We start from the raw sequence: 72,089 nt of genomic DNA on the forward strand, positions 1-72,089 counted from the left end.
AGAAGCGGGTTGAAGTGTTAGAACTCGGCTTCCTAGAACCTTCCTGAAAGTAGTGGCAAGGAGAAGCTGGAAATAAAACACAAGACACATACTCCCCCCATTTCAGGAAGAAAAGCAGTGTAACAAAGACACGCTAAGCAGAGCCTGAACACGGGCCAGCTGATGAAGCATCTCTAAGAGCACACAGAGTCTTTAGGCTTCCAGGTGGTGGACTCCAAAGACACTGATGAGAACTCTTTCATAAGTCTGCTGGGGGCAGTTTTTCAGTGGGAAGACAGGTAGGAATGAGGGGAAGGTGTCCAGTGGGGTGTGTTGGGCAGAGTCCTCCAATGCCGCAGTGGGAAGGGACAGTGGCCATCATTGTGGCCTGGCTGGACTCATAAGAGAAACCATTAAACATTAGACAAAGCCCATGGTCCCCAGACCCAGGGGCAAGAAAGAGAGGGAAATCAGGAGGAAAAAGAGAGGTGGAAAACATTTGTATTTGTGGAAAGGGAAGGGGTCCTCAATGACACCCGATTCTCCAAGATGAAGAGCTAGGACACATTTCCTCCTACATGTGGTAAGTGCAGTGCCCAGAGCAGGTGTGATGGAAGACTGGATTCACCTGGGCTCACGTCACAGGCTGCAGACTCCATCCAGGGCTGGCTGCATGCCCCCCATGCTCAGAAGGGCCCCGTATTATTCTAATGCTCCATGGGGTCACAATTTGAAATTATTAATTTTATCTCTGCATGTGTGCTTTGTGAGTGAAGTCTGGTGGGACAATGAAGCATGTATATGAATGGAGAAGGTCCAGGCACCTTGGCAGGGCCACCAGCCCCTGCCGCCTCAGTCCCATGTGGTGTTGGTGATGCCCGCGAGCTCAGAATTCCCATGGACTCTACGTGGGGGCTCTGAATTTTCTAAATTTTGTGGTGTGCCACCAGGGCTGAGATTGTCTTCTGGTTTGGTTAATTCTTTAGATTCTTTCAAGAGTGAGGATTATGAGCACGTTGGTGTTGAACGAGCCCGATCTCTAACATCTTGCAGGACCCATGACAGCTTGTAGGGCAGAGGACTCCAGCCTGGCTTCTGAAGGAGCCTGACGGTGCTCCCATTTGAGAGAGAATGGAGGAAACAACAGTACTTTTTTCCATTTTAATTTCTTTAAACTTAAATTTTTCTTTAAAGGGTTTTTTTTTTTTTTTGACTCTTAAAAATTTTTCCTTAGACTGTAGATTTTGGGCTTTAATTCCTTTGGCTTAGAATCTTTTTCACTTTTATTTCTCTGGATTTTAATTTATGAGTAAAAGGGAATTTTATCTCTGAATGTTAATCCTGAGAAGTTTTTCACTGAGAGGGTTTATCTTCAAACTGGAGGCATCTGTGGATTGCAGGCATCTTATTATTTGATTGCTTCTGTTGTCACTTCAGCTCATTGCGCCACCTGACCTCCTCCTGGTCTGTTGTCACAGTCCTCTCCACTGTGATTCACACATAGCCACACGCATGTTGCCTGAAGAGGCCCACTGCGTGCCCTGGCACACAGTGTCCCCTTTCTCTGGAGGCTCTTGCCCTCCTCCTCTCTCTTGCAAACTCAGCTGGCTCATCGCAAATGTCACTTCTCTCCTCTGACTCAATGCTTCTCTCCTCTCTCATCCACTTTTGCACATCTCCCCCATAAGCAGAAATGGGGAGTCCTGCTTTGATGTGTCTGCTTCAAGTCTGCCCATGTCCAAGGTTGTCTGAGCTTAAGGAGAAGGACATCTATCACAGGCATTGCTGGTTTCTTAGTTTTCAATGGGTCATCTCTTCTTCAGAGGGCGGACATCCTACAAGCATCCTACAAGCATCCTCTGACTGCTACCATCAGGCCCCTTTCAGGCATCGACATATCTGCTCTGCTGGTGACTATTACTTGCTTTTCAGTGTCCTCTCCACCCTTCTCCACTTGCTGTGTGTTGTAGAAGATGGATCCCCATGAACCAGCTCTGGTCTCTCTTTCCACTGGATTTGGCTGGTGGCACTGGCAGATGATCTTCTGGTTTCCACTTAGGAGGTCTCAGCATCTTGGCTAACTTCTCCCTGGATTCTGGAAGCACCCCACCCCTTTGCCTGTGGGTCTAGTCGTTAGGGCCTCCTGGTGCTGCCAGCCACAGGGGGCTGCATGTTCCCCTTGTTGACTTTTCTTACTTCTGCCCATATCTCTGCAAACACCTCCCTACCAACATTTCCTTAGGCTACTGGTTGACATACTGCTTCTTTTTGGGACCCAGACCAAGATATTTGAGAAGCTAAATAATAATAATAATAATTACAGGGGGTGCCTGGGTGGCTCAGTTAAACATCTGACTCTGGCTCAAGTCATGATGTCAGGACCCTGAGATCGAGCCTGAGTTGTGCCGGGCTCCCTGCTCAGTGGGAAGTCTGCTTCTCTGTCTGTATTTTCCCCCACTTATGTACACTCTCTCTTTTTTTCCCTCTCATATAAATAAATAAAATCTTTAAATAATAATAATAATAATTACAGCAAAATGAAGCAAATTGTCTTGAGAACCTTCGTTTTAGTTTTCCATTGCTGCATGGCAAACTAAACTTTGCACTTTAGAACAATGCCCATCTGTAGTTCTGTAGGTCAGAAGTCTAGACTCAGCTGAATCTCATGGAAACAAACAAACAAAAAAAGAACCGCTGACACTTGCCAACACGTGGGCAAGGACCTGCTTCCAAGCTCGTTCAGACTGATGGCAGAATCCAGTTTTTCATGACTGTGGGACTGAGGTCTCCATTCTTTTGCAGATTGTCAGCTGGGGGTTATCGGCTCAGAAGCAGCACACGTGGCCCTCTCCATCTTCCAAGTCAGCAGTGAAGAATTTCTCTTGCATTAAATTCTGTTCCATTTTGAACATCGGTCTTCAGGAAGAAACGTATCCATCTTAATGGCTTGCTTGGTTAGGTTAACTGCGCCATATTACAGACCTCAGCACTTGGGTGACATCCCACGTGGTCACAGGACCTTCCTAACTCAAGAGAAGAGGATTCTTTAGGGTGACTCAGTTATTACTGGATCATTTTAGAAATCTGCACACCCCAGACTTAATGAATCTTGATGGATCACTAATTGCTCATTTCTTCAGTAACAATAACATATGTGTTCCTTGGATTTTAAGTCTTTTCCTTATAAAACAATGGACAAACCCAGCTGCTCTGGATCTTTGTCCTAGCTTTGGAGTGCTTCTGATTCCTGTTTGGAGACATATTGCCCTCCTAGGAGGTATTTAGAAAAGAATGGATGGAACTGGAGGGTACTATGCTGAGTGAAGTAAGTCAATCGGAGAAGGGCAATCATCATATGGTTTCACTCATATGGGGAATATTAAAAATATTGAAAGGGATTATAGGGGAAAGGAGATAAAATGAGTGGGAAAAGTTAGAAAGGGTGACAAAACATGAGAGACTCCTAACTCTGGGAAACGAACAAGGGGAGTGGAAGGGGAGGTGGGCAGGGGGATGGGGTGTTTGGGTGAAAGGCACTGAGGGGGGCACCTGATGGAATGAGCACTGGGTGTTATACTATATGTTAGCAAATGGAACTCCAATAAAAAAATTATATATTAAAAAAAAAGAATGAGATGATTTTTATTTTCATCACTTCTAAGGGAGATACTAGCAACTTGGTGTGATTTGGCCAAGGGCTGTGGGAATACTCAGGATGTGACTTAAAGTCCTGCACAATAATTGCCCCTGACCACATGGTTTCTCAGGAGAGAACACTATACCATACACTAGATTTCTGCTTACTGAGTTATAGTTACATCCCAGCTGCTTCCAGAATACTTCTAGGTTATGCTTTGTGTGAAATTTCTTACCTGTTTTTGTATGAAGTGACCCCTTTTAGATAGCATTTAAATGGGCTCTGGGAACTCTAGGGGGAAAAAAGCAGCTTCTAAATGACACCAATAACAGAGGGGTGGGGTTGGAAGACAAAATGATTCTAGAAGGGTTTTTCTTCAGCTACTTGATGAAAGTTAGACACATCACATCACTGTCAATACTGGATCCTGCGAGATGGATGTATTGCCTGGTTAGGCTGACCACTCTCCAAGTCAAAATAGCTCTGAATGCATTATTTTGGGGCGGCCCCCAAATTCAATGCATTAATGAGCCTGATAGATTTTCCTTTCTCCATTTCTCTTGGGTCTGTCTCCCCTTTTCTACTGCCACTTCACAGCCTACTCTACCAACAGCTATTTCTTGACTTTATACCACGTGCCACGGACCATCCTAAGGTAACTCTGGCTTAAGAGTTGCCTTTTGGCTTATTTAGTTTCTGCCTCCCACTCCAGTTAATTCTGCATTCTGACCATCTAAAGTAATCATGTGGGGTTATTGATCAAAACCCTTTAATACTTTTCCTGTGCCTTCTGTGTTTCAAAACCCTAACGGGCAAGACCCAGCCTTCTCCAGCATGAATCCAAACCACCTTTCATACCCGATCCCTGATTCCCAGCCCACCACCCTTCCAGAAGGACTGGTTTCCCTGGGCTTGCTTTCATCTCTACTGTATTTAATCCAAGTCTTCTTCCAGAAATGCTTCCCCCATCTCTGCTCACTGAAATAGAACTCATCCTATAAACACCTTGCTAGATAGTTTGTGGTTCACAAAACTTTTGGAATTTTTCCTAAAGAGATATAATTTGTGTTCTGTTAAGGTGGAGGGAGACTTCCTTCCCCTGCTTTATGTTTCTATGTGAGCTGAGTTCCACCAGGCATCACTCTTGTGCCTCTCCTGTGTCCACATTCAGTAAGTCATTGTTGACTTGGCGTCATTAAGGAGTCGCCATAGATCTCTGACTGTTGAGTGTCACTGAGGACAGGAGAGATTCTTTGTGTCTCTTGGGACATTGAAAGTAACATGAGACATTTGTGGCATCAACAGACTGATCTATTCAGTGTCAACATTCCTCTAGTCTTGCTGGATTACAAATGTGCTGTGCTTTCTCACACAACATAGGGCTATTCACTCCCACACTTGTTCTCAGATAGAATCCACATTTGTTGTGTTTTATGGCTATTAAGGCATTTTAGCTTAAGCTCTTTTGTTTGATGCTCTTAATATCATTCTATGAAAGTTGTGTAACATAAATAATATGTAGGAACAGTATCTGTAGTAATAAATTTCCTGCAGTCCCAATATTGTTGGGAATATAAAACCTTTTTCATTATGCATCATAAATAACAAAAAACATACGATATCGTGGATGTTTACCATTTGTGTTTTACTGACCACAGCTAACAGATCTATACACATAAAAAATCCGTGTGTGTCACATGAGCCTTTACATATTTTTTTTTCTGAAATAAATGTGTCTTTGATTGTGGCTGTTTGTATTGGAGATAGAAGAAATCCATGGCTTCCATTTATTAGTATTATTCAATGAATAGCATGACTTTGGAAATCAACAACTCTTTATATTGTGGTCTTTAACTAAGGAGACATTGGTTTTTCCCTTATGTTATTGACTAATGTTATTGGAATTAAAGATTAATTTTTTCTCCACATCTCTGTTTTATAAAGAATGAAAAACAAATCCAAAGAACCTGTCTAGGTTGTCACGTTAGGGACATATGACGGAGAATCTAAGAGAGCCTGTTGCCAGCCTCCATAGCAGTTACTTCCATTTTGAGGTCATAAGGGTTCAGAGCCCCATAATCAGGAAGAAACTGGGACAATGATGCCAAATTAATTTCTTCCAAAAAGAATATCTTTGTGTGCTAGATCCTGTGCTGGGTGGAAAGTTGTTCCAGGTTACCTTTAGAGTAATAACAAGTGGGGGATCTCCAAGGAATAAGAGCTTAGCCTGGCTCTTTCAGGGCGATTCCCCATGTCCTGAAGTTGAGGTCTGAGCATGTGTACTCCCATGTCTCCTGCTCCTTTTGTAGGTTGGGATCTCCAGAAGCAGACTCTGAGATAGAGTTTAGTGGGCAGGACATTTATTAAGAAGCCCCCTGGTATCTCCAGCCCTTAGAAGGATAAAGGAGGAAGCAGGATTGGGCAAAGGGAGAAGTTGGGCTGAGATGCAGCCTGAGGGGTAGCCTTGGCCAACTGTATGAGAGCTCTGAGGCAAAGATGGCCCATCAAAGTTGTTCTGAATTAGCTAAAGTAGCCAGGGTCCTTTATACCCCTGCTTCAACCAGGTATTAGCTATGATCCTGCTCTGGGGAAGGCATGATCTTGGGTAAGGAGGTTCAGTAGAGACTTTCATGTCCCCATGTATGAGCTAAGAAGTGGGATCCCTCTAGGAAGATGCAGTTCTCTATGAAATATGTGGCACTCCCCCCACCCCCGCCAAGTTTTTGGCCCTTACTTGTCCAGGAAAAGTGACTTTGGTAGGTTAGCCCCTTCTGGAGGCTCTGAGGTTTAGACCTCTGATGGGGGATTGGAGATATTTAGGGGATCTTTTAAAAAATCCTAAGCATCCCAACTCAGAAACCCAAGAGTAAAGGTCTTGGAGGCTATGTCCTTGAGATATGTTTCTGAGCGCATCCAGTCTCCTTGAGATTCAAACAGGCCATTTGCTGTCAGACTTGATCCCTTCTGTTTAGTGTATCAAGTCACATTTAAAGAGACTAAGGTAAAACCAGAAAGCCTTTTCGTATTCCAAATAAAACTTAGTAAGATTCCAAGGGAGGTCAAAATGACTCTCTAATTGTTTAAACACAGAGATGACACTATGTATAAACACAGTTTGAGACAATCATTACCTTTGCCAGCTCTCAGGGAACCTCTGCTGTCAACTTCCTGTTGCCTCCGCCTGAGTGAGTGACATTTACAACCTTTAAACACAGGGATGAAAGAGAAACTGCACCTGCATCCCACGGTGATGTGAAGCTCCTTGGAAATGTCAATCAGACGTGATATTACTTGCCTCCTCTGGATTTTATTACTCCAGCTTACCTTTCTATTTCCGTTGGAAATATTCTCTAACATGAACTTCAGACTGGTAGCTGTTTCATGCAACTTCTACGCAGACATACATTTTTAACTACTTGTTAGAAATAATTTTTCCAAGCACTATAATGAAATCGGATTAATCCTGGTTCACATCTGATATTTTTTAAAACAGATTTAAAAACCAAATAAAACATAGATGACTATGGTCATTTATATATAACTACAGAATTAATTGAGAGTAGTTAGAGTTACAAGGTTCCTTTGAGATCATTTTATTTGATATTCCTTTAAGAAACAGGGGAAATAAAGACTTGGAGTTTAAATAGTCACCGGCACCTCAGGACTCTATGTTCATCAGTTTCATAAAGCATTTCACGTGCAGTAGATCCCTTTCTGGTGGTGAAGATGACATCTCATGTTGTGCATGAAGGCAATGATGAGAAAACAGGAAGTGCCCAGTTTAGGTCCTAGGTTTGCCTGGTGCCCAACTGCAGGGCCTACAGGTGGCCTTGGCTCCTCCCCTCTGCCCAGGGCTTCCTTCATGTTGCACTGTCGCATGTTTCAATCCCAGATTTCCCCAATTAGAATGTTAAAATATGCCATTACAGAAATATCCGTGTTGTTCATCACCCCCTGCTCTGCTTCTGGGCAAGGTTCCGGTCATTGGTTGGGTGGTCAGCACCCCTGTACCTGAATTAGCTTTAGGCTCTAGAGGGTCTAAGGGGAGGTAGTGTTTCATTTATTAATTAGTGATAAAACTTGGATTCTAGCCTTTTGGATGACAACTGGTCATTGTCTCTTGTATATGCTCTTAAATGATAATTTTAGGAAATGATAAAATAATGATTCTCTTAAACATAGAATTAACATACATCAAAAATTTTATTTCAGTCTTTAATTAATGAGGAAGTCAGTGTGATGTTATAACTGGTAAATAATCAACTGGCAGCAATCAAGTGCAACTCTGCCAGACACAACTTGCTTCATATGGGCAAGAATCACTGGCATTACTGTTTGTCCTCTGTCACCTATATAGCTGTATAATTGCCCAGACAGAGATCACCTGGAGGCAGTCATATTTGCTTGCTTCAAAGTCTTTTATGCTTTTTCTTGACACTATATTTTGAATGTTACCTTTGGACTCAGCTTTGCTACCTCATATAAAGTTTACCAGTGAAGTTAACATGCTTAGATTTTTCTACATCAAATTCGAATGTAGTTAGCAACAGAATAATTCTGCTTTACACAAATAATTTGTTACCTAAATCATAACTTTTCATTCTTTCAATTGGATGTATTTAGAATTAATTAAAAATACATCTAGGTTTGGATAATATAGCATTGTAGGATTTCCATCTCCAACCTTCACAGGAAATCCCAATAAAGTCACTAATGGTATCCAATAGGGAAGCCTTGAGTGAGGTCATGAGATGTGCACGTTCCTTTCTGAATGGCTGAATGACGTTGAATCATTTTTTAAAAGAATTTCTCTGGACTTTGGCTTCTTCATTCATAAAGAAGGATATTTTGAAACTCAGGATTCTTTCAGCACAAGATTGATTCTCTTTACCATCTCCACTGTGACTACTGAATATTGAGGATGCTTCTCAGCAACTGTCACACAGTCCCTGTTTAGGTCATCAGGAACATCTTGGAGCCGTGGTGCAGGGACCACTTGCCTCATCGTCTCTACTGCATCTTTGTTTCTTCTATCAGATACTTTTTTTTTCTTCTATCAGATTCTTGTCTTTGCTCTTAGCTATGATTTTGAGGAAGACATAAATTTACTCACCAAGATACTCCTCTTCTAAAACACTGAGAACAAAATAATTACCAGTAGATACTCTTTCTCTCATTTATGTGAAAAATATGAAACACCAGCTAATTTAGAAATAGGAAACAAAAACAGCCCTTCACTGTGCCATTCACACCAAATCACAGTTCCAATCAGCTTTCAAATCGGCAGGTCCAAAGTCTTTTATTTTTTAAAGTTTTTATTTAAATTCCAGTTAGTTAACATACAGTCTAATATTAGTTTCAGGGGTACAATACAATGATTCAGCACTTTCAGGGACGCCTGGGTGGCTCAGCAGTTGAGCATCTGCCTTCAGCTCAGGGTGTGATCCTGGAGTCCTGGGATTAAGTCCTACATTGGGCTCCCTACAGGGAGCCTGCTTCTCCCTCTGCCTATGTCTCTGCCTCTCCCTCTATCTCTCTGTGTCTCTCATGAATAAATAAATAAAATCTTAGAAAACAAAAAACAAAAAACACTTCCATACAATACCCAGTGCTCATCATGACAGATGCGCTCCTTCATCCCCATCATCTGTTTCCCCATCCCCCATCCCCCTCCCCTCTGGTGACCATCAGTGTGTTCTCTATAATTGAGAGTCTATTTCTTGGTTTGCCTCTCTCTCTCTCTCTCTCTCTCTCTCTCTCTTTTCTTTTTTACCATTTGTTCATTTGTTTCATTTATTAAATTCCACTTATGAGTGAAATAATATGGTATTGGTCTTTTTCTGACTGACTTATTTCACTTGGCATGATACCCTCTAGTTTCATCCATGTTGTTGCAAGTGGCAAGATTTCATTCTTTTTTATGGCTGAATAATAGTCCATTGTTTGTGTGTGTGTGTGTGTGTTCACTCATCCATTGAAGGACACTTGAGTTGTTTCCATAATTGGCTATTGTTGATAATACTGCTATAAACACCAGGGGGCATGTACCTCTTTGAATCACTATTTCTGTATCCTTTGGGTAAATGATCTAGTAATGCAATTGCTGGGTTTTAGGGTAGTTCTATTTTTAACTTTTTGAGGAACCTCCCCATACTTTTTCAGAGTGGCTGTACCAGTTGGCCTTCCCACTAGCAGTGCAAGAGGGTTTCCCTTTCTCCACATCCTTACCAACACCTGTTATTTCTTATGTTGATTTTAGCTATTTTGACAGGTATGAGGTGATATCTCATTCCTGGTAGGCACCTGACACCTATTATCTATTTGAAGACCTCAGGAATCAGTTATTCTGTTTTATAGAAGAGGAAAGTTATTTTCCTGGAGCTTAAGAGACCTGCTAGGACTCTACTCATAGGGTCCAGATCAGTCGCTGGACAGAGTACAGGGAAAGACATGGAAATATTTGAGTTGATGCTGTACATATGGTATCTGCTGTGCATGATTCTCAGAAGCCTGATTACTTAAAAAATAAGTTGAAAGCCAAGATTGACTGAAGCTAGAGCTTTTTGAGATCTACGTTCCTCTGTTTCCCACTGTCTTTTACTATGAACTGCTCTCCAGCTGGAGGAACTGCTCAGGACCCCTAGGCATGGTGAACAAATATGCCATGACTAATGGTTATATTGCCAAGTAATTTTATTTAAAAAACTCCCTTAAATGCTTAAAAATATTGCTACATCTCCAATTAAAATTTGTGATATAGGGAGTTGATTGATGACCATCTTTATCACATTTTACATGTCCTACCTTGAATTATACAGATAATTAGCTTTTTGAAGCTTTCCAAATGTCACTTCTTGCTGCCGAGAGAGTCAACCTTGACCACTCCTCCTCGACTCCAAGCTTGGTCATCAGTCTGGTGATCATGCAGGACAAGAAAAATATTTTTCCATTTGTATTCAGAAAAAGGATTTGAGCAGAGCATAAACATGTTTTTAATAAATTTTGAGCAGCAGGCTGTCTGCTTATAGAAAAAATTCTCTTTGTCAAAGGAAGAGAACATTATTGCAAAGGCATTAACTTGCTCAAAAAGGCGTGTGTTGGCAGCTCTTTTTTTCCATGATGACATCATCTAGTTTAGAATTATACCCCAGATGATTTTTTCCTTCCGTTTGAATTATGAAATTAAATTTTAAAAATTCACTTTAAGTTACTGGCTTTTAAGAACTAAAGTCAAAATACAGAAGAGTTGTTGAGATACTTTAGTTTGACTGCTTAGTTTCATCCCCTGTCCTGGCTAGTTTTGCTGTGTGGCCTTAGACAAGTTATACAGACATCTCTGAGTCTCTGTTTTCTCATCTGAGAATGGGGATAGTAATAGTTGCCTCCCTGGGTTGCTATAAGAATTTAAAAAGTGAACATCAGCATATCACAAATGCTCAATAGATATTATTGGTAGTAATTGCCATTTTTTGCTTAAGGTAGATAAGGAGAACCATCTTAAGATTCAAATAAATATGCTGGGCCATGTATTTAAGATTACAGAATGAACATACTCAGTGCCATGTCTAAGCATAGGGTACAGCTGGTAAACCTGGCTAATATGGAATCAGAATCACATTCACAGGTTTGCTGTACTGCAAGTAGTTGCCTGTTGCTGCTGGTCTTCACTGGGGACTTTCTAGGGAGCAAGGGGGAGCTCCTGCCCTCCAGTTACATCAAGCATCATCAACTCTGGACTGATCTGGTATGCTTGTTTTCAACAACAGTTTAGAGGTTACAAGGTTCATACACAAGACTATCAGGATAAAAGCTAGGAATCCATATACTGATGATTGATTACAAATACAAAGAAGGTTAGCTCTTAGATAATGCCACAATGAGCACAGATTGACAAAGATTTGGCCCGTCTCTTTCTTAGAGTAATCCTCAGTTGGTGCTGAGGTTGGGACTCCCCCATATATCCAGAATGACTCAATTAATGAAGCCAAAGTTAACTTGTAAATTATTTCTATAGTTTGGTAGTTTTGAGTATGATATCTTATTGATTTCTAATCATTCATGAATATAGACATGTTGACAAATATTAAATTTACAATGTGCTGATCATACAAGATATTTAGACTAAAGTGGTCTTTAATTATAATCAGTGAATAGTTTACATTTTCCTTATAGAGATCTTCTTAATTTTCACCATTATTATTTTTCTCAATATATTATTTATATTAATTGAACAGTAACTATTTAGCTTCTATTGTATTTTTGTCCTGTGTTAGCATTGGAGATACTACCATGCCACTGTGGGTCCCCTGAGCAGCAGAGACCAGATGGGATTAGACATGTGAGAGGTTATCAGGACAATTCCCCTAAAGGAGAACAGTGAGGAGGGGGCACAAGGAGGCAGGATCAGCCTTCAGACTGTGGGGCAGGTTGGACACAGGGAAAAGCTTCACACCACTGGGCAGCTCAGAGAATTTGACCAGACTGATGAGGTATTTTCTAGCCATAGCTGCTCTCAGAGGGGTTTCTGGCTTGCCAGGAGTGGGTGGGCAGAGACTGAGAGCATCCCTGGGAAGCTTGGCCTTGTTGTGAATGCAGTAATGGATGTGGAGGGCCACTCTTGGTCCCTTTGTCAGTACTGCCCCCCACAGCAGGGAAGCATCACATGCATTAGCATGGGGACCACAACTTGTACCAGGACCCAGTCTCCTATTTCAAGAAACTTGCAGCATGGTTGGGATGTGGTGTATGATCACTTCTGTGGGGGTGTGTCCGGGGTGCCTGTGCAGGCAAGTGGGAAATAACCATTTGCATGGCTTTTAGAATAAATACTTGACCAATAAAAGACTTACTTGGTACAATAGCACATGATCATTATTGGCAGGATCTAATGTATTAGTTCAATTCCATGTATGCTTGTTGAGGGCACATAGGGTCCTAGCACCAAGAAACATAGTGGAGAGCTGAATGATGGAGACAGAGAGCCATCCCTGCTAGCCTTCCCACGCACAAACTCTAGCGCCTTCGAATCTGTCCACCTCTAGCTTCTTTGCTAGACTCCAAGCTCTTCGAAGACAAGGATGATAATTTAGTTTCTCTGCATTCTCTGTGCACAGTATCTTGAAGGCACTTAATAGATTTGTTTTTATTGTCGATGAACAAAATGTTGAGACAGTGATGTGTCATTATCAAGATCACTATCACAGTTGTCCCAAACCCCATCTCCATTCCATATCATCTCTCCCAAGGAATCCTTTTAGGGAACAAGGGAACCACCTTTTCATGGGAAGGCCATTCATGACCCAATGTAATTTGTAAAATAATGGCTGGCCACAGGTAATGAAATAAACTTGGGCTTTTTCTATTATTCCTGCCATTTGCCTTCAACCTTCTTCAGGTATGAAGTGTGTGGCTCCCTCAATAGAATTCCTATTTGAAGAAGGATTGGATATTAATTAGACTTACGTGGCCACTTCCTGGAATTCTAACCTCTCCCAAGGCTGTTTGCCATCTGGTAGGAGAGCACCTTGATCCACAATCAGGAGAAGGTGAGCTATACTTGAAATACACTCACTTGAATTACCTCAGAGGTGTCTTCCTGACAATTCATTCCTTTTCAATGTAGTTCACTTTGAGAGTGTGGAAACACATAAAAAAATATAGAGAACAATGTAAGCAAGCACCACAAACTGCGACTCAGCTATGTCAAATCTTTAATACTTCACCATGTTCTCTTCATTCCTTCAAAGTCATAAAGTATTGCAGGTGAATCTTGTGAACATTATTGATCCCCTCCACTCACTTATTGCTCCTGGGCATTTAAAAAAATTTCAAAAAGAATTTGTTTTAGGGGCACCTGGGTGGCTCAGTCAGTTAAACATCTGTCTTGGGCTCAGGTTATGATCTGGAAGTACCGGGGTCGAGCCCTGAGTCAGGAACCATGCTCAACGGGCAGTCTGCTTCTCCCTCTCCCTCTCATGCTTTCTCTCGCTCAATCTCTCAGAATAAATAAAAAAGTAAAATCTTAAAAAAAAAAAAATCTCATTTTATTTTTTAAGTAATCTCTAGACCCAATATGGGGCTTTGGGTCTTGAACTCACAACACCAAGATCAAGAGTCACATGCTCTTCCAACTAAGCCAGCCAGACCCCCCTGGGTGTGATTTTATATTTTCATATCATACACGTGTTTCTGGTAAACAATGAATAATCTTGCTTGGCATGTTCTTAAACTCAAAACAAATGATATCATTTTGTTTGTGTTCACTTTGAGGGTCCCCAGACCACCCAAGTTTCAGCACTTCCCCAAGGATTTGGCATGTGGTCATGCTCATGGCTGCGATTTGTTACAGTCAGGGATGTAGTCAGCAGAAGGAGAGGCACAGGGTGGGGTGGGAATGAATTCAGGAGGAAACCGGGTACAAGCTTCCACAAGTCTTCTCCCCAAACAGTCACACAGAACACTCAGTTCCTCTACATGAGAAGTGTTGCTCACCAGGAACCCATCAGAGGCTCAGGATCCAGGGTCTTCAATGGGGGCTGCTCATGTCAGTAGTCTTGGCTGGTGTGGTACCCAGACTCCAGATTCCCCAAAGGAAAGCAGGTTCCAGCATAAACTGCATTGTTTGCACACATAGTTTTGTTGTGCTGAGCCTTTGTTGTCCTTTGGGGAGCGGTGGGACCCCTCTGGAAATCTGAGGTTCCAGATGCAAGTGGGTCTTTCTAAGGAAACAGGCCCAGGGTGGCCATGTTAATGCTTTTTTGCATAGTATCCATATTGTGGTAGCTTTTTTTTTTTCAACATTATGGTTTTAAGATTCATCTACTTTTTTCTTTTTAAAGATTTTATTTATTTATTCATGTGAGATAGATAGATGATAGATATAGATAGATAGATAGATAGATAGATAGATAGATAGATAGATAGATGATAGATAGATAGATACAGAGAGAGAGAGAAACAGAGACACAGGCAGAGGGAGAAGCAGGCTCCATGCAGGGAGCCGGACGTGGGACTCCATCCCAGGTCTCCAGGATCACGCCCCAGGCTGAAGGCAGCACTAAACTGCTAAGACACTGGGGCTGCCCCAAGATTCATCTACTTAATTCTGGTCAGCTACTCAATTTTTAACAATATTTTATTGATGAGCATTTAAATTATTCCCTATTTTCCAAAGTTGCAAATAATATGCAATGACCACCCTATTAAATGTCTTCTTGGACATCTATGCAAATATCTCTGGAATATAGTGTGTGCATGTCTTCAACTTTGCTGGGTGCAACCACAGTACTTTCCAAACTGTGCCTACCTTATAATTCCACCAGAATGTGTGTGAGCCCTCATTTCCTTGCCTCCTCACCAAGGCTTGACACTGTCAAGTTTTTTTTTTTTTTTTTTTACTGATTTAATTAGAATGAAAAGGGGGGAGTTTCCTTAATTACCACGAGTGAGGTATACAGACATCTGGGGAGCAAGGGATGAACAGGGCAAGGACTCAGAACTGCCAGAAGCAGGCCATGCAGGCTCAGAACAGATAGAAGAGAAGGACAGGGGCTGTTCTCCCCACTATTTTCATCTCTGGCAAGGCTGCTTTGGGTAACATTGAAACAGCATCAAAGGAAGTTGCATTTCATGATCTATTATATTTATCCATCATCAAATACTGCCAGTTTCTGGGTAAGAAATAATCAGAGTTTCTTCCTGTGATTCATACACTAGTCAGAAATCCTTGGCTTCCTAGAACTCCAGTAAAAATTCAAAATATCCAAGTAATAATTCTTCACAGTACTTTGTTTTTTGGCAGAAGAACCCTAGGAATAGGGCCAGGCACAAAGGTAAATGTTTTACAAATCTCCACAGGGATTTCTAAAGGGGCCTTTTCCCTGAATGGCCTGTGTCAGCAGGATGGGTGTATGATGCTCCCTCATGGGCTTCACAGATGTTATGGAGCATGTGCTGGGTGCCATGCCCTCCCTGGGGAGACTGAGTCCAGTAGAGGAGATGTTTCCAGGCCCATGGGGGTCAAAGAACACCAAATCAGCAGTCCCCAAGCTATCCTGCTTGCTCATCTACCTAGAACACAAAGAAGGTGAGGACGCCTATGGTTTACATGAGACCTTTTGACCAAACAAAGCAATTTATTATGAGAACAGCGAGGCGTTTTATGGGCTGAACTCTGCCCATAAATGCACATGTTGAAATTCTAACTGCCAAATGCCTCAGAATGTGACTGTGTTTGGAGACAGGATTTTTAAAGAGAGAATTAAGTTAAGAGGAAGTCATTTGGGTGGGTTCTATACCAGTACTGAAGAGGAGATCAGGGCACAGAGGTAGACAGGGAAGGTGGGCCCTGTGAGTGGAGCCTGAGATGCACCTGGGGAGTCAGTCCCAGAGCATACCAGCCTGGCCTGGAGTCTTAATCTTTCTTCTCCAGTGTGACTGAAGGCACTGAGCTGCAGAATGGCACATTCAGGGTCAGATTCCAGTTTGTTCCTTGTACCAACAGCTTCTGAATCAAGCAAGGCACTGGCTAAAAATTGAATTTATAGCCACACACGAGACCTACTAAATCAGACTTCCTGGGGAAGAAGCCAGGAATCTAAATTTTTAACAAGCTCTCTAAGCAATTTGGAGACACACTGGGGATTAAGAATCATTGATCGGGTGTCTGGAGGAGTAACGTGGAAGTTGCTGGCAAAGACTTTCCCTGTCCTGTCTCTCCTTCTCTCTTGTTACTTTCCACTTTATTCTAAGTAGGGCATTGTCTTGGTTATTTTGCAAGGTTACAGTCCCTAGCTATAGAAAGTGTGCACATGTGTGCATGTGTGTGTATGTGTGTGCCCTTGCATAAGACCATTTCCTATGAAACCCTTGAGCATCTGCTACATGAAACCGAGACCACCGTTTCTCTGGGGGAAGCCAAAGGAAGCAAAACAAAACAGTTAAAAAAGAAGGCTCAGAAAAGCAGAAGCTGTTTGGATTCAGCAGGGTTAATTTGTAGCCCTCTAAGGTCAAAATCAGGCATGCAAGGCACAATGTAGCAAGGGAAGTAGGCAGCTCTCATGTGGGCAGGGGCCCATTTCAGTGGAACAAGGTCCCTTCTCCTGGCTTTGCTGAAGATATAGGCCTCATTATCAGCCCTTCTGTCTAGGTGACAAAGTTTGCATGAGGGCTGGTCATTGCTCACAACACACAGCAGCTTGTTGCTTGGCAATACATTGCCTCCACTGGCATTATTTCCTCACAGACCTGAGGCACATGCATCTGTGATGTATGTTCTCTCCAGGGGCTATTTATAAGGGGAGGAGATCAGGGCTCAAGCAACGATGGAAGGAGGGTCCTGACAGTGACACCTGGAATGATATAGGACTCGGGACCATGGACAGGCAGGTAGGAATGTGTGAAGGAGAAGCAATTGCCATCTCTGGACCACTTCTAATCCATCTTTGGGGGGTAGTGTCATCTTTTGCTGAACCATACAACTCTTACAGTTCACTCTGGTTGTCTGAGGCTGTGTGTTGAACATGTGTCATCTCAGTGCACTCTGTGAGCCATTTCTACTCCTCATCCAATCAAGATTACAAATAGATTAGGGAGGAGATCTGTGTCAAGTAGGCTTGGAGGCTGTGACTTCCCACAGACATCTTTGCAGCATTCAGGAACATATGTAAACACCTTGGGAACTCAAAAGCTCCAGAATAGTACCAGTAATAATTCTTATTACCACTGTTTTCATTGATTCTGTCCATCTGTTTAAGTCAAGCAGGGAATTTTGCCAGATGCCCAAAGCTCTTCTCACAAGGGGAGGGAATACCTGTGCTAAAATATCTACTCAACTGAACTGCTAGCCATCCAGGGGCAGCATGAATTCTTGGGTTCAGACTTTTGATTTTCTATGAAAATATGTTGCCACTGAAGAGACATTTATTCAAAAATTAGTCATTAAGACAGATATTGCTTTGCACTCTTGGATACAAGGGTAGGGGAAATTGGGGTTGGTCCTGCCATCTTGGAGCTCCCATTTTGGTAAGGAGACACTCACTAATCAGACAATCACACTCAAGAATAGATTAGATGTGCTCTTTGGAGAAGCGTAAAACATGGCACTGAGAACATGTAGCCCAGAACTGGAATTCCTTGTGAGTAGGGGAAGGTCCCTTGTTGAGATGCTCACACTCTGGGAACAGATAGGCTGGGAAACCACACTGGACCTGGGAAGACCATTTAGGTGAAAGATACACTCTTGTGGAATGGTGAAGTGTGTGAGCAGTGGATTGATTTGACAGGTGTCTGGCAGCTGAGACAGACAGGAATTGGTGCTGAGTTGATATTGGAAGAGGAGAGGGAGATGCCAAGGGCCATGCCTAGGCTATGGCTTGTGTAGTTGGTGGGTGGTGGTGCTCTTCACTGAGAAGAGCAATGTTTGGGGCCGTGCTCATGGGGGAGGAGTGGGGTGGACGTGATGAGTTCAGTGTCTGGTGTGTGATGTGTTTAGTTTGAGATTGCCTTGAGATATCCAAGTGAAGATGCTGAGCAAGCACTTAGACATGAGGGTCCAGAGCTCAGAAGTCAGGTCTATGCCAGGAAGGTTCACTTGGGAGTCGGGGGAGGGGGGGCTTGTGTGTATGTTGCTACCATGCTTAAAGTTGCCACCAGAATCTGCATCTTTTATCATCATCATGTGAATTTTTATAGTGATCAGCTCCATTGGACCCAGAATTTCTATGAACGAGGGCCTAAGGAATATGATCTACTTTGTGTTTCTTAAAGACCACACTGCCATGAGGATGTGGAGAAGAGGGGTGCCATACAAGCAAGGAGCCCAAGTACAATGCTATTCTGATAATCTGGGTGAGAGATGTTGTAGGTTGGACTCCTGGTGAGGGTGGGGATAGGGAGCAGGTTGGCTTTGGTTATGTTTTGCAGATGGAGCTAATAGGATTTGCTTAAGGGTGGGATGTAGGACGTGGGAAAAAGACAGAAATCAAGAATAATTATTAGATGTTTTGTTGAAGCAACTAGGACTATGTGCTCCAGGGCATGGTGGGGGGGGCTACTCAAGGGGCAGCAGGTTTGGGGTGGAGTGTGTCATGTCTGAGACACTTGCATTTACATCAAGTGGGGGTGTCAAGGGGATGGCTGGCTGTTTGAGTTCATTGCTGAAGAAAAAGGATTGGCCCCTTGGTTAGCTCAGGACACAGGAACATCTGAAGGAAGGAGAGGGTGTCAAAAATTGGGATCATAGTTGTTGAAGACTTCCTGTCCTCTGAGATGCTGTCTTTGGGACTGGGAGGGTAGCTATGCATCTCCAGGCCTAGCTCTCTCTCTCCCCTCTTTGGCTCCATGCACATGTGATTATCCAGATAAATAAAGTTGAGATGAAGGCCAAAGCAGACTTGAATGTTTCCATTAATCCTGTTTGTTCCTTCATCCCTCATCCTTTTAAGGTATCTGAGAGAGAAGCCAAGGGCGAGAGAGGACTGGCCTTGTCATAAGTGTCTGCATAGAGGGGAGTGAAAATGTTTTACCAGAGCTCCATGCATAGCCTCTCCTCCCAAGTGGCCTCATTGAACAGATTAAAAGATTGCTTGATCTTTGGGAAATCCTGAAGATGATGGAGACGCAGTCCAAATCACTCTTTCTGTGTCTTAAACAGACCGCTTCCTGGCTGCTGTGGCCAGCTGCTTTTCCAGAAACTTCTTGCCATTATCTCAAGAGTTAATTCTACTCTCTGTAAGGACAACTCCACTCAGGCACTCATACTGTCCTAACAATCAGTTTGATTCTGTCCCAGAACTCTGGATTTCCCCCTCAGGACCCATGGGAGGAGCAGTGTTTTGGGGAAAGTTCATAGAGGTGGCCAGTATGTCCCCTAAGCTGTTTTTCTTCTGTTTTCATGGACCTTCATGCACATACATTTACACAGTAAATGTAGCTACTTGTGAAACTGTGACCCATGCTTATTGTAAAATATCTCTCAGCCCTCATGATATTCAGGATATAGAGATGGTGGGAGTGGCCTGTAACCTCCTGATCAGCTGTGTTTTAATTGGTTGGGTTCCCAGATGTCAGATTTCTCTAGAGTCGTGATGTTACCTTCCCGGAGAGCCTGCTGCATGGACCCCCTCCTGCAGGGAGCCACGCTCCATTTGTTCTACACCACACCAAGACATATTAGATTGCGTATGGTCCTTGCAAATAGTTGACAATTTCCAGTCCAGAAAACTTGCCAGCTGGGCTGAGCCCCAGATCCAATGTCTCCCTTTGAAGAGAAGTGGAACAAACCATGAGATGGACGCCTCCTCCGGTCTACAGGGGGTTTCCTTGTGTGGCTTCATTGCTCAGGTGCAGGCTGGAGCAGGGACTCTGGGGCAGACCGGGAATGGTGTCATCAAAGTCAGGCACTGGTCCTTCCAGGACCTGAGGAACCTGCATCCTTGGTGCTCTGGGCTGGGCAGCCTCTGATCGCTTCTAGTGGAGCCCCCTCCCTCTGTCTCTGGGTGGCATGTGGGCCTCAGCCCAAGGCCACTGCAGATGGGGAGAGCAAGTGACCAGCTCTGCTTTTGGCCCAGCTGTCCAGGTTGCTGTGCCACTTCCAGGATGAGAGCTGTTAGGAACAAATCACGGGAACATAGGGCATTCCTGCCAGTTTCCAGTCCTGACCTCCATCCAGTCTCTAAGTCACTGGACTATTTTTAAAACATTTTGGTGGGGGGACATACATTCAGGCATTTCACAGTTTTGATGTAAGAATTTTCTCCCCCTCCTTCCCTGCTACATCCTTTTCCTCCTTCTCCTTCTCTTTTCCTCCTCTTCCTTCTGTGGAATCCCTCACTTCTTTTCTCTGGCCACTAATCCATCTATAGAACCCCCGGAATAAGATCTCATGGTATTTGCAGCACTGTGAAGCTGGGTGACATAAATCAAATCAAATAGGGCTTGATTTTCTGCTTTATCTTTTGGGGACTTTGTTCCTGTACTCTTGTCGCTGATTGATTTAAGACAAATGATGTGATCTTTAATTTGCAAGTTTCCTACTTCAGCATTGCTTCCCTGATTGAATAACCCATGACCTAATACTTCTCCTGAGAAGAATTTCCCTAAAGGTCATTAACACAAGGGTATCAAAAGTCATTTTCAAAATCAAATGTATTTCCATTGCTATAAATCTTCATTTTGATTACCACACAAGAGTTTCCTGGAAATCTTTTATGGTCTGTTTCAAATTCAATTAGATAAGATTTGACATAGTTTTCAAAGGGCCTCAGAATGAGAGGACCAAAACTTTCTTGGATATTGTTGCCGGTAAAGTATCTGCATGCCCCAACAGAATTATTTCTTATATTATATTCATTTACTTTCTGGATTAATTTTATGGTGGAAGAAACTGACTGCTGATTTCTTCTGGGAAACACATAAGAAGTCCGGATTTTAATGTATTCTTTCCTTCTGCCAAGAAAACTTCACAAAGTCTCAGCTTTGTGAGTATATATAACCCGGATCTCGGAATTCATTTGTGGAGTAGCCTAAATTCAATCCGTGAAGCCAAATCCTAAAGTCCCTGTATATGCAAAACTTTCACTAGAGTTTAAATTAATTGATAAATAGTTGCATCTTTATATTTCAGGTTATTTCAGAAGGTTCATGGGTTGCCTGCAATTTCTAAGATGGCTAATGATGAATGGCTATCTTTAACAAAGAGGCTTACATCATTCATGAAACACTTGCCTATTTATCACAGTTATTAGTCAAACTTGTACTGAGAAAGCCACCAGATAGATGACCCAAACCTTGTAGCAGCTGAAGATATGACAGTTCAGCTGTTAGAGGTTGTAGGAAACAATTAACCTGGTTGCTAGGAGGCTTACTTCTCCAATAAAGAACCTGGAAGTGCAGGACGGCTACAATGGGCTCAGTTGGGAGTGTCTCTGGTGAGTCTCTCTTGGGAGACTGTCCAGCTATTATAGGGAGACCACTTCTCCTGAATGGACTGATTTTGTCAAACCTTAACCATTACGAGGTACGAGGTACATGCCTAGGCCCTTGGTTTTGGCGCAAACTAGTCCTAGCATTCTTTTCTCATCAAATGTAGTATCAGGTTTCCTACTCATGAAATAGTATTTTTTTAAAAAGATTTTATTTATTTTAGTGAGTGAGCGAGAGAGACAGCATGAGTGGGAAGGGGCAGAGGGAGAGGGAGAAAGAGACTCTCAAGCAGATTCACGCTGAGTGTGGAGCCCGACTCGGGACTCTGTCCCAGGACCCTGAGATTGTGACCTGAGCCAAAACCAAGATCGGACACTTAACTGACTGTGTCCCCCAAGGTGCTCCTCACTAAAGTATTAATAAAAAACCACAGCTGGGAACACTGGAGACCCCACTGTCTACCCCACATGCTGCCAGGGGTTGGCCGAATGACAGCCTGCACTGATGGGAAGTGAGGCCTACCCCTTTGGGTGTGGTCCTTCCTGAACTCCCAAGCCCCAAAATCCTGTGTCCCAGATCCTCTTCCATCCTTTCCCACTGATTGGAATGTAGGTGATGGAGCCACATGGTGGAACAGACCTGGATTCCCATGAGAGCTCCTGAAGCAGAGTGGTTCCACCCACGGCTGGAGACAGCATGATGGGTTCATGAGGAACTTCCTTTTGAAGGTACTGCATTTTGGGGTTTCTCAGGTTAGAATTATTAACTTGTACTCTAATGAACACGCTGAATCAGTTCCTAAGGCTTCTGTAGCAAAGCACCACAAACTGGTGGCTTAAACAACAGAAATTTATTATCTCATAGTTCTGGAGGCAAACGGTAAAATCAAGGCGTTAGCACAGCCATGACCTTCTGAAATCTGCAGGGGAGTCTTCCTTGCCTCTCAGCTTCTGGGGGTCCACTGGTAGTCTTTGGTGCTCCTTGGCTTGCAGAAGCATCACCTCCATCTTTACCTGTTGCTTTCCCAGTGTCTTCACATTTCTTCCCTCCGTGTCCTAATTTTCCATTCTGATAAGGGCCCCGGTTGTATTTGTTTGGAGCCCATCCTAATGACTTCATCTTAACTCGATTACTTCTGTAAAGACCCCATCTCCAAATACGATCACATTCTGAAGTACTAGGGGTTGGGACCCTAACATATCTTTTTGGGAGACATGGTTCAGCCCATAACACACACCAATGTTAACTGAGGCCTTATGGTGCCCCACGCATCTCTCTGAGCATTTACACAGATTATCTTATTCTGTTCTCATGGTGACTTCATGAAGGAAGTACTCTTGCTGCTGCTTCGTAGGCTAACGAAACAGAGGTGCAGAAGGATGAGGTAATGCTCCAGGTCACAGGGACGAGAGGTGAGTCAGTCCAGACCCCACGCTGTGTGGTCTTTTCCATCTCTCAGGATGGAGCTCTGGCCATCAGGAAGCAGAGCAGACAGACCAGGCTGTCCCTGGGGATCCTGTGTGCCACTGAACACTCCCTGATGACCTGAGACGTGGGCCTGCTTTGCTCTGAGAGGCCGTAGGGAGATCCCAGGGCACATGTGCTAAGAGAGGTGAGTGGACCTGGAGCTCCCCACTTTGGTCTTTTCGGGGGAGCAGGAAGGCCACAGTGAAGTTCTCTGCCTTGACCCTGGCTGTGGATTTCCTGTGTAGGTGGTGGGTTTCTGTGGCCCACCTTGTGGCCTCCCCTGTGGCCACCTCTGTGTCTCTGGGAGCTTCCCTTTCTGTTCCTTGCTGGGTCCCATGGGCTTCTACAGGGTCAGAGCTCAGCTCTGGGGCAGAAATCCAGGTTCTTCTCTGTCTGTAGTGGAACTACTTGGGGCGGGGGTGGAGGGTGAGTGCTCCGTGGGGGGTGTAGTGCCAGGTATGACAGCAGGCTGCCACTGCACCTGGGTAACAGAGCTGAAATGCCGGTGGGCAGCAGTGGGCCGCGTGGGGCGAGATCGTCACTGCGTGTTCTTGCGGCTGCGGGGTATGCTGGAGAGGCTGAGTCCGCTGCCCGGGGAACCCGCGGTAAGGATGGCATCTCCCGACTCATGTCCAGGGGAAGGGTTTGTCCCCGCCGCGTTTAGAGAGGTCCTACCCTTACTGAACTGAGCTACTGCCCCCCCCATCCCGCCTTCCAGCCCATGAGCTTTGAAAGCAGTTTCAATTACAAACGCCATCAGATCTAAATCAGGCACTGAGGAAAGCAGCCTGCCTCTAATCAATCACCGCAGTTCGCGGCTTTATGCCCCGACTGGCAAAAAATAGATTCAGGCCGTTCAATCCGAGGCTGAGCCAAGGCCGAGCGGGGCGGCGGGGGCGGGGCTGGGGCTGGGGCTGGCGCTGGGGCTGGGGCGGGGCTGGGGCGGGGCTGGGGGCGGGGCTGGGGGCGGGGCTGGGGCTGGGGCAGCGGCGGGGGCGGGGGGCTGGGGCGGGGCTGGGGCGGCCTGCACCTGCCGCGGTGCGGAGTTCCCGGGCCGCCGCGGGCCGGTCCCGACCGCGGGTTTCTGACGGACATTTCTCGTTTACAAGGTGACCCGAGCACAGAACCTTTCAATGAGCCCTTAGATCCGGGGGCGCGCCGCGCGGGGTGCCTGTCCGCGTCCTCGCCTTCTGCGGCGCTCTGTTGCCATGGCAACGCTCCCAACGACGGCTCGGCGGCGGCTCGCAGCCACGTAGTGAATATTCCGATAAGACGGCGGGGTTAGAAACTGCGTTGCCGATGCGTGTTGTTATTCAGGGTCAGCGTTACGAGGTGCTGGGCAGGGGGGTGGGAGTGGAGAAAGAGAACTTGTTTATCTTCTGGCTAAAATACAGAAGCACAAGTACCAAACTCTAGAAAATACCCCAGGAAGTGTGAATGCTCCTCAGCTGTTGTCTTGACTTTATTAATATCAAATAGTTCCAGGGAGGTAGAAAGAATATGGGATTATCTTTATTAACAAGTAATATTGCTATAATATTGTCTTGCCCATCTATTTGTTTAATAATACTGAGTCACCAGGGAATGTGATTAAAAAGCTGAGATCCAGTCAACATGTAATTAATAGTCTTCTGAGCAGTAGGGGCACATTCAAGCTGCCCTGGTCTTATGAACACGTTTACACCTTCCTGTGAGGACATTTCGGGATGAACAAATCTGAGGGTCGAAGCTATGTCTATGAAAAAAAAAAATCTGCTCCTCCAACACACTGGTGATAGTCATCTTTCAGGGAGTTCCAGAAGAGAAGTAATGGGAACTGGTCAAAGGCAGATTCAGGTAAAACCTTTCTCTGTCCTCTGGTCACTTGGGTCTTGGATTCCTGGAGGGCTGTCAGGTGTTGGTCGGTCCCACTGCTGGTTGGCAGGGCGAGGCTGGTGCCAATGCACAGTACAGTCTGGGCCAGAGGGTGAGAAACTGGGCTTCTTTTCACTTGAAGATTTAGTTCTGTGAGGGCATCATAAACTGCCATTTGAGTCCCTAGATCCTCACAGGGAAATCATTCCGTAGTAATGGGGCTGCTTCAAGATAGAGGGAAGACTTGCCACATCAATACTTATAGGACTATTTCATTAAGTGTTAAATAACTATTGTAATTACATTACCTGCAGCTTACTTGATTATTTAATTCAGCCTGTTGAGGAATTAATTACTATTTAATCAGTGCTGTCATTTAGAGGACAGACATAATCACCGAGGCTCTGTGCTGGTAATGACACACTACTATTCTTTTTCTCCATCTGATATGGTCTAACAGCTGGAGGCCATGTTCCCATCAGACATTGGATCCTGCAGATCCAGACAAATGTGGGCTGGGTGTTGGCAGGGCACCTGCAGAAAGCCACTTAAGGTGTATTTGCAAATCTCAGGGGGTCATTGTCCGGCGGGCCCGGAGCTGTTTCTACCGTCTGAATGGATGGAAGGGGCAGGAGCATCTTCCATAGTAAAAGTCGCAGCAGAAACCTGTGGCTAGTCAAGGCTACGAGGTAGAAAAGGAAAGACATATTTTAAAATTTCCAGTGGGCCGGTATTGCTTAAAGGGAAAAGCTTAAAACATCCGTTCTGTGAAAGAAACTGTCAAGAGAATCAGGAGACAAGCCACACATTAGAAGAAAATATTTGCAAAAGACACATATGATATATCCCAAGTATACAAAGAACTTGTATAAAATTGAACAATAAGAAAATGAGCAGCCTGATTAAAAAATGGGCCAAAGACTTGAACAGACCCCTCACCAAAGAGTATACACAGATGGCTAACAAGCATGTGAGAAGATGCTTCATATCGTGTACCATCGGGGAAATGCAAATGGAGCAACAATGAGATACCACTGCACACCTATTAGGAGGGCCAACATCCAGAACCCTGATAGCACCAAATGCTGGCGAAGATGTAGAGCAACGGGAACTCTCACTCACTGCTGGTGGCGATGCAGCATGGCGCATCCACTTTGGAAGACAGTTTGGCAGTTTCTTACAAGACTGAACATACTCTTAACATATGTTCCAGAATTCGTGGTCCTTGGTATCCACCCAAAGAAGTTGTAAATTTATGTCCACACAAAAACCTGCACACAAATGTTTATAGCAGCTTTATTCATAATTGCCAAAACTTGGAAACAAGCAAGATGCCTTCAGTAGGTGAATGGATAAGTAAACTGTAATATATCCAGACAATGGAATATTATTCAGTGCTAAAAAAAAAAAAGAGCTATTCAGCCATGAAAAGACATGGAGGAGCCTTAAATGCATACTACTGAGTGAAAGAAGCTAATCTGAAAAGGCCACATACAGCATGATTCCAACTATATGACATTCTGGAAAAGGCACAACTCTGAGTCAATAAAAAACAATGATTACCGGGTACTGGGGGCCAGGGAATAAGAGGCACACAGAAACAGCCCTGTAGTGGTGGATGTGCATCATTACACATGGCGAAAACCCTGAGAGGCACAACATCCAGAGTAGACCACAATGTAAACTATGACCCCCCGAGGGTAGTGGTGAGTCACTGCAGGTTCATCATTCCAACAAATGCCATCGCTCTGGTGTGGATGTTGATAGTTGGGTGGGGGGCGTTATACAAGTGTCAGGGCAGGGACTCCATGGGAACTTCATACTTCCCACACAACTGTTCTGTGAACCTAAAACTGCCCATAAAAATAAGGCTTGTTTATTTAAAAAAGTAATACACAAGAGCAAAGGCATGTAACTGAATGAACTTACTGTGGAGACTTCATGATTATTGAAGAATCAACCCTTTTAATTGTGGGTAGCTACATATTCGTGGCTCTTTGCACAGAGCTGACCATGGCTTGGACTAATCGTGCAAGGTGGGTGTACATACAAGTGAGGACCTGGTGGTGAGCCAGCTTCTTGTCACTTCTTGTGAGGCTGCTGGAAAAATCATGATGCTGGCCGAGGTCTCTGGCCAGATCATGATGGGGTTTTCTTTTTTCTTTTTTTAAAGATTTTATTTATTTATTCATGAGAGACATAGGGAGAGAGAGGCAGAGACATAGAGGGAGAAGCAGGCTCCTCCAGTGCAGACGGATGTGGTACTCTATCCTGGGTCTCTGGCTCAACCATGGAGCCACCCAGTCATCCATGGTGGAGTTTTCAAGTGTTTTGGGGTTCAGTTGGTCAGCAAAATCTGAAAGAAATATGACTATGAGACTCGAGAAAGGAGTGTATTTTTCTACATCACCTCTGGGCATCTGCTCCCTGTGGGGAGTGAATGGTTTCCCTCTGATTGGCATGAGAGGCCAATGTTAAATCAAGTGACACCTAGAAAGTGCTGAAGAAGTTTTTCTGTGGAAAAATTTTCAATTACATTCAATATACAGTAGCCTCCATTCACCTGATTATAATGCTATAATTTATTGAGTGCCTCATATGTGTCAGGGATATTTTTTAATCAAACCGAGTGAGAAAGTACTTGTAAATGGGGACAGGAGGCTCACAGAGGTCAAGTGGCTTTCCTAAGGCGCTATGCACAGTGAGGCTGAAGTGGGGATTCCAACTCTCTGGCAAACTCCAAGGCCGCTGCGGTTTCCAGCGGGTCTCCTGTAGTCTACCTCCCGCTCTGACTCAGCACTGGGAAATTCCAGCTCAGTCACTCAGTACTCTTTAAACCACCTGGCAGAGGTCATTGACCATCTTCCAAAAAGGCCTGCTTTAGCGATCAGAAATCTATGGGTGATGACGCAAGTGCGGATAGAGCCAAATGTTGAAGTCAAGCTCTCTTTCCTTCACCTAAGAGATGCCATTTGTCGCCAGTGGACATGCTAGCTCTATTTGCTGCTGCACCCAGCTTGATAAACGAATGTCTGATTCAGGACACCTTGGGATTCCTAACAACCCCCACAGCCCTCATCAACAGGCAGAAATTCCCCCATAGGTTGCTAGGATCTTGGAACTCATATCACACTGAAGATGGGAACAGTATCTTTATGTCTCTCCTGGAGCCAGAGAGCCCCGTCCAATAACCCACTTTCTTTTCAGTGACTCTAAGTGTCAGGAAGCTCCTTCCTTTATTGTCAGCGGAAACTCCCTTCCCTGTATTTCCTCTTGTCAATAGCTATTCTGCTTTTATAATCACACAGAATGTACCGCTCTCAGTACCTGGCAGCCAGATGGATTTTTGGCCATAGGGTTCAAGACGTCCCTCCAGCATCCTCAGCTATGTCTCATGTGCTGAAGTCAACATTAGGATGTTGATGATGTTGATGTTGACTGAGCCTTGAATTAAGAACTCAGTTTTGATGAGCATGGGCAAGTACCCTTTGCACAAGTTTGCTTAGAGTCCTATAATTTCAACTCACCATATGGGCAAGATGAGTATGGGGAGGGTGGATATGTGTACAAGACAGCCACATTTAAGATTATCTCCAAATCAAGAAGTGAGAGGCCTTTTTTTAAAAAAGATTTTATTTATTTATGCATGAGAGGTACTCAGAGAGAGGCAGAGACATAGACAGAGGGAGAAGCAGGCTCCCTGTGGGGAACCCGACGTGGGACTCTATCCCAGGACCCGGAATCACACCCTGCGCCAAAGGCAGACCACAACCACTGAGCCACCCGGTGCCCCCAAGACGTGAGAGGTCTTATCCCAGTGTCCCCCAGCTGGCCTAGACTCTCCCTAAATTCCATGGCTGCTTGACTTCTTACTTTCTATTGTTACCCTCTGTATCCCGGTGGGGACCATTACACTATCTCAACCTTGATAGGCAGAAAGTGGACAGGCTGATTTAACTTGTGCAGACCTTAGTGAGAATGTACAAAATGCCTCATCCTTGGTTTCACATTTTTAAGAGAATTCAATGAATCGAGTGGTATTTCCTCTGTAGTATCTCCGTATGGGAATACTCTGTGTATGTTGCCTCGGGAATTATAAAGTCCAACTGCCTCCATCTTCTCTCACTCTGCCCCTTTTATCTCTACACTGTGAAGAAATATGAAATAACTATTTTCCTTTATAGGGAGTTCACTGTTTTCTTTAAATATATTTTTCTTTTCTTTCTCGAAGTATGCTCTGGGAGCATAATAGGGAGGAGAATTCATATGCGTTAGATCCTTCATTAATATGGAGTGTAACTTTATCTAGGAATTTCTTTGCAGGTGCAATGATACATTTAAAGGTAAAATTCACATTTTTTTTTCTGCTGATGACCATCTGGTATTTGAACAGCACTTTTTACATGGATGTAGGAAAAAAAACCTTTTTTCTTTAACAAGCAAAATAAACAGCTGACTCATTCCTCCTCTCTAATTGTAATTCATTGAAATACTGTATTTGCATCGCCTGATATCTTTTTGTTGCTGCTTTAACTCTAAGATGAATGAGGCTACTGCCTTTATGACATCGAAGCCTTATATCTAATGAGGTCCGAGTTCTAGAATGATGACAGATCGGTGCAGATTATCATAAATGGATGTTGTAAGTGCACTGGAAAAGATCTTAACAGGTGAGGAATTTGTAGTGTTGCTCAAACGCAATCTCATTTCAAGATTCAAATACTGGTATTTTCTAAAAAGTTCAGAGGAAGAAAAGAGGCTTGCTGCAGGGGGAACTGCAGAATGCATAAATTAGCGGGCAACCACACAGGCAGGATCATTTTGAATGTATGATAATCTGTATTTCAGCCTTTACAGTCGCCTCATAAATGAAGGGCGATTTCAGTTTTGCCATCCCTGCAGGAAAGGCTGACATGTTTTGGCATCTTCATTTGAAATGTGCAGGCTGTGTTCAACAGGACTTTTTACCCTAGATTTGTTAACCTATCATAATGAGAATCTATAATGCAGAGGGAGTTTTGGGTTTTGTAGCTGAGCACAGGGTGCAATGAGATTGAGAATACATTTTCTTGGCATAGAGGATGAATTATGATTTCTATAATGGGCTGCAGTTCCCTGTAAAACACTTCCTATTTATTGAAAGTAAACGCTAAATTGTTAACAGTGTATTTCTCTGCATTTCTCAAATTATTATTTTATGGCAAGAAATGAAATATGGATTGCAGTCTTAAAAGCCTTTATACTAAGCATCAATTCAAAACAGTTTGCTGCAGCAAGGCACGAATCAATGGATGGCAATGGTGTGCACCCAGCAATCCCAAAGCACCAAATTGCAGACTTGTTTGCTGTAGCCTTTGGCTTGGGCCACTAGCCCATGATGTATTTGCTGAACTTGGCTCAGGGGAGCTGTGAACCCAAATGATGGCCACATCCTATGTAAATGCAGTTGAACTCTGTGTGACAGTTGGTAAGTCAGGTGGGTGAGTGTGTGTGTGTGTGTGTGTGTGTGTGTGTGCTGTGTATGACAAGACTGTGATTCATGTTTAATTTGGCTGTGCAGTTTTCATGGTACCTTTGTGACACTTTTGTTTCTTCCTGTGGAGTTGAGCTACATTTGTGGCTGCCACTGGCTTGAACCCTAGAACATTCGTCCAAGCTGCACAGACATGCACCCATGGGTGTGAAGGGGAGTTTTGGCAAACCACAGTGAGTCCAGGAAGAAGGAGAGTGGCAGGATTGCACATGTAGCCTCAGGGTGCAACAGAAGGCTAATGCTGGAGATAACTGGTTGATTCCATGCATGTCACCCATCTAAGGGTCTTGAAGCCGAGCGGAGCCACAGAGCTATGGATTGGTTTCCTGTGGGTGCCAGACGAAATAACACAAAGTAGCACAACTGGTGGCTGCTGGCTATCCTTGGGGATACTTGGCACCCTTACTTGTAGTCACATCACTGCAACTTCTGCCTGAGTCTTCACATGGTGGTGTGTGTGTGTGTGTGTGTGTGTGTGTGTGTGTGTCCAAATTTCCTTCTTCTTCTAGGAATAATGATTGAGTTAGGGCTTACTCTAGTCCACTATGATCTCATCCTAACTTGATTACAATGATCCTCCTCTCCCACTGGTATATCCATCACTGCCCTCTACTTCTACTCATTTTAAGACTCCCCTCCAAAATTTTTAGCAGCATTTTTGAGGCAAAATTGACGCAAAACACTAAACATATTAAATGTACACAATTTGATGAGTTTGGAAATACATAAACACCCATGTTACCAACACACAAATCACATATATATCAATCAACCTTCAAAATTTTCCTTGTGCTTCCTCCCTTGTTTGTGGTAAGAACTCTTATCATGGGATCTACTCTCTTAAATATTTAAGTGTACAATACAACACTATTGACCACAGTTGCTCTGTGTACAGGAGATCTCTAGAATGTATTCATCTTGCTTAACTGAAACTTTATACCAGTTGAATAATTCCCCACTTTCCTCTCCCTGCAGTCCCTAATAACTACCATTCTATTCTCTGCTTCTATGAGTTTGACTGCTTTAGATATCTAATTTAAGTGGAATCACACAGTATTTTCCTCTGTGCCTGGCTTGTTTCACTTAGCATGATGTCTTTCAGGTTCATCCATGTTGTTGCAAATGATAGAATTTCCTTTTTAAAGGCTGAATAATATCCCATTGCATGTATAGACCACATTTTCTTTATCCATTCATCTGTCAATGGACATTTGGGTTGTTTCCATATCTGCCTATTGTGAGTAATGCTGCAATGAACATGGGAGCACAGATATCTCTTTGAGATTCAGATTTCAGTTCTGTTGGGTATATGCCCAGAAGACCAATGGAACAGAATAGAGTCCAGAAATAAATGATGCATATACGGTCAACTGCTTTTCAACCAGGGTGCCAAGAATACATAATGGGGAAAGAACAGTCTGTTCAAAAAGTGGTGTTGGGAAAACTAGATATCTAATGTGAAAGAATGAAATAGGATCCTTATTTTACTTTATAAAAAGAAAACTCACTTCAAAACAGTTAAAGATGTAAATGAATGTCCTGAAATTAAAATTGTCGAGGAGAAAACATAGGGGAAAAGCTTCGTGACAGTGGGCTTGGCAATAACTCCTAGAATATGACACCAAAAGCACAGGCAATAAAAGAAAAATTAGACAAGTGGAACTATGTTAATCTAAAAAGCTCCTGAACAGCAAAAGAAACAACAGAGTAAAAAGGCAACCTATGGAATGGAAGAAAATATATTTGTGATAAGGGATTAATTTCCAAAATATACAAGGAATTCCTACAATTCAATAGTGAAACAAAAATAAAAACCAAAAATCCAATGTTGAAAATGGGCAAAGGACCTGACCAGATTGCCAAAGACACACAGCTGACTGGATAGTGAACAAAAAGATGCTCAACATCACTCACTATCAGGGAAATGCAAATCAAAACTGCAACAAAATGTCACCTCATACATGTTAAGATAGCTGTTATCAAAAAAAGATAAAAATTGTCAAGGATGTAGAGAAATTGTACACTGCTGGTGGGAACGTCAGATTGTGCAGCGTCTATGAGAAAGAATACGGAGATTCCTCAAATAATTAGAAGTGTAACTACTATATGAGCCAAGAAAAGTCGAGCTAAGGGTTTGCTAACCTTCTCCACTTTCATCAAAATTGTAAATAGGCCAAGGGGGCACCTGGGTGGCTCAGTCTGACTGAGCATCCAACTCTTGATTTAGGCTCAGGTCATGTTCTCAGGTTGTGAGTTCCAGCCCTGAGTAGGACTCCACGCTCAGCAGGGAGTCTGCTTGGAATTCTCTCTCTCCTTCTCCCTCTGCCCCCCGCACCCCCGCTCAGGCTCTCTCTCTCTCTCTCTCTCTCTCTCTACCCTCTACTCCTCTCTCTCTCTCTCTCCCTAAATAAATAAATATTTTAAAAAAAATTGTAAATAGACAAAGACTTTTTCCAAATAAGGTCAAAATCACAGGTTCCTGGGGACACTAATTTCAACCCACTGTATGCCACATACCTCATTCTTGCCACTGGGCTAAGGTAGAATTAATGTGTGTCACTTCTGAGCTGAGGCACTTAATAGTTGGGTGGAAGATGCTCCAGTGCCCTCTTCTGCTACGTCCACTGTGGAAGATGCATGTTCCAGGTGGGGAAATTATAGGATAGCAGCAGCTCTGCAGAAGTAAGTTACACTGGATGGTTGCCCTGACTTGCACTGGATGTTGTTCAAAGGAGTGAAAAACAAATGTGAGCTGTGTTAAGCCATCCAGGGGGCAGAGGAGCAACTCCTCAGGTTGATGAGGTTGAGGACCACATGGAAATCTGAAAAAATCTTCTTTCAGATTTTCATGCTTGGAGGCCTGTGTCCTCCCCTCTCTTAGTCATGGGCCACCCTCAGGGCACAGGTTCTGTCTTTGCGGGGGGAGCTCCATGTGGTCCAATCTTGCCAGTGATGGTAGCTAGCTGAAGCTCACTAATTCTGAGGCTAGGGATGAAGACCACTTGGCAACATGACTGAAGCCATGGTCTTCGATGTCACCTTAATGCTAAAAAAGCACTATCTTCATATCTATCATTTTTCTCGATGTTTTCTCCCAGATGGCTTAGAATGTGGGTAAGGAATAAAGAGTGACATTCATTAGTCCCTTATAATCCTCCTGGAAACATTATACCTGTAAAAACAAACCAAAGTCTCACAGTAGAAATACTCAAGAGTAGAAAATCACTTTTAGGGTATAAAATATTATTAATACATAACAATATTTTCGTAGTGCTTACTATGTCCTGGGCACATATGCTTGTTTCTCTGCATCCATTTATCCATTGTCATTTAATTCCCATGACAATCTTCAGAAGTAGGTATGGTTTCTCTCCTCATTTATTAAAGATGAGGCACAGAGTTGAAATCTTTCCATAGCAACTAGCTCTACAGTCTATATTCAACTATATTTTCCTCTAACATATGAATTGTTAAAATAAAAATTCCAGTTGAATGACTAGATGAAATCAAGGAAATTGTCTACAACATAGAGGAAAGGACAGACAGGCGATGCCACAGGTTTATTCAAGTAGCCTTTCCATCTCTAGATCAAAAAGTACTTTTCATCATTCTTGTAACTTGCTAGTGTTGCTTGTCACATTTGAGTCCCTAGTCCATGTATGATGTGAAGTAGGGATCCAGTTTTATTTTTCACCATATATTGAGACAAGTTTACCAACAATCCCACTGAGTAATCTTTCTCCAGGATTCATTAGGGCCATTACTATCACATCTGACCTCTCTGTTTTTTCCTTGTTTTTGTTTTTGTTTTGTCTTTTTTTGCCTTTGATTGCACCAGTAACTTATGGTTATTATTACTAGGTCTTTTTAAATGCCTTAATGGTTGATTGAGATATTTCTTAGACTCCTTGTAAAGTTGTTGTTTGTGAATGGTATTACGTTTTTCATAATTTTTTAGTTTCACTCTGTGTTCTGCCCACCTTCCTGAACACTCTAATTTGTTCTTCTAATAGATTGTTGATTATGTTGGCTTCTTTGGGTAGATGTTCATGGCTTCTTGAAATGATGACAATTGTATCTCTTCCTTCCCCCCATTCTTATATTTATTTATTTTTCTTCCTTTTCCTTTCTATTCTTGTTTTGTGTTAGATTTTTATTTGGTAAGTTTTTGCACCTAGTTATAATTATTCTTTGCTTGATTGGAATCATTTGATTCTTTTCTCTTTTAGTCTACTGATGTTATATTAGTAATTTTTAAAGTAGTGAACCATTTTTGCATTCCTAGGATCAATTCCCCCTGCTGATGTTTTATTTTCATTAATATACTATTGGATTTGGTTAGCCACTATTTTATTTAAGGATCTTCATATCTACATTTATGAGTGAATGAGGCTATGCATTTTATTGCTTATGTTGGTCTCCTTATTTTTGGAGTGAATATATGCATGTTTAGAGGTTTGTATTTGTTCTGCAACAACTGTTTCTAGGTGTGGTGGAGCACACTTAGAAAGAAAGCTAAGCCTATTTTGGTTCACTATGTTTATTTTTTTAAAAGGGAAGTCAATTTGCTTAAAATTTACGGATTTATGTAAGATATCTATTTTTTCTTGTGCCAATTGGCATTTTGTATATTTCTAGGAATGCATCTATTTGAATTAAGTTTTTACTGCATGACTAGGTTTTCAAGTTTATCACTGCATAAGTACTGAGATTGACACTCTTCTTATGTTGTTATTATTATTATTTTAAAGCTCCATTTTATCTATGATCATGTTCCCCTTTTTGTTCTTGTTTTACTTTTGCATCTTTTGCTTTTTGCACTGGATCAGTTTGCCAGTGGCCTATCTTAATAATCTTTTCACATACCGGCTTGTGATTGCATGCTCTTTTCTATGATATTTCTCTGTTTTTGTTCTAACCTTCCTATTTATTTTCTGTTTATTCCTTGTTTTTCTTGTTCCATCTCCTAAGTTAACACAAATGTTGTTTTCTGCTGACAGTCAATTCACAGGAAGTTGAGTTAAATGGATAGTGTTGAGACTTTCAGAGAGAACCCAGGGAAGAATCAGAGATCACTCCGTGGAATGGCATTGTGAACATGAACTTCATCCTCCAGCTTACCACCTCTGGCCATGTCTCAGTGCCTGTTTCCTCATTTGGAAATTGAAATTAGAAATGTATCTACCTCATAGGGCTATTGTGTAGTTTGAATTAATTAACGGACCTTTAGGCTTAGAACAGTGCCTTGGCATAATGATGCTCAGTAAATATCAGCAAATGGGGACACCTGGATTGCTCAGCGGTTGGGTGGCTGCCTTTGGCTCAGGTCATGATCCCAGGGTCCAGGATCGAGTCCTGCATTGGGCTTCTGCAAAGAGCCCGCTTCTCCCTCTGCCTATGTCTCTGCCATTCTCTCTGTGGGTGTCTCTCATGAATAAATAAATAAATATTTTTAAAAAGTATTAGCAAATTATGATGATGACAGTGATGATGGTGATGATTAGTACTATTAATCAGGTCTCAAATACTGGGAGGAGACATTCCTTAGAGCTCTCCTTGTGCACTCACCAGCATCCATGTTCTCCTCTTTTTAAGTCTACAACTAGACTATATTTTTCAGATCTTGCATCTAAGTGGGACCACATGACTTTGTGAGACAAAGTAAGATGTGAAATATCCAGGTCAAGGTCAGTAAATGGGGGTGTGCCTTCTCCAGGAATCCCTTTCCCCACTGGCCAGGGGAAGGCAGGGGAGGACAAGGCCCTAGAAGTTGGTGTAAGATTTCATAGAAGGAGTGCATGTCCCTGAATGCATGGAACCCCTCTGCTCACACTTCATGGATGTGATAATAGCAAGAAGTAAACTTTCCCTGTGTGAAGCCACTGAGTTTTAAGGAAGGAGATCCATGCAATATGAAGGAGCCCTCAGAAGTCATCAAGTCTCGTGGCCCTCCAAACTTGTTCTGTATCAGCAACTTTAAAAAACAAACAAACAAACAAACAAACAAACAAACAAAAGCCAATTTTCAGGACTGATGTCCATACTTCTGAATTTCACAGTATAGGTACCAAAAGTCTTTCTAAAAAGCTCCCCTGGAGAAATTAATGAAATCAATTCACTGCATATTTGGGGATCACTATTCATCAACTTTTCATGGAAGTGAATATCCCCTATTCTGGGTTGTTAAGGGGGTGAAGTCTAAAATTCTCCTCAAGAGATGATTTCATAGTCCAAAGCAGTTCTCTCCATATGTTAATGTATGATGCCTTTTTATGAGTCAGCCTTAGCCATGTGTCTAATTCCCTAACCTCTTTCAAGGGTTTGCTTAAACATTACCTTCTCAGTGAAGCCTACTCTGACCATCCTCCTTAAAATTATACCGAGGTCTCTGTTAAATGTTTACACTTTTCATTATTCCATTGCATTTTTCCACCTTCCTAATGCTTCATATAAATTCCTCATATATTGTATCTTACCCTGAGAGGATAGGAGCTCCGTAAGCAAGAATTCCAAGTGTTCGCTGATGTATTCAAGTGCCTAAGACACTGCTGCGCACATGGTAGCTGCTTAATAAGATCTGTTGAATGTATAAGTATATGGCTTCATAATTCACATACTATTTGCAATGCTCAGCCTCCCATAGGCTTCTCCAAACCAAGCCAAACAACTGATTAACATTTAGGGTGAACATAGATTGAATTGTTTTTGAATTTGGCTTTTCCCTTTCTCTATTTTTGAAGAGATCTTTGGAGACTCAGGAGTAAATCTGTCTGGTCTGGACTGAACACAATATTTCATTTGGGTTTTAACCTTCTTATTTGGGTAATAAGCTCGGTACACATTTTGAGTAGTTGGAGAAAGAAACACAATTCTATATATTCTAGGGAACTTTTTTTACATATGTATTCCCCAGTGAATTCTGCAGTTCTGGCATTTTGGGTAAAAAAATCTAATATTTATTTATTTATTTATTTATTTATTTATTTATTTATTTTTAAAGATTTTATTTATTTATTCATGATAGTCACAGAGAGAGAGAGAGAGGCAGAGACATAGGCAGAGGGAGAAGCAGGCTCCATGCACCGGGAGCCCGATGTGGGATTCGATCCCGGGTCCCCAGGATCGCGCCCTGGGCCAAAGGCAGGCGCCAAACCGCTGCGCCACCCAGGGATCCCAAAAAATCTAATATTTAAACAACTAAAACTTTGAGCTTCTAGAACTTTGAGCTACTACTCATTTACTTATTCAAGCATTGATTTTTTTTTTTTTTTGAATGCCAACTGTGTGGCCAGTGTTGTACTGGGAACTGAGGAAGTGTCTCCACAGCTTATGAGCAAATGCGTGTGTGTATGTATATAAGGATTCTTTAAACAATACATTAAAAAAATTTCCATCAACTGGTTGGTTTTGAAAGTGCTCAAAGTGCTCAAGTGTTCTAAAGGGAAAATGGTTGCACCGAATTTTAGAAGTCATTACAGATGTGTTTTACTGACCTGCAGTCAGAATTCCTAGGCTCAGTTAATGGTTTACTGTGACATGTGTTGTGGCCAGAGTAAGCACCTTGACCTCTCAGAGTTGTCATCATTGGGTGTCCTTTTTTGCTTCACAGAGAAGGAGAGGAGATGTGGGATGGGTCTTGGATCCCTTGGATGCTATTTCAAGTATTTTATTACACAGTACCCAGTCCAACTACAAAATCAGAATGACAGTACATGCAAACTTGCAACATGAAAATATATTGTTTTGGATAGTTATTAATAGAAAAAAGAGATGCAATAAAAATGCCTTTAGTAAAGCAATCCTTCATAATTGCAAAATCTCCATGCACTAGAAACTGTCCAGCTCACTCTAGTCACTCAATTGTTGCTCAGATTGACCTAAAATATCTCCCCTATGGCAGGAAATGACACTTCAGACCATATTAGTATGGAAACATAACTGCTTTGTCATTCTTTTTTTCAGGCATTGGAATAATGGAATATTAATATTTTCCTCATCTCTGGGAAGTTTTAAAAGTAAAGCTATTCAAAAAAAAAAAAAAAAAAAAGGGATCCTTGCGTGGCGCAGCGGTTTGGCGCCTGCCTTTGGCCCAGGGCGCGATCCTGGAGACCCGGGATCGAATCCCACGTCGGGCTCCCGGTGCATGGAGCCTGCTTCTCCCTCTGCCTGTGTCTCTGCCTCTCTCTCTCTCTCTCTCTGTGACTATCATAAATAAATGAAAATTAAAAAAAAAAAGTAAAGCTATTCTTGGTAGGTGCTTTGGTTGTGAAAATGTTAGCTCTGGTTTAACATTGCTAATCCCAGAGGGAGGGGATGGAGGACTGTGGGTAAAGTGGGAGACAGGAAAATGTGGGGTGAGAGGGACAGGTTCTCTGGGGCTGAGCAGCCTGAGGAGGGAGTAGGATGGTACATCTTAGAGCCATTGTGGTACATTATGGGTCTCTTGACCTGCTTCCCAGTGTAACCACTTGTACTCTGGCTACAAAAACCACATGCAGGGATCCCTGGGGGGCGCAGCGGTTTGGCGCCTGCCTTTGGCCCAGGGCGCGATCCTGGAGACCCGGGATCGAATCCCACGTCGGGCTCCCGGTGCATGGAGCCTGCTTCTCCCTCTGCCTGTGTCTCTGCCTCTCTGTCTCTCTCTGTGTGACTATCATGAATAAATAAATAAAAAATCTTAAAAAAAAAATAAAAACCACATGCACTGAGATTTCTAGACTTTCCAATAACCTCATGTCCCCAATATGGCATGGAAGCCCCCAAACGACATAGGTCTCAAGATGTGTCTCAGGAACAAAGGATATCCTCATGCTAACCATTGTGGACTTGTAGCCAATAAACAAAGAGGCCACCTAAAGCTGTGGCCAAGCATGGTTTCCTGGAGTCAGAGTGACCAAGAGAGGGAAGGGCCCCGATGATGACTGCGATGGTATGACCTCCATCTCTATCAAGATAATGGCTTAGAGTTGGAAGTAACTAGATTTAAGAGACATTTAACAAATGTTCTTTCTTAACCTCTTGAGTTTGTAGACTGAGATTAATGTCTTGTGTCATTGATTCATGACATCCCTTGGCATGTCCAACAAGGAGGACATCGGAGCCCGAGCCTTCCAAAGGAAAACTGAGAGAACTACACCTATGCCATGAAAATCTATATATCTCCTTGCCACCTGAATGTATGGAAGCATCTAAACATTGGACATCAGGTCACATGAGAAGCACATCAAGAATTCTCACACTACTTTGAGTAGACAAGAAGAATTTCCTGACATGAGCTGTGAGTGTGTTCCCTGTATGCCTGGTTTGCTTGTGGGTCTGGGCACCTTGCATGTGGGTGTGACTCACCCATTGCTTGATGTGATTTGGCAGTTGTTCTTGCAGGTATTAAGGCATGAGCACATTTTGACATTCTTAAAATTAGTATTGTCAATATCTTTTTTTAAATAAATTAATTTTTTATTGGTGTTCAATTTACCAACATACAGAATAACACCCAGTGCTCATCCCGTCAAGTGTCCCCTTCAGTGCCCGTCACCCACTCACCCCCACCCCTCGCCCTCCTCCCCTTCCACCACCCCTAGTTCGTTTCCCAGAGTTAGGAGTCTTCATGTTCTGTCTCCCTTTCTGATATTTCCCACACATTTCTTCTCCCTTCCCTTATATTCCCTTTCACTATTATTTATATTCCCCAAATGAATGAGAACATACACTGTTTGTCCTTCTCCGATTGACTTACTTCAATATCTTGATTGGAAGGCCTTTTCTAGTTTTTGCTTAGCTTCATGAATGGAAGCCTCAGGGAGGAAGGGAAGACTCTTATAGTGTGTGATTTTTCATACATGGACATATTAATGTGGCTATTAACATTTTTGTCTGTTCTGCATAGAAATCCTCTTGATCTACCAAGGTGCACATACAAATGCATTTTTAAAACAAATTTTTGTTGTTGTTATTGTTCCACAAAGCACATTTCACACACCATGCAAAATTTAAAGGCTTTTCTCCTGGCAGGTTTTTTATTTTATTTTATTTATTCATTTGAGAGAGAGAGAGAGAGAGAGCAGGAGCAGGGGGAAGGAGTGGGAGTGGTGGGGGAGGCGGTGGGAAGCAGACTCCGGGCTGAGCAAGGAACCAGACATGGGGCTTGGCCACAGAACCCTGAGTGGGGCTTGATCACAGGACACGGAGATCGTGACCTGAGCCAAAGGCAGATGCTTAACCAATTGAGTCACCTAAGCACCCCTTCTGGCAGGGTTTTTGTTGCCCCACTTCCTTATTCTTTCTGATAGGTCAGGTGGAGTCAGTGAGGCTGTGGGCGGGGCTGCTCCTACAAAGGTGCTATCAGTAAGCTGGTCAGCTGATAGTTATTTTAATATTTCTTGGATTTGAAGAAATGGACCTTATTCATGTGACCTGAGTCCACCTCAGCAGACAAGGGATATGAGGTGGAAGTTTCTCTTGATCAGGTCAGCTGTATAAGCTCCATGGTTTTGAGCTATGAGCCTGTCAGCAGACCTCCACCTTGTATGGCATGTCTGTGAATATGTAATGTGCTCATAAGAAGATCAGTGATGGTTACCAGTGTTGGGTCAAAATTCTACATAAAGCAAGTAATTTCTGAAGTTTTTAAACAATGGAAAGTAGGCACCTGAAAGTATGTTTATTTCACCTCTAACAATTTAGTTGATTATTGCCACTAAAATGAGGAGCTGACGGGGATCCCTGGGTGGCTCAGCAGTTTAGCACCTGCCTTTGGCCCAGGGCGTGATCCTGGAGTCCCAGGATGGAGTCCCACATCGGGCTCCCGGCATGGAGCCTGCTTCTCCCTCCGCCTGTGGCTCTGCCTCTCTCTCTCCCTCTCTCTCTCTGTCTATCATGAATAAATAAATAAATATTTTTAAAAAAATGAGGAGCTGAGGTAAGAGAGAAAGTCAAGATAGAAAAATTCTTTACTGAGAAATTAGCTAAGGAAGAATCTATCAAGCTGATTGGATAAGTAGAAATAAAAATCAGAGGCCATGCCAGACACGGAGGAGGGAGTCCCAGCATCTCCTCTTGGGGGAGTCCTGAACATCATGTTGTAGGTCCTACTGTTCCTGCTCATCACAACTGGGCAGCTTGTTGCTCTTCAAGAGTTTGGGATCCTCCTCCAAGTACCCCTCCATGGGTCAGCCTCTGGAACCCACACCTCACCTCTGCTTATCTACTGCTCCCCACTCCATCTCTATCTGCAGCTTTTTCATGTTCCCAGCAAATGTCTCAGTCCCTCTTGGTCCAGGTTTCCTTGTTTGAAAACTGAAATTGGAAAGGCAGGGCTATTGTGGAGTTCAAATAAATTAATAGACATTTAGGCTTAAAACAGTGCCTCGGCACAATGATGCTCAGTAAATGCTAGCACATCATGGTGCCGATGCTGATGCTGATGCTGATGGCAGCGGCAGTGGTGTTGATAGTGTTGATGGTGGTGATGATGGTGGTGATTAGCACTGTTAGTCAGCTCTTGGTCACTGGGAAGAGATACTCCTTACAGCTCTCCTTGTGCACGCACCATCCATGTTCTCCTCTTTCTAGGTCCACAACTAGACTGTATTTTCCAGATCTTACATCTAAGTGGGGCCATATGACTTTGTGAGACAAAGCGAGATGTGAAATATCCAGGTCAATGCCAGTAAATGTGAGCGTGCCTTCCCCAGCAGCTCCCTTTCCCCACTGGCCAGGGGAAGGCAAGGGAGGACAAGGCCCAAGAACTTGGTGACTGTTTAAATGTGTTTAGTGGTTACAGGACATTTTAGCTTCTCCTTTTCCTCTTGACTGAGTGTTAGTAGTTAGTGGTTCTGAGGGATTGGTCCATTTTCTAAGTTGTTGAATTTATGAGCATAAAATTGCTTATGGTGTTCTCTTGTTATATTTTTAATGGCTGCAGGATATATTGTGATATTCCTTATTTCATTCCTAATATTTTTGATTAACTTTTTTAAAATATAAAAGCTCTCAAATCATAAACCTGCTTAAAATAATGCAGTAGATCCATTGCCTCCCTGAGAAAACCCATGCCCATGCCCATGCCTGCCATCTGGAGCACTTCCAGCCTCCCCTTGCCTTTCCTGTTGGCTTCCTTGTTTCTCAGACTTCCTCTCCTTTGCAAACTTCTGGAAATATTTGCAATTCAGAAGCTCTTCTTTTCAGAGCCTCCCTCTGCACTGCCCCTTCTTTGCTTTAGCTCCTTGAGGATTCATTTTGCTGTGACTTCCTTTATGAAGTCTAAAGTCTGAAGAAGCAGAAGAGAAGATGGGATATGATGGGAGCAGTCTTTATGTGAATAGTGTTCCCCTGTTTTATCACCTGCTTCTCAAACTTTGTCCTGCGACCTCATACCAATGGCATTTTCTTCTTTCCTTGAGGAGGTGGGTGGGGATGGCATCAACAACAAGCATTTAATGATGAATTTTTATGTGCTAAGGTCTGTGTTTGAAGTGTTTTCTATAATTTAATCATAACCACACAGGGTAAGCATTATTGTCATTCTATTTTGCAGCTGAAGAACTGAGGCTGGGAGTTGCTAGTTTCTCCTGGGGGACGTGCAGGTTTCTGACCAGTTGGCCCTCTGCATCCTCACTCCTCCCTGCTTCCTGACTCTCTGACCTTGACTTCCCTTTGGGTTTGCCCATTAGAAGGCTTTGACAGGAGGTAAAGGTACTCCCCTGGTGTCCTCTCTGAGATCCCCTGGGCTGACTTATCTCCACATTACAGAGCTGCAAGACTCCTCCCTTGGCCTGGCACCTGCTGCCTCTCCTCATTCCTTCAGGCCTGGACTTGGCAACAGCTCTTCTGTGGCAAACCCTGCTTTACTGAGCCTTGTGATGCTCCTACACTGAACCTTTGTAAATAATCCTTGGGTAAAGAAATTCTCCCCAAATGCCCCAATTTCCAATGTGCCATCTAGTTCATGTTGGAACAGGAGAGACTAGAGCAACCAGAAGAACTGGGAATTCGGTTCTCTGATGGGGTCTCTAGGGCCCAGGTTCTACCTGCCACCCTGAGCCACTTCCTACTCATCTTTCTAGGTTCAAGCCAGGGAAACAGATTTCTGGCCCCTTGCACAGCCTGTGTTATTCGCTGAGCTATTCCACGGGCTTGGAATTCCTTTTGGATGACAAAATACATGTCACCAAAACAAACAAAAAATAGTGCCATCACCAAATTCACATCCCTCTTGGGTACATTTTTATTGGTACTTTGACGGTTAAAGAGTATCAAATGAGTTGTTTAATTGAAATGTAAAACAAGGGAGTCAACTTTCCAGCTAATTTCTGGGGGAACTTAATCACCAAATGTCATACCCCTTCTGGATACAAAGTATTCAGACAGGAAAAGTGTGAGATGAAAGGTGTGGTGACCATCAGGGTCTTGGTACCGTGAGGTTATGAGCGCATATAAGGAAAAGGACAGCATTCAAGAATGAACTGTTGTGTAGATGATTTTGGAAATAATTCTGGAGTGGCTGGTAAGAACAGCACACGTTGTACCCAGTCTGTTCCAGCATCGACAGCTTTTTTAAAGAAATAATTGTTTTCCTCATTTGGTACCTCCTGTATTTTCCACACTCCATTAGGTGTTTCCTACTTCCTCTCACTTAATCTAATGACAACTGTATGAGGCAGGTGTGACTGCACCTAGTTATAGGGAAACAAACAACTCAAAGGTGAAATGACTCATTCTAGGGCACAGAGCTAGACATAGATGAGCCACCGTCAAATCCAGGTTTTCTGAGAGTGTCTGAGTGTCTTATCTGAGACTCTTATCCAGCCAGAAACAGAAGAAGATGGGTTCTGGGAGGAATAAATATTTAAAGAAAATCACTATAAGACAGATTGTAATGACTTAGTTATGCCATGGGACAAATATCTTCCCGAAACATAAAAATGGTAAAGAACTGATAAAAAGGTAGTTCATACAAAAGGTGTTAGGAGCCAGGCACCCACTACCCAAAGCTTTGGTGAACGCCGTCACAGAGAAGCGACAGGAGAGCTGCCCAGGCCTGAACATGCTCCTTTTCTGGCCACTTCCTCTTGCATGTGTTGTACATTTGGAAACCAGGGGATGTATGTTCACCTGTGATAATGTGTGGTGCTTATCCAAAGAAGCAGGAGATTTGCTTTGCTTTTACCTTAGAAATAATTACGTAGGACAAATACTTTATGGAAGGACACTCAATTGTTCCTGAAAAAAAATTGTAGATACTTACAGGCAGTGCATTTTCACAGTTTTAGGGGGTTTTTGTTCTTCTCTGTCACCAGGGCATTCTTTCTTATCCATGAGTCCTTTTCACAGGTCTTTGGGTCTTTGTGCCCCTGACAGTCTGTGGACGTAAGTACCTATTTCATCTTCACTGTAACTGCTTTTGTACAAGCCCTAACTGCTCAAGTCTGCACTCGTATCACCCTTTCTCTCTTCGGCATCAATATCTCCCCCTGCCCTGGCTCATTCCCATCAGCGAAGACTGTACTGTGCTCTATTTCACCTTAAAGACAAACAGGAGATATGATAAGGACCTCCTGAAACTCTGCACACCTTTCCCCTGTGTATGTCATTGCTTCTCGTTAGTGCAAAAGCCTTCCCTCTCCTGTAGGGTTTGGCCCTCCTGCCCTGTGCTCTCTCACGCTCCTTGACTTGGTCCTCCTCCTCTTCCCAGCCCCATGGTTCACTCCCTGGACTGTTCTGTCTATCCTCGTTCCTACGTATTCTTGCCAAGACCTCGCCTTTAATGCCACTATATGCTAGTTACTCCCAAATGATTCCCAGTATTTCCCCCATGAACTTCAGACATTCAAGTGTGACTGTCTCCTTGTTATCTCTGTCTGTGTGCCTGAGAGATGTTTTGATGTGGTGTGTCTGAAAAGGTTTTCATTGCTTCCTAGTCCAGATCAACTCTTCCCTCTATCTTCCTCACTCATAGGAGAGCACTTCTTCTGGTGGCCAGAAGCTCAGGCCCAAGACTCTGGGATCCTCCTTGGTTCTCCCTCTCTCACATTCACCTCCAATTAATTAGCTCCATCTTTCAGCCATTGCTTCAGAGTATACACAAATCTAAACCTGTCTGGCTCCTATTGTCATGTCTATTCTGACAAGACTCACTGGCGTCTCTCACTGGGTTACCGTGATAATCTCTTACCTGCCTGCCTCTACCCATACTTTCTTGTGATATCTTTTCCAATAGTTAAAAATGTCCTAAGACATACACATCCCAATTACTCCTTTGCTTGAGTCTTTAATGCCTTCGTAACACCTTTGGGATAAAGTCTAAATTCACAAGACTGGAAATAAGCTGGGGCCTGCCATGGACCTCACCAATCTACCACCCCACCCAGATCCCTCTCCCCGTCCCCGCCGGCTGACCTGCATTGGAACAGGTGTTCACCATGCTCCTTTCCTGTGCCAAGCTCTGTTCTAGGCTCTGGAGATGCAAGTTTAAATTTGAGTGAGCAAGACACACATAGAGTGGGTGGGGTGCCTGCTGTGAAGGAAACAGCAGAAGACAAGGACCTAGAGGGATGGAGAAAGTATTTCAGCTCAGATGAGAAGGGGGCATTGAGGCACAGACCTGCTGGGAATGTGTGGGGAGCCCTGAGAAGACTTGAGGAAGAGCCAACCCAGCATGGGGCTTTAGTGGGCTGGACAGTCCCTTTCTGGACAGGCAGGTGGCACAGGGCTGTCCCTTTCAGACTGTGGATATCCCTATGGTTCTGGAACAAAGGGGAGATGAGAGAAAAAGAGGGTAAGGGAAGGAAACACTCAGTTATGGTTTGTCAGGTGATGGGACAGACACACAAACAGACCATGACTTCATCCCTTAACCAGGTGATGCTGTCTGTTCTTTCAGGAGGAGACTGAAATATCACAAAACCCATAGAACTCAGGATAAATAGAAGGAATAGCTCTTCCAAGAGTCGGAATCATCATCTGAAAGACTGGTAGTTCTGATCATGCAATCTTCATGTATTTTTCAGGCATCTTACAGTTAGTAGCTTTTCAAAAAATGTGTTATTTAGTTCCATCCCTGACTCATGGATTTTGATTGCTTATTGTTAATCAGAGCCTCATTTCATTCAACTGAATGTCAAAAATAAACAGAATGAGTTTATTTGTTCCTCTTCAGTTTCATTCCCATAAAATTAAATAATGTCATCTGAAGCCAATCTACTTTCAAAGGGACTCTTCCAGATGAATAATGTTTTTGGAGATATTTGTTTCTTTTTAAAATAATTTCTTAAACAAGCAACCACTTCAAGCTTTTACGTTTTACTTATAGGTGTTTTAAATTTATTTTTAATAATGAATTCATTAACTTTGTTATACAACGATGATTTTTATCTATATCTAGGGCTTTTTTTCATTGAATTTTAATGGACCTTAATATGTATTTTGGGGGGTGTGGGTTAGAAAGAGTAACTAAAAGAGAAAGGTTTATAAAATGTACAAGTTGGAAATATTGTGCTCATGCGTTCAACTATTATTAAGCCACTTTCATGTTTGAGGCACTTTTATAAACAGAAATCTCTACTCACTTGGAGCTTATATTTTTTCCTACAAAATCTCTTTTTTATCTTATTAAACAGACATTACGGAGTTCCCCAGAATTTGAGCTTTTCTTCATTTTCTTGTCCTCCTTGGTTTATACTTAGATTTTGTTAAATAATTTTGAGGATCTTCTGACTCAGATGACCACAGTCAACAGAGATGCTGAGAATTTTCACTGATGTTTCAGGCTGCTTTACATTGAGAAGACTCATTTCCATTAGTGGAGAAGGGCTCTGTCTCAAGTCAAGTCTGCTTTCAAATAGTTCTCAAAGTATTTTGTCTTGGATGTAAACATTGAACCCTCTGTTAATCCTGATAGTGTGTACAGGTGGAATCAATAAATGAATGAGTGAGTGATGAGTGATGAACAGCATCATTTTGAGTGAAGGGAGAGAAAGAGAGGAAACTAACCTTGAGGGCAAAGAAGGGCCAACCTCCAAAAGTTCTCACAGGCCAAGTACACAGCCATGTTAAAACAAACACTGGCCAGGGTGATGGAGCAGGGTAATGGGTGTAGACTCGTGAGTGCCTATACCAAGGACTGGGGGGTGGGAACATCTGGCTACATGAATTCCTGAAAAAAACATGTTCAATTAGAAATCAAGAATAGAAAGGGGTAGAACATAGATGATGAATAAAAAAGGCAGAAGTGTCTATTATAGTATCCTATTACTTTTGTCATATATGGCATTTTTAGAGTACAGAGGTCTAATTGTTTTTAGACAATTAGCTGTTTCCCTTCATGGTTTCCAGTTCTAGCTTGAAAGGCTTCTTGATGCCTAAGATCCCCAAACAGTTATTTATGTTTTATTTTAGTCTACACAGTCTAAAGTTTTGAACCTAAATCATGGGTTCATTTGGATATCACAAATGAGAGGGATCTGTGTCCATCAGGGTCCCTCATAAACAGACTACAGAGGTATGATGGAATTGAGAGAATCATCACCTGTTGCCCAGGCCCTTAGGGAGGAGGAACACTGGAGGTGTTCCCAGTCTCTGTTCCATTTTGGTGATGGCTGGAGCTACAGAGGAGCAGCAATGGGATGGAGGGTGGCAGGAGCACACTCAGCTAGGGCAATGTGACTGGAGCAGGGAGAGAGTGAAGAAGAAATACCTGACCTTTCTCTTTCTCTAGTCCCAAATCTGTCAGTGACTCCTTGGCTGAACCTAATGTCAAGCCAGAGGTCAGCTGAGACAACCTTGAAGATGCAGTCCAAGGACTTCTGCCCTCACAGCTCAAAGCTGGGCTGAGGAAGGACCTGCAGGGAAGGTGGAGAGGATATGGAATAATCATAGTAAATGGTTTTCCACTACTTGTGAACTTGTCTTCAATATCACTTCTGTTCTTTACCAATAAATTCTAGTGCTTCTTCTATTCCTGGCTGTATATTTCATTAAAATGGCTGGAGCTAGACAGAGTATCTGATTAAAATGTGGAGACTGTATTGGGGATCTTACATGAGTTTCTGGAAAACCATTATGAAGGCTGAGAGAGGAGGTGATGGAAAATCCTGTTGTTTTCAGAACAGCATACTTCTGTCCATTCATTCATTGATTCATCCATCCATCACTGAGCAATGATTCCATCTGTGATCCTGCTGGCTTGGGAAGAAGCTCTCAGTGGGGCACCTACAGACTGAAGAGAGAAGGAGGCTCAGAGCCTAAGCAAGGAGTTCCTGGGGATATTCCTGGTCCTGGTGTCTGGAAACATTCATGATGGGATGTATATGCCTTGGTACCCTGAGAATATGCAGACTATCATTCTGAGATCAGACTTTATTGGCTGACAGCCCACTTCTAAGTTCCAGCTGTTTCTGCAGTGAGGGCACTTTCTGAAGCAAAGGTGCACAGGGCTCCAGAGGCTGCAGAAGCCCCAGCCATGCCCTGGGATGCCCAGTGACATGGAAAGGCACCAGCCAGATTTCTCATGAGAACAGGAACCAGAAACCCTGTAGCTGAGAGCTGATGTTAGCATTACCATTCTTCATGCTCTCCTAACACAACTGAGTGTCCACTCATTTTACTTAAAACACAACCTCTAAATGCAAGATGAATGTTTTGGTAACATCTAGTTTAGAAATACACATCTGTGTGCAACTTTGAACAGAGGATGCAATGAATACGTTGATGGGAATGAGTGAGTGCTGGCTTCTATCTAAGCATAGACTGAAATGTAGCACTCTTATTTTTTCCTCCATTTTGTTTTTTGAAAACCACAAACCACTCATTATTTATTAAAAATATTTTACTTTTAGTGTAGGCACTGATTGTATTAATCTAAGAGATCACGTTTGAGTTGGAAAAGATCATTTAGAAATATTTTGAAATCCATTTCCCCTGAAAGGCAAGTTCAGAAAATAATTTCAAAACTAATCTATTTATTCCACTTGGAGTCATTAGTCAACTTTTAGTTAGTGGGTTAGAATTATTTTTAAAAACGGGTAATTCACTTATGAAAATAAATCCCATCCTTCTTTCTTGAGGATTCTAAGAAAAGAGGCTGGACCATATTTTTCTGAGATTAAAGGATAGTTTGTTGTGGATCCAGAATGTTTACTTGGAGTGCAAGATTTCCCAGGGGAAATTTTGTAATGAGACTTTCCTCCTGGAGGACTAGTGCTAGAAGGAGTACATGGCTGATACTCCTCACAGGAGCCTCCCCAGTGACAATATGAAATGCAGAAACCAATAAAGCCAACCACAGGCACAGGGCTGGACAAAAAGCAAGTGAGGGGATTCTCTTTCTGCATACAGACAATGTGTTAGAAGAGACCCTTACACATGGAATAAATATATCCATCAAGTCATGTAGCACATTTCCAGACAAATGGATTTTTCATAAATAGAAAAAAAATATCAAAGGCAAATGGCACATTGTGATTCAGCCCAGAGAAGACCAAACCATCACTTAATGTAAAATGCACAGACACTTACAGGAACCCATAAATATTTGATCAACAAAAGAATAAATCACGACTGTCTAATGTATGACAATTATGATTACGATGCCAAAGGCCCAATTTGATATGATGATCTCATTAAAATCTGCTAGTTAAGGGTAAAGAAAGGAGGAAAAACCAAAGCATCATCATCAGAAATTTCGACTGGCCTAGGGGAAAAACAGGGAGAGCCGATCAAGAACAGCCTGATCTAGTCTTTTCATGGAAAAGCTCCTGAAAAGGATGTGCTCCCAGAACTGGGCTGGGCTCTGGAGGCTGGGTGCTGGGTGCTGAGGAAAACAAACCCAGGAGGACCTTCTCCCTCTGGGACCAGAGCCACATTCTGCACACCTGGCTGAAAGCATGTGTGTGGTGAATATAGGGTATTCGTTTTCACAATTATGTACTACAGGTAGTACATGTTGCGTATTCCAGAGCTCTGAGTCCAAGCCAAGCTGTGCATGTATATCCTACCAGAAAGTTGATCTTCTCTATTAAACGTCCAGGAAATGCAGCTTTACACCATTTGTAAAGAGGGTATTTATATGTAGTGCATGTTTGCAAGGCTCTTCCAAGAAAACAAATTGAAAATGAAACATTCCAGTGGGATCTAATCACTTATCAACTATTCCCTCTGGGCAATTGCTAATTTGACATATATATATATAATTTCCTTCCTCACTCTCCTCTTTTTTCCAAGGATGCTATGCACTGAATGTGTACCTCAAAACTTCCTATGTAGAGATAGAGCCTTTTGGAGGTAATGAGGGCTTAATGAGGTCTCAGGGTGCTGGGATCAAATCCCATGTCAGGCTCCACACTCGGGGGGAGTCTGCTTGAGGAGTCTCTCTCTTTCCCCCTCTGCCTCTGCTCCTCCAGCAGCTCTGTCTCTCAAACAAATAAATAAATCTTAAAAAAAAAAAAAGAGGAAGAGAGACATGTCTCCCTTTCAGTGCTGGCACCGAGCAGGAGCCATGCGAAAGCACAGTGAGCGGACGGCTGTGTGCAGGCCAGGAAGCGGCCAGCACTTGTCCACCCAGCACACTGTCACCTGATCTCGGACATCCAGCTGCCAGGATGGTGATAAAATACATTTCTGTTATTTCAGCTGTCTAGTCTATGGTATTTTTTGAGAGCAACCGTCAGAGAAATACAAAGCGTGAGCACTGTTTGTCCTGGGCAGGCTGCTTCCTGGTGATTCCGGAACCTTTCCTGCTGCCACGCATGTCCAGGGCACTGAACTCCCATGAGTGCTGCCTCAGTGAACTCCAGCCTGCCTGCACCTGTCTTCACATGTCCCCCCAGGTTCTTAGGGCTCCTTCTCACTCAACTCACCCTCCTTCAATCCGGTTTCTTAGCCTGTGTCTGAAAGGCAGTTGTCTTTCCTTCTACTATTTGCATTTCTTCTTCTGGACATAGTTCTTTTCTGTGCCATATCATCTCTGTTTCCAACTGTGCCTCATGAAGGTCCCACCCCATGAAGACTGTGGGGCATATTATCGATGCTGTGCAGGTGCAGATCTGATGTGGCTGGAAAAGCCTAGTTCTTCAATATGCTTTCAACAGAAAGCTCATCAGCTTGCCCCACGAGAGTGGTAAAACCAAAAATGGAATCAAGGGTTATCACTTGATCTCTGTAACAGATTGAATTGGACTGAATTGAATGAGATGAAAAGACAAACAGTGCCCCAAAGGTTTGAAGCTCCATGAAAGAGATGAACGCAAAACTCCAAACAAGGTAGTAAATCCTTGTGGCCTTTTCATGGGAAGTTTTGCATTCATGGATTTGCATTAAGGAACAACACCCAGGTGAGTGGATTGAGAAGCGAATGGGTTGGGAGAGGGAACCAGCTCCCTCATCCTCCCGGAGCAAGACAGCGCCTCAAGTCCCACCTGCTCTCCAGATGATGGGGCATCAGCATGGCAGCGTCAGACATGGGACAGCTCCCCAGCCAAGCTCCTCCTTAGAATCCTGCTGCCCGGGTCACTGCAGGTGGCCCTGAGTGGATTCTCTTTGCAAAAGGATTCGAACTTTGGCTGTAGAGTATCTGGTATTAAAAATACGACAAAATATTAAAATCTACTCATTTAAATTATCTGCGGTCTAAAGAAGAGTAAACAGTAACAGACAACAGACCAGTGAGGCAGGAGCTATTATCACCCAGATGCTAAAGCTAAGGAAACTGATGCCCATAGAAGAGGCACGACATGAATGGGACCACATCATCTGTAACTAGCAGAGCTGGGATTTGGGGCCATTTGGCTCCAGAGCCCCGGATCCTTGACACATCAGTGTGGCGCACATGCCTGTTCGTGTGGATGGTGGGGAAGGTCAAGATCCTCAGTGATCGCTCCAAATAATGTTTCTTCTCAAATATCTGATTTCTCTACTCATTCCTTCGGTGGTAGTTTCTGGAAAAAGACTCACTGAAATCTTCCCACAGTTCTTTGTGCCCTTTTTTAATTCTCTTCTCTTGGTGATGTAGATGATGATGCGCCACCATGAAGACCTTTCTTGGCTGCCTGGAAGGATGGTTTGATACTCTTGCACTTTTCTACACACCCCTCCTTCGCTCACCACACCAAGGAGGAGGGGCATGGTTCTGATGATCTCTGACTGATCTCAAGGTCCTGTGTCCTGAAGTCACACCTGGGCAGCAGGGTTTCCAGTTGGAGACCACACTGCCACAATGTGGACTCTGCTGTCTGTGTGGCCACTGGCCTGACCAGGATGGGGTCACGAGAGCTGCCCAAAGGACTGTGCAGTCTTCTGAGAGAGAAAATGCCTTAAGGGGAGGAAGATGTGTTGCCTGAGGGCTCCAGGAGGAAGGCCTCTGTCCCTTGAGTGTTTAGGGGCTCTTATTCCACCTTGTTTTTTTACTCCAAGAAGCTCCGAGTTTCATTCTCTGTGGACAGGGTCCAAAGAGAGTGGAGGTTGCTTATTGAGTGAGAGCTCCTTTTTTTTTTTTCTTTAAGTAGGCTCCACACCCAGCCTGGATCCCATGAACTCAGGACCCTGAGATCAAGACCTGAGCTGAGATCAAGAGTTGGACACTTAATGACTGAGCCACCCAAGCTCCCCCAAGGGCTCTTTTATTAAAACAAGCAGCAGGAACTCGGGTTAGGGTCAGGCCAGTGAGGTGACCAGGCACCGAGTTCAAGAGGCAGCTTTCTTTTCAGGGCTGACCTGTGCTGGTACCACCCTGAGGTTGGAGGACTCTCTTGCCTCCCACTAATACCGATTGTTGTGGGCTGAATGGTATCTCTACAAAAAAGGTCTATTGGAAAACCTAATCCCCAAAGCTGTAGCACATGACCTTGTTTGGGGATCGGTTCCGTACAAAGGTGATCAGTTAAAATGAGGCCAATAGGGTGCCCTTCCTCAATACGACAGATATCCTTATGGAAAGGGGAGATTGGAACACAGACATGCACATGGGACAAACACTGCTTAAGGTAAAGCCAGAGATCAAGAAGATGTGCATTCAGGCTAGAGAATGCCAAGGATGGCCAGCAAGCGCCAGTAGCTGGAAAGCGTCCTAGAACATACTCTCCTCGGAGTCTCAGGAGGAACCGACTATGCCCAGCCCATGATCTTCAACCTCTGTCCTCCAGAGCTGTGAGAGGATACACTCTGCTGTTTCCCTGCCCTGTAGGGAGACTTGGTTAGGTAGCTGGAAGGGACGAAGATACGGGGAAGGTGGTGCTGCCTTGGGGCCATGGGAAAGTGTGTCACCCCTCCAGGGGGCAGGGAGCGAGGACACCAGGCTGTGAGCACGGGGCACCCTGGTACTTCCCAGACTCTGGAGGTCCCGGCGGGGTACTGGCTGAGGAGCAGCTTTGGCTGGAGATCATCATGGGCCCAGTGTGGGCCTGGCAAAGAGGGGGAGGCCCCCAGACTCAGGGAGCAAAGGGGCACCAGGGGGCCTCTCAGAGGCTACATGTTTTCCAGGGCCCAGGGCAGACAGATGGAAGTGACTTTCCCAAAGTTCAGATTCTGTGTGTCCTGTTTTCTCTCTCTGAGGTTGGATACAGAAGATTTGGAGTTCCTCAGGAGGTTACTGCCTCCATTTGGTTGATGTTGTTCAGTGTTAGGCACCAAACACACTAAGGGAAGGTTGTGCAGTGGGAGGTCTCAAGGCTTTTAGAAACGGGAACATTGACCAAAAACGGAGATGTGAGCTCCAGCCCATCAGCCTCTAGGAACTCTGGAAACATCACACGGCCTCACTGGGTGTTGTTTACCCAACCTCATGACCAGGCCACTCCCCATGTGACACCTCCTGGCTTTATGACAGGCTCGTTGCTCTCTGAGACTATGGTCTGGACACCACCAAGAGTCGCATCCTTATGTCCTCAGATGGAAGTTAATTGTGAATGAAAGACCAGGTCGGGTTATGAACAGGTGTGGCCAGCACGGCGGCTGCTGTCTCCAGGCAGGGCACGCAGGGCCAGGGATGGCTCGGCCAGAGTGGGGACTCAGCTGGGTGGAACTGCATGCCAGGGTCCCCACTGTCTCCTCACACGGAAGGCCTGCAGCCCAGGTGTGCGATCGCTGAAGCCTGTGGACAGGTGCCAGGGGGAGTCGGGGCAGGAATCCAACAGGGATGGGCAGGTCATCTGGCTCGCTCAAGCACCTCCGCCATCCTGGCTTCTGGCATCACACCGCGCACTCAACCTGCCGTGGAAATAGCACATGGAGGCAGGCATCTTCTTAGCCAACGGTGAATTCCACTTGTGAGGAAGCCAGGTTGTGCTGTATGTACTGAATGACATGTCAGCGTGTCCCAGAGTGTGTGATAAATAGTTTATGTGGCACCAAAAATAGAGAGGAATACCGCTTGAATGAAACAGATCGTCTCAATCACTCGGTAAGCATGGGTTACTAAATTAACACCTCACACTGGATTTTTATCTAAACCCTCGGTTAAAGTCTCAATTTCCCTATCAACCAACCGAAAACCTCAAAGATGTTGCCATTGGAGGCTGTGCTGGAGACGTGATAAATGATCCCCCCTACTTGATTTTGCGCTGGCACCAGAGTCATCATTTCAATTTATCATCTATCTCCTTGGTGTCAGAGGTGCCTTGTTCCCCGCCTCCGTGCTGTTTCCCTGTGTGCTACCGGCGACGGCTTATGGCAGCAGACAGCTGGGCTGTGCTCGAGCACCTTGACAATGAGAAATTGCAGGATGCCTGCTGGCTGCCCAGCATGTGGCCCGCAAGCCAGGCTCACTGGTCCTCAGAGACGCCCTCCTACCGCCGACAACCAAATTCTCGGTGGTGGCAAATGCAAGCGTGGAAAGTCTGCTTTGAAGGTCTTCCAGTGTCCCCTCTTTCCCGTCCACCCAGCCTGATTGGGCCTTGAGAAGACTGGCTTCCTGCCAGTGCTTAGCGGAAGTGAAACGGGGAGAAGCAACGGTAGTGATGGGCAGCACACAGGAGCTCAGGCAGAGGGTGGCCCCAGCGGGGCCCGGGTGTCTGGACAGGGCTGGGAGGCTACGGACAGGCAGGTGGCCTCGAGGAAGCCTTTGGCTGGTGGCACAGCATCTCTACTGGCAGACGTGTTCAGAGGCCCTGGTGGCCAGGGGATGGAGGTGAACAGGTGTGTCAAAAGCCAAGCAGAGCCCCAGGGCCCAGTGAGGGTCTTTTTGCTCAAGGACCACTTTTTTTCTTAAAGATTTTATTTATTTGAGAGAGAGAGAGAGCAAGAGTGTGAGAAAGAGAGCATGAAAAAAAAAAAAAAAAGAAAGAGAGCATGAGCAAGGGGGAGAGGGGCCAAGGGAGACAGTAGCAGATGCCCCCCTGAGCAGGGAGGCCCACGTGGGACTTGATCCCAGGACCCCGAGATTATGACCTGAGTGGAAGGCAGATGCCTAACCACCTGAGCCATCCAGGTGCCCCTCGAGAGCCACTTTCATCCTGTCCCTCCCCAGCCATGAGCCAGTCTTCATCGACATTAGATGTCTGGGTTCCTCTGAATCAAGTGGCCCCTTTCTGGGCAGCCCAGCCAACCTAGCTGGTTGTCCCTCTCCTTCCGACCTTCAGGCCTGGGTGTGAGAGGCACTCACCTCTCCCAGCTGCTTGTTGATCCCGGCTCTCGGCCAGTGCCAAGCACTCTGGGGGACCTGAGCCTGCACCTCAGCCCCTTATCCACTGGGACTGATGAGAACCCTCTCTGAGAGAGCATTAGCACAGTCCTGGGCCCAGGGTGGGCTGCACAGAGACAATGAGGCTAAAAGCCCGGTTGGGAGAGACAGTCTCCTGGGCTCAGTCTTGTGCCCCCTTCCACCCCCCTGGCCCTTGCCCCTTGGGCCACCTAAGAACGCGCCCTGGGCCTGGAGCCCTTGTCATCAAGCGATGGAGCCCACGAAGCTGTGCTGGACTTGTTGCCGTGGGCCGGAGGGGCGTTTCCTGCTTTAGACTGTGTGCTGCTTTGCTCTGCTTAGGTGTGTGGGCCATCTGGCACCTGGCCGACCTCACTGCCCCCTCTGTCCCCCGTGGGGTGGGGGCGGGGTCCCACCTCTGCTGCTGCGGCACACAGAAGGTGAGGCAGGCCAGATGGCCCTCATTCCCTACGGGAGAGCCTCACCAGTTCTGGTGACCGATGGCCGACACCGAAGCAGATCTCCTGGCTCGTCAGTATGTGGGCACCGCATCGCTCCGTCTAGAGCTTGGCTGTGTTGTTTCCCTTGGTGACTCTACTGTTGAGATGCAGTGGGCAGGAATGCTCACGTGTCTACTCCTGGTGGCAGGCGGCAGATGCCAACTGCCTGACAACCCCCAGAGGTGTGCTGTAGTGCACAGTGCCTGTGGCCCTGCCTGTGGCCCAGGGGGTTGGCTTTCACATCCCAGAGAGCATGTGGGGCCACAGTACTCTGGCTCCTGCCTGGCACCAAATACCCCCTTGCTTGGAAGTGCTTTCTGCAGTGTCTGCCCCCCTGAAGCTGTGATCGGTGCCCTCATCCTGGTCCCCTCTGGCCTTGAATCCTGCCCCCACCCTGCCTACAAGTGTGAGGTGGGCCTTGGGGACAAAGCCCACACATCTGGGGAAGGTACAGAGGATCTGATGGCTGCCTTTGTGGAGCCCCCAGAGGGGAGCCTCGGAGCTCCCGCACACCACCCCAGCTCCCCATGATAGGATGACTTTCTTTTGCTTTTCTGGGAATATCGTTGTTTCATGCTTGTTGTGAAAAACAGACAGTGGTTTTCATAACCATTGCTTGCAACAGCAGAATCACTACCACGCCGGGAATCCCATGGCCCTCGGTGGCCGTCCTCGCCCACAAGTCTGTCTGTGCATTTCTTTTTTCCACACTGGCCTTAGAACTGGAAAGCCTGGTTCCCTTCCCAGTGGAAGGAAGAGTGCGAGCAGGCTGGTCCCCGGTCAGGTCACCCTCCCTCTGTCCATCCTTCCTACACCCCTTGGCCCCTCCCCACCTCCCCTGAGACCCTGCATGGCTCCTCACACGTGAGGACACAGAACAGGGACACAATGTCCCTTCACAAGGATGGGTGCTGATGGGTACAGGCAAACCAATGGTTTGAGAGGGCTCCTGCCAATGGCCTGCTGGTGAAGCCCCAGCCCAGGAGCAGCTCCTCCTGGGGGCTCCACGGGGACCCCTCCACCGCCTCCCTAGTGCTCCCCAGGCAAGCAGTGCTGGTTGAGCTCTGTGCTGCCTGCACCCTGCTGTTAGGTCAGAGGGAGCCTGAGCATCCTTCTCCAACAGAACCTCTGCTAATGGGAAGCCATCTGTCCCGGCCCCGCCAGCAGAGGCACCTCCCCCCATTAGCCACCAGAAATATTAGTCCCCCTGTGTCCCAGCTCCTGGAGCTGCTGACGCACGGCTGTCCTCAGGGTGCCAGTCACAGCCAAATCCTCCGGGGCTCAGACACGGGAGGACGTCCAGGCAGCCTTGGGACTCATCCCCCCCAGTTTCAGATCTGTTATAGTGTAGTTTTGCTTCAGGCCAGTGGTATCTACGTAAACCTAATAAAACCAGCTCCTGATGGAGACCAGTAGCCACAATGATCAAGTGCAGTGTTGCAGCTGCTCCGGGAGACATACTCTGAGGGAGAGCTGTCTGCTAAGCTGTCTGCCGAGCTTTCCGCCCCTGGGAGTGAGCGGCGGCTGGTGCTGACTCTCGGGGTGGGTTCCACTGAGACCTGGGTGGTCCCTCTGAGTTGTCACAAAAGGAGGCAGGGAGGCTGGTGCATGAGCTTCTACCTCCTTGCAGCAGCCCATTGTCACTGCTGGCCATCCCTGGGGGCACTGGCCTTGGGCAGAGCAGCTGTTCTTTGCACCAAAGAGTGACACCCAGTGTGTTAAATTGCCAGCCAGTTGGGGGCTTGAACTACAGACCTTTATTGCTTCACAGAGTGTAGAGGCTGGAAGTCCAAGGTCAAGGTGTCAGCAGGGCTGGTTCCTTCTTTGGGAGAATCTGTTCCAGGTCTCTCTCCTTGGCTTGTAGACATCCTCCTGTCTCCTTGCATCAGTCTTTCCTTCCCGTGTGTCTGTCTTCTTCTTTTCATAAGGACAAAGGCATATTGGACTAGGGTTATGCTATTGTGACTTATACTAAGAAATATGTATTTGCCCTTTGTCTCTGGTTCTGGCACACAACTCCTAAATCCCTCGGAATTTCTGAAGTGCTGAGAGCAATAAAAGTGTCTTTTGCAATGTTAATTATGTGGCTTTGGATAGCACCTAAAGATGGGGCTGGTTGTCAGGAGAAAGAACAGGTGACTAAAGTGTCCTATGCCCTGACCTCTGGGGAGAAGGGGGTTGAATCCATCCATCACCAATGGCCAATGATTTAATCAGTCATGTCTGTGTAATGAATTCTCCATAAAACCCCAAAAGGATGGGGTTCAAAGAGCTTCTGGGTTGGTGAATGTAGGGGAGAGTGATGGCCCAGAGGGATTGTGGAAGCCTTACACCATTTCCCCAGACCTTGCTGTAGAGAGCAAGATGGAGTCACTCATGTCAAGCAGGGGCCCGTGTCAAACAATGAGGCAAGCAGAGAGGCAACTGCAGCCAACACGTATCGCTGAGGCCAGCTCCAGCTGACAACACCCCAGAATTGATAGCAAGCAGAAGCAGAGGAGGTCCGCAGAGACCCAGGACTGATTCAATCTCTTTGAAAAAGGAGCATTTTTGCAGCAAACTGTCAGACACCTGAAACACTGAGCCCTCTATGTCTGACCACTTCAAAAAGGCAACTGCCGCAAAGGCTCTGCCCAGTTGACCTCCAAGCAGAACCGAAACCCTTCCCTGCTTGAACGTAATAAGCAGTAAGTGCCGAGAGCTGACCGGACTGGACTGAAGCCTCAACGTAGCTGCGGAACCCACAGACTGACTTCGCCTTGGGTCCCTTGCCCGCTGTCCTATCTCATTCGTTGTGTGACATGCTTGTGTTCTGCTTAACATGCCGCGCGAGAAGCCAAGGTGATCACGTGGTGAAATGTCTGGGTTTGGAATCCTGAAACTGCTTTACGATTATATTAACTCTGTTTTATGATTGCAGGAGGACACAGGTGGTACATGCACCTTCGTCGTGTGCTCATGACACTCGCCCTGTGCATCTCTTCCATACGTCTGTTCCTGAGTTACAGACTTTGTAGTAAACCAGTAACCTTTTAAGTAACTGGTTTCCTGAGTTCTCTGAGCCTCTCTAGCAAATTAGCAAACTCAGGGACAGAGTTGTTGGGATATCCAGTCTATATAGCTGGTCAGTCAGAGGCACAGGTGACAACCAGACTTGCATTGGTGTCTGTGGTGGACGGGACCAGGGCTGTCCTGCAGGGCTGAGCCCCAGACCCATGGAACCTGATGGTGGCTCCAGGTAGATAGTGTCAGAATTGAATTGAGGGGCATCTGGGTGGCTCAGTAGTTGAGCATCTGCCTTTGGCTCAGGTTGGGATCCCGGGGTCCTGGTATTGAGTCCCACATTGAGTTCTCCTCAGGGAGCCTGCTTCTTCCTCTGGCTGTGTCTCTGCCTCTCTCTGTCTCTCATGAATAAAGAAATGAAACCTTAAAAGAAAAATTGCGTTGAATTGTACGACACCCAGCTTGTGTCCCAGAATTGCTTGGATGTGTGAGGATAAAAAACATGTATTGGGATTGAAGTCAGATTGTGGGGCTCACCCTCATGGACCCCCTTTATATGATCTAATTCCATCTGCAATGACACTGTTTCCAAATAAGGTCATATTCTGAGGCCTTGAGAGGCTGGAACTTCAACATATGAATTTAGCAGAGCGCACCCCAGGGAGGTCACCGCTGTGACTCGTTGGGAGACACCATCCCGGCAACTGGGTGATGGGGTCAACTGGCCCCAAGGCAGGCATCAAAATGTCCATCTTTCCAGCTTTGCTAAAAGCTTAGAGACTCCTGACTAGTCTAAATTCAGTTTTCATTACATGGCTGGAAGCCGGAAGCTTTGTCAAATTAAATAAACTGTGTCTGGCTGCTTTATCTATGTTATTGACATTTATCCTCCATCCAAAATGGATATACCATAAAAGTGCACATTAATTCAGTCAATTCTGTATTTATTTGGCTTCCTGAATTTTTCTTGTCTCTCTCCCCCCATTTGGACTTTCAGAATAATTTTTTGTTCTCGCATCTTATAATATAAAACTTTAAGTCATTTATTTTATAGATTTCTCAAGAAAACAATTTTTTACCTGATCTCTAAAAAATAATTTTTACCTTAAAAGTGGATTTTTTTTTTAAAGTGGATTTTTTTACTTCAATAAAAACTCAGATTACTGTTACCAGGCTATCCTCAAATCATTGTCACTTAAAATTTTCTGAGAAAGCACTTAGTTCCGAGCTATTCTAGAATGTTGCTAACTGGAACATTGCATGAAGATGAAGACAGAGTCCCTGCTAGTAAACGTCACCCAAGCCCACGTAGTAATGAGTCATACTCCAATGAAGTGACAAGAGCACTGGATGAAGAGCTGAAGGCATGGCTTCAAGTCCCTGGCCTGCCGCCCACTGAGGACCTAGTGCATGTTCTGTCCCCTTCAAGGGACATACCCCTGGCCATCATGGGTGCAGGGAGCGGAATGTGGGTCTATACTTACTGGAGGGACTTTCACATGGGGTCACCCAGTAGCACGTGGGGAAAGCCAGTCCCCTGGCCTGTGCTATTCATTCCATCATGCTCCTCGACATGGTGACAGTCACTGTGACAGATCTCTCTCTACTCCCGCTCACCAGGACCCCCATTCCACAGCAGGTGTGCTGTACACAGGGAGGCTCCTGCTGCTTTGTGAGGGGGCATTAGCAGGACTCATAACTCCCCAAGTCGTCCATGCTTCCCTGCCAGTGATCTGATTTCTCTCACCTGACCAGAATTTGCCTATTCAGAACATTCCATTGATTTAGCAAATATCTAGGTCAACAAAATGAGTTTCTGGAGCTCCCTACACCCAGAAAGCCATAATAAATTACAGGTGTTGCTGGAGGAGTGTCACTGGCCGTCCTCATGACCCGTGAACGTCATTCAAAGATCTCAAAGTGAAAATGCTCTGCATCACTTGCCATCAGGGAAATACAAATCAAAACCACAAGGAGATACCACCTTATACCAGTGAGAATGGGGAAAATTAACACGGCAGGAAACAACAAATGTTGGAGAGGATGCGGAGAAAAGGGAACCCTCTTACACTGTTGGTGGGAGTGTGAACTGGTGCAGCCACTCTGGAAAACTGTGTGGAGGTTCCTCAAACAGTTAAAAATAGATCTGCCCTATGACCCAGCAATTGCACTGCTGGGGATTTACCCCAAAGATACAGATGCAGTGAAACGCGGGGACACCTGCACCCCAATGTTTCTAGCAGCAATGTCCACAATAGCCAAACTGTGGAAGGAGCCTCGGTGTCCATCAAAAGATGAATGGATAAAGAAGATGTGGTCTATGTATACAATGGAATATTCCTCAGCCATTAGAAACGACAAATACCCACCATGTGCTTCAACGTGGATGGAACTGGAGGGTATTATGCTGAGTGAAGTAAGTCAATCGGAGAAGGATAAACAGTGTATGTTCTCATTCATTTGGGGAATATAAATAACAGTGAAAGGGAATATAAGGGAAGGGGGAAGAAATGTGTGGGAAATATCAGAAAGGGAGACAGAACATGAAGACTCCTAACTCTGGGAAACGAACTAGGGGTGGTGGAAGGGGAGGAGGGCGAGGGGTGGGGGTGAGTGGGTGACGGGCACTGAGGTGGACACTTGACGGGATGAGCACTGGGTGTTATTCTGTATGTTGGTAAATTGAACACCAATAAAAATTATTTTATTAAAAAAATAAATTAATTAAAAAAAAAAAAAAGATCTCAAAGCCATAACTCCATGATGGTAATTGTAGGCTTAGGAGAGGTAGTTTTTCTTGAGGTAGCAAGAGGAGACCTGAGGGAGGGCATGCCCTGAGGGGAGTGTGGGGGATGGGGCCAGCCTGGAGGCATACGGTGTCCACCTATGAGAGAAGAGCTAGAGGAAGTGAGTGGGGCCTTCACAACTTTTCCCAGGTCTCTCTTTTCTGGGATGAAAGCAGGAGACATTATCAGTGTACCATTTTCCCCCAAACCATGAAATTATTCATGTTGTTAGCATAGTAATACAATTTATTAATGGGCTATTAGCATGTACTTCTGTACATGAAACAAGAAAGATGGAGACATTGATCCACATCTACTGTGACTCTGGCCACCTTGTCTCACACATCACGATGCTCACATCCACCATCAGCCCATCTCCTCTACAGTGGAAGCTTCATGTGACACTGAATACCTGGCTCCGGGCTTGGTCTGTAAGAGGAGCTCAGGGCATGTTGATTACTCTTATTATTATTGTCGTGGTTGTAACTTTATGAAATCGTGTTTTCCCAGTGAGTAGAGCCTGAGCTTTAATGCATAATTCCAGTTCCCAACCTTCTTGTTTTTTAAAAAGATATTTTATTTATTTATTCAGGGGAGACACAGAGAGAGGCAGAGACATAGGCAGAGGGAGAAGTAGGCTCCCTGTGGGGAGCCCGATGAAGGACTCAATCCCAGGACCCTGGGATCATGCCCTGAGCCGAGGGCAGATGCTCAACCCCTGAGCCATCCAGGCATTCCCCTAATCCTCTTACAGAGGACTGAATCCCACTATAATTATACTCGGCCTTGTACTCAGCAGAAGATACAAGAACTGTGTCTGTTTCCTAATTGCTCACTGGTTAAAACTTCAATGAGTTTGGAGCAGAGTGACCCCTGCATTTAGTGTGTCTCTCCTTACAAACCGGGAATGGTCCCTGTTGCCACCGGCTCTGCTGCCCTGTCCCTGCATGTGGCAGCTTCAAGAGGACCTGATGCCACCTCCAAATGTGCGAATGTGGCTGCCTGGAGGGTGTTGTCCACTGTTGGTAATACAATCACATTTTGGCCCCTCACTGTCATCAAAGCGTTGTTCACCTGTACACCATTCAGTCCTCAGGAAGGCGTTGGGGGCAGATTATCGGCCACGACCCCAGCAGATGGAGAAGGAACCTGAGACCAGCTGGGCACCTGGCTTGGTGGGGTGTCTCGGCTTGTGTGTGTGGGGTGATAGCCGAGGAGGTGAGTAGGACTAACCTGGGGTGATTTTTCTTCTCAACCTTTTTACTTTAAGTGACCAATATAGCTCTCCCAGGAGAGAACTTGTGAAATTGGAGGAAACCAATGTTTCTTTTTAAAATTTAATGTGAGATTGTAATCACAGATCAAAGAAAAAAATATAAAGTCATCCAGCTGTTGCCAGTTTTCTCCACACCTGAGCCTTACTTGTCTTCACCAATCAAACCACCCATGTTCTTCTATTCATGCCTCTGACATGGCTTAGTCCACAAAGGACCCGGTGCCTGTGAGATCAAAGGGTAGGAGCTGTCACAGAATCCTACGAGATTTCCTCTGTGAAGGTGCAGGTCCCAGAGCCACTTGCTCCCACCACATCCTTTCCTGGGCCGCAGCAGCAACAGGGCTCCTTTGTGCTGGAGTGCATGATGTTTCTGTCCCCCACCCCCACGCCCTCTGAGATATCCTCTGCACCATCACCTCGCAGGTCCCCAGTAGAGGCCTCTGGTGCCCCTTGGATCTTCCAAACTGTTCCGGGTAGGGGGCAGATGATTTGGGAACAATTCAGAAAATGTTTTTGAAAAAGTGCTCTGGGCTGGGTGTGCCCAGCAAGGTGAGGCTGTAGGATGAGGAAGCCCATACTTGCTCTCATGGAGCTCAGAGTCTAAGGGCAGGATGACATGCATCCCCATGTGGCTAGGGAGCAGGTGAACATGACCCCACATTGCCCCACCCTGGGATGCTGAACAAGCCTGGCTTGAAAGCTGGCAGGCACCATTAACACTCTTTGAAGGTAACATATGTCTCATGAAGCACACGGGGCCCATGGGAGGAGGGACACATGAATAAGGGATGGGATGGACTGGAGGGGAGCCTCGGTTAGCTACAGTGTTATTGGTGGGTCTGCTTTAGCAGCTAACAGGAACCTAACACACATGGCCTCCCTGATGAGCTAGCCCTTCAGGAGCAGTGTGAGGATTTAGAGCATTGACACTCAAAACAGAATTCACTCAAGACAGCTGGTAGTAAAGGATTCTGGTTGTATTCTAGGGGAAAGGTGTTAGGTTTGCAGCTACTAACATGATGCAGGATGCATGAGTAGAACAGCTGTGCCAGGTAACCATGGCAATCCTTGGGAGATTTAATTTCTTCTACAGAGGAGAGTTCAAAGATCCAAGCGTAAACAGGTATATAAACTTTCCTTTTCAGATGCAGTGTGGTTTGGAAGGGATGATGAACCTTGTGACCAAGAGGAACCAGCTCATGGAGAAGGTGGAGACATGCTTCCTGTTATCTGCTGCCTTTGGATCAACATAAATGGTGGATATGAAGATGCTAGAGATCCCAATCCCTTTGGCAGCAGTGTGGCTGCATTTTTCTCAGTGTGGTGCCAAGGACTTTGAGACAGCCCAGGGCACTCAGGAGAAGAAACAACAGTCGTTATAGAATAAAATGGCCAAAGTCTCTTCCAGCTGTCAGCTGTTGGCCAACTTATTGGCGAGATATTACAGAAGGTATCCAGTTTTCATAAGACTAAGTCACAAGAATGAAAGAATTATTACTTTCAATTATTCTGTAACTGTATTTCCCTTATGGTTGAGCTAGATGATTGAAAGAAACATCTTAGGAAGAGAGATTTTTCTCAAGCACAAAGGAACATAGTTGGGAGAGCTAGTGTTTTAAAACTCAGAATGGCAGGTGGATGCCAGATGCTGGTAGGTACCAGACAGCTCACCATGGGGCCAGCGGTGGCCTGGATTTACAAATGGAAGTGGCCTTGTCATGCCAAGGCACTTTACCAAATCAAACATGCTGCTATGCAACTGGAGGAAGGCACACCTTTCCCTTGGAGCAGCTCTCAGACACCTCCCCGTCGTATACGTACCTGCCAACAAATGTGTTCCTCACCTTCTCACTAGTGGGCTGGGCCTCTGGTACAGAGAAATGTGGCTGTTCCTTACTTTTTGTTCTGTGGAGCTAACTTCAGGACAGGAAAATCTGCATTCAGTGAGAATTTACCAGAAAGAGCACCAAGTCTGCACTCAGTGTGTGTGGCCGGCCTAGGTTCTGCTCTTCTTCTGCAGTGACAAAGTTGCCTGACCTCACTAAGACTCAGTTTTCTTCTATGTAAAGTGAGAATAATTGTAATCACACTTATATTTAGGGTCATTAGCAGAATCCAAGAGAATATGTTTGAGAAGGTGTTTTATGAACTCTTCAGAATTTGACGATTGTGCGATTTCACTTTCTCAGTCAGAGCTTGATTGTTGTGCCTGTGGCAGGACTGCATCCCCAAGCCACTGCTGCTTCCCTGGCCTCCATCTCTATGTTATAACATCCCTCCCTCCTCATCAACATGAGCTAGAGTCATGTTAGATGGTTCCATCTCGGAAGAGACCCATGTGGGTCATGGTTACCAGGGACATGCTGGTGCAGGCAGGGGTGTCCTGCTCTGGAGACCTCTAGGATGGTAGCTCCATCAGGGTCTTGCCTCTTAGGAAAGCGGGAGGCCAGGAGACCTGGAGAGGGAGCCCAGCCTCCAGGCATACTCATGAGTTCATGGAATGAAAACTCTTAAGTGCTGGCAGTTTGCAAAGTACCCTCTTGCTGAGAAGTCTACTGTTTCCTTCTAGTTTTACTGTTGCGAAGGACAAGCCTTTTACTTTTGTTGAAATAGTAGCTAAGCTCTATTTTCAGGAAAACACAAGGTCACCACTTTGTGTCCTATCAGATACTACAATTGTTTCCTTATAATTCAGGAAATTACTTCGGCAGGGGGAATTTAAAGGAGGTGATCTCAGCAGGACTGAAATAATCCACAAGCCAAAATTTAATCTATAGATGGGTGGGGAGGCTTATCTGAAGAGAAATATTCAGAAATAAGTGTCCCTTAGGACACATCTAGATTTTGATTTCTAGAAAGTAAGATGATTCACTAAAATAACTGTCTTTGGAATCTAGTAATTCAGTATAAGCTCTAGATCCCAGACTCTCATGTAGAACTGAGGTCCAGATGTCTGTAATTTGTAGTAACTGGAAGGAATGTATGCCATGTGTGATGTTGTGGTTTACAATAAATATATATTTGGTCTCTGTCCCAGTTCTGGCACCGAGCTCTTAAAACCCTTGGAATTTCCTAAGTGATTCCAGCAATAAAGGTGTCATTGGTTACATTAATGAAGCAAGTTTTGGACCCCACCCAAGGACAGGGCTGTTTGCCCAAGGGAACCAACCAAGTGCTAAGAGGGTTGGAACAATCAGTGCCACTCCCAACCTCCTGGGAGGGAGAGATGCTGGAGGTGGCATCAATTACTGATGGCCAATGATGCAATCAACCATGCTCATGTAATGAAGTCTCCATAAAATCCCAAAAGGATGGAGCTGGGAGAGCTTCCAAGTTGGTGAGCATGTGGAGATTCGGGGACAGTGACACACTCAGAGAGGGCATGGGAGCTCTGCGCCATGTCCCTATGCCTTACTCTATGCATCTCTTCCATCTGGCTATTCCTGAGTTGTGTACTTTTATGATTAGCTGATACCCTAGTAAGTAAAATGTTTCTTTAAGTTCTGTGTGTGGCTCTAGCAAATTAACTGAACTTAAGGACAGAGTCACGGGAACCTCCAATCTGTAGCAGGTTGGTCAGAAACACAGGTGGCCTTGGCTTGTGAGTGACATCTGATGTGTGTATGGGGGGGGGGGGCAATCTTGTAGGACTGAGCTCTCAACCTGTGGGATCTGATGATGTCTCCAGGTTATGGATGCCAATTCACGATTTAATTGAACTATAGGACACCTAGCTAGTGTCTGAGAATTGCTTGTTGGTGTGGGAGCTCCCCACCTCTGCAATCGGGTGCAGAACCATTTTACCATGAAATCAAAGTAATTTGAGCTTCAATGTCTGGCAGTCTCCCTACTAAGGGAGTGACTTCAGTCAGTTCATTTGCTTGTCTGAGCTATTTTTCCTGCTTGGGCCAGGCATGGCTGATCTTGGCTGGGCTGCCCTGTGTGCATGGGCCAAAGACTCACTAGTGGAGAATGGTCTCTCCCAAAGCAACTGACTTCCACATGGTCTTTCATCCTTTCCAGGCGAGTGTATGTTTGCTCATGGACTGAGACACAGGGGCTGGGTTAGGGCTGTCACATTTTTTGCCCAAGAAACATCCCAAGGGTAGTTCAGATCCGAAGATTAGGGAAATAAATTCCACTTATTGATGTAAGAAGTTGAAAAATCATATTTCAAAGGACAGAGATACGGTTAAGGAAATAGCAACTATCATTTTTGCAAACAACTTAATGTAAAAGATAAAACAAAATAATATAAACCAGGCCAAAACCAAAACCAAAACAAAAATTCAGGTCACAAATTATACTTGGGAGGGAAAAGTAGTCAATCTTGGCCATGCTTCATGACTCAGTGGCTCTGGACATAGACTGTCTCCCCAAACATTGACTACATACATCCAGAGTTAAGATCTTAGGAGAGCTCCTTTGATAAAAGTTTTAGTTCTTGTATCTGTTCCCAGCAATGGCTTCTTGCCCTCCCATTGAGGACGATGGGAGAGAAATATGGGGAGAAGCTGTGGGAGTTTTCTGAGGTCTGGAGTCATCAACGTCTTTACTCCTACTCTCAATAGGCTTGGAGTTGACCCCAGTGGTCCAAATTTGTTTCAGGACAACCCCGATGTAAGCTTAGCTTCTTTGAGTTGTGGGGACTCAGGATCTCCCTGGAGACTGTTTATTTCTGTGATCATTCCTGATTCTCCCCAGGGGCAGGCTGTGGACCAGCTGCAGGGTCTCACCAGTGTCTTAGATGCATGTTGATCTGGAGCCAGCTCATGAGCGGATAGACCTTGCACATCTCCTTCAGCACAGAACAAACCACCTACGCGATGTACGGAAGATGTCCTCCCAAGTCCATGCTTTTGTGTCTCAGCTTCCTAGAATCCTGGGAAGAATAGAACCCAATGCCACATCTTGTGCTGCAGTTGCAACGATGCAAGTCATCGGCGGGATCTGAGATGACCCTCTAGTTAAGGCAGCTCAGATCCTGGAGCTTATGTTGGTATCCCCAGTTGCTTGTAGCTGAGCTATAAATTTATGTAAAGTCTTAGGATGCAAAAGAGATGGAATAAAAGAAGGACCCCTTCCCTTGTCTCTCAGTACTGAGGCACTCTGCTGTGGTATAAGAACATGCGAATCTGGTGAATGGTCATAGCAACAGTCAAATCTTTGGTGGGTAACTGTCGAACAAAATCTGAGATCTGTTTGTACAAAACAAATAATTAATGGGACATGTCTTCCTAACCTTTGTCACAAAATTGCAATGGATTAATAGTATTAAAATAAAGTTGTAAAACCAGGAAGAGTACAGAGACAGCTCCTTAAACCTGTGATTATTTTTTAGTAGAACAGCTCTTTATCCCCTGACAGAGACCTCAGCAGCTTGCTGTAACACAGAAAAGCCTTTTCTCCAGGGCCCTGGGGGCCGTGTGTTGCCTGGCACTCCTCTGACTCTGTGCTGGACAAGATGCTCCTGAACCTTCTTGCTGTGCCTGTGAGCAAAGAGGTGAGAAGCTTCCTTATCTGCTTTGCTAATGGACCAATCAGATCCTGGAATCATCATATGGTAACCCCACAGGTGGCCCTGGCATCCTGCTGCCTAAGGTCAAAATACTCCCCAGCCCCTGGGATGAGGCCACATAGGCCAGGGGACTGAGGAGCAGTGCATGGAAAGCAGTTAGCGACAGAGGCCCAGAGGCCCCCGTAGCTGGCTCCCACTGCAAGCCCCAAAATGCCATAAATTGTGTCTTTTAAAATGTAGGACTCCAGCAGGAGGAGTTTTGATGAGAAGTGCAGTATGATTTTGTTTCCTTTTTAAGTGAAAAGGTCAGGGGTGCCTTTTCCTCAGTTTCCAAAGGACACCCCTCAATGCAGCAGCGCACGAATGTCTAGCACCCACACAGCACGTGCCTGCATGGCTGCCACTTCCTATGGCCGGGTCGTGTTTGCATTCTGCCCATTGTCCACACACCCCTGCAAGTGCTGATGGTGACCCCAGAGCAGACCTCCTGAGGCGCACAGAATGGGGATGCAGCGGGCGGGGGGGAGGTGTATGCCTCATTAAGCACGCGGGTTGCCTTCTGGGGCCTCAGTGGCCTGACTTGGGGTATTGTGAGGGCATCTGCGTCTGTCAGGCCCACCAGATGCCCTGCACACCCTCATGCTCAAACAAAACAGTTCATCTCTGTCTGTTATTTGCCACAGTGTGCCCAGCTTCTAATTAGGCCTCGGTGGACACCCACCGAGAAGGTGAGCGCTCTCAGGCTGTGTGGGGGCGGCCCGCCCCCGTCTTGCACAAAGGGCCAGCCTCGCAGCCTCCAGGGAGGGAGAATCATCCACAGTGATGTGCCCTGGGGGGAGCCAGGCTCTGCACTCGAGGTTTTTATCTTGTAGGTTCTGGGCATCTGAGACGCAGCAGGTGGGCTCAAGGTAAAAGCACTCTGGCCTCAAGGGCAGGACCTTTCCGCCATCCTACTGGTGGGGGTGTGACCCGTTCCCCTCTGCCTCTCTACCTTCAGAGCCGGTGGGGTTTTGAATCCACTCGCCATCTATTTTCACAGACGGCAGGGTTTCACTCCACGACCCCTCCGTGTTTCTGCCATCAGACTGGCAGGCTTCGGACCTGCCGCATCTCCATTGGTAAGAAGTACGGAGTGGAGAGGAACACCTGGGAATATGGCTCTGTCTCTGTAATAATCTCCCTCTGTTCGTCTCCCCCCGTCTCGGAATCAAGGCTCTCCCTACAGTCGTTTACAACGTGCTTGGAAGGAAAGATGAGACACACGGACTTACAGCTCGGTTTCCCTTCTCTTCCCAAAATGAAAAATAAATTGATGTGCTGACAAATGATTGCCAGCGGGACTCTGCTAGCTTCTTGGTGAGTACTGCTTCCTGTCTTGGAGCTGGGGCGATGGGCCCAGGGTTTCCGCAGCCTCGGGGACAGTGTGCCTCCTGGGAGGGCGGGCGGGGTGACAGAAGGAGGACAGAGCAGAGTGTGCACCCTGGAGTGCAGCCAAGCCTGGGTCCCCAAGATGACGGGAGCTTCTGCTCAGAAGCTCAATCAGAAGTTGAGGATGTCTGGAAACCTCAGGGAGGCAGAGTGCTGAAGAGGTGGTCAGAGCACCCCTCCAAGCCAGTTGGACTCATTCATCCATTCATCCATTCATTCATTCACTCACTCCGTTCATTCTATACACTTTTCCATTAAAGAGAGACCATGGCCACCAAGACCTCATGGGGTGGCTCTCAGATGGTCCGCTTCTGGCCTGCAGTCCCTCCCTGCCCCCCAGGGTGACCCTGGTGGCTGTGAGATCTCACTGGAATGAGGCTGGGGAGCAGCCTAATACCTGCCTGAGGACTGGCACTACCCCAGGCCCTTTCTTTAGGGCTAATTGAGTCCTTTCTGGTGTGGGTTTTCCTGCTAATAGCTCTGTCCCTTCTGTAGCAGTGACATTCCCCCGCTGGGATTCCTACCAGCGTGGGACACCAGCGCCTCCCCCTCTAGTAGAGGCAGACACAGGAGAGCTGTCTGGAGGGGGGATGGGGAGGCTGCTGGGGGCCGTCTTCTCTTCTCGTAGTCCTGGGGAGACTCTGCTGTGGCTGCTGAGCAGAGCCCAGACCTGGTCCCATCCTTAGCAAGCCACCTGGGAGAGGTGGTGGCGGCTGCTTCACTGTGGGGTCACCCAGCAGACACACAGTGGTTTCCAGAGTGGCAGGTCATCTGGATTATATCATCGAGGCCTCATGGAAGTGCCTGCCTCCTAAACAGGGCAAGCTGCCCCAGCTCAAAGCCTCGCTGCTGTTATTTTGAGAACCCAAACAGAACAAACTGATGGTGCTTGCAGCCTGTTTCGGGTGGATAGATGGTTTTGCTCCTCTTGTTTATGAACTAGGGTGAGCTCGTTCCCCACCTCCCTCCTGAGCGGGTCAGTCTGAACTGGGGGAAGAGGCCACGAGAAAACAAGATTGGTTATTATTATTAAACGTCTGGGAATTGACATCATATTCATGAGTCTCTTCAGTGTAGAATATATGTCATTTCCTTAGCACAGCAGACAATCCCCTTTCTCAGGATGGATGAAGAATCTAATATTGAAGGGATCTTACTTGGCAGTTTGCGTTGGTGAAAAGCCAGTTCAGAGCTGTGCATTGAAGGGAAAATAGGATGGGGTTGTTCAACTTGGCAAATGAAAAAAGGAATTTTGTTCAATCTCTAGGTGATGTGGAGCACAGAGAGCACGACTCAGAGCCCCATCCCCTAGGAGCCAGCGATAGCTCCTCAGAGAGAGCAGGAAGGCTGGCACACTGGGGCCTTGCTGGTGCAGCGGCTGCGCTCGGGGCTGAACGGGCCAATTCCTTTGTGGGCAGCCACACCTGGAGATACTCCATGGGGCTCTAACTACGTCTTCCAAGCTAAAAGGGGATGCAGCAGAGCTGGGCTGGGGCCCCGAGTGGATGCTCAGAGGGAGAGGAGGGGTCCCACTGGGAGCTTACTGCTGCCTCATGCCCGCC

General features: G+C 45.1%; 1 long non-coding RNA gene across 1 annotated transcript; it reads left to right on the forward strand.

The window, feature by feature from the left end:
* The first annotated feature begins 16,873 nt into the window (after positions 1-16,873).
* On the forward strand, positions 16,874-38,618 carry LOC144302359 (uncharacterized). The gene is made up of 9 exons (XR_013369211.1): positions 16,874-17,002; positions 18,308-18,463; positions 20,997-21,093; positions 22,151-22,266; positions 22,867-22,922; positions 22,998-23,150; positions 23,498-23,610; positions 24,115-24,841; positions 38,355-38,618. It is a non-coding gene; the product is annotated as an uncharacterized LOC144302359 (long non-coding RNA).
* Positions 38,619-72,089: the final 33,471 nt, after the last annotated feature.

Source organism: Canis aureus, chromosome 31, assembly GCF_053574225.1.
Source record: "Canis aureus isolate CA01 chromosome 31, VMU_Caureus_v.1.0, whole genome shotgun sequence".
NCBI classification, from domain to species: Eukaryota; Metazoa; Chordata; class Mammalia; order Carnivora; family Canidae; genus Canis; species Canis aureus.